At 32.9% G+C, this 72,089-nt stretch overlaps 3 protein-coding genes across 5 annotated transcripts; 2 read left to right on the plus strand and 1 right to left on the minus strand.

The window, feature by feature from the left end:
* Positions 1-1,055: 1,055 nt before the first annotated feature.
* On the plus strand, positions 1,056-34,137 carry LOC129949982 (sialin). The gene is made up of 8 exons (XM_056061736.1): positions 1,056-1,610; positions 30,737-30,848; positions 32,397-32,533; positions 32,610-32,846; positions 32,913-33,341; positions 33,404-33,560; positions 33,627-33,868; positions 33,937-34,137. Exons 2-8 carry the CDS (start codon positions 30,815-30,817, stop codon positions 34,093-34,095), a joined length of 1,395 nt encoding a protein of 464 aa, XP_055917711.1. The 5' UTR covers positions 1,056-1,610; positions 30,737-30,814; the 3' UTR covers positions 34,096-34,137.
* Positions 34,138-48,840: 14,703 nt separating this feature from the next.
* Positions 48,841-64,915, minus strand: LOC129951508 (arginyl-tRNA--protein transferase 1). Of its 3 annotated transcripts, none has more exons than XM_056063700.1 (10): positions 64,607-64,915; positions 55,269-55,395; positions 54,674-55,035; positions 54,382-54,605; positions 54,113-54,256; positions 53,526-53,707; positions 50,560-50,723; positions 50,334-50,485; positions 50,002-50,064; positions 48,841-49,435 (listed from the first exon to the last, which is right to left on the minus strand). In XM_056063700.1, exons 1-10 carry the CDS (start codon positions 64,689-64,691, stop codon positions 49,340-49,342), a joined length of 1,599 nt encoding a protein of 532 aa, XP_055919675.1. In that variant the 5' UTR covers positions 64,692-64,915; the 3' UTR covers positions 48,841-49,339. The 3 variants fall into 3 exon arrangements, with proteins under 3 accessions (XP_055919675.1, XP_055919674.1, XP_055919676.1); XM_056063699.1 differs by lacking the exon at positions 54,113-54,256 and adding an exon at positions 53,880-54,029 and having other exon boundaries at positions 64,607-64,914; XM_056063701.1 differs by lacking the exons at positions 50,002-50,064; positions 54,113-54,256 and adding an exon at positions 53,880-54,029 and having other exon boundaries at positions 64,607-64,914.
* Positions 64,916-67,901: 2,986 nt separating this feature from the next.
* On the plus strand, positions 67,902-70,513 carry LOC129949897 (putative sodium-dependent multivitamin transporter). The gene has a single exon (XM_056061617.1). It carries the CDS (start codon positions 68,460-68,462, stop codon positions 70,200-70,202), a length of 1,743 nt encoding a protein of 580 aa, XP_055917592.1. The 5' UTR covers positions 67,902-68,459; the 3' UTR covers positions 70,203-70,513.
* The last annotated feature ends 1,576 nt before the right edge of the window (positions 70,514-72,089 follow it).

Raw genomic sequence — 72,089 nt, forward strand, 5'->3', positions numbered from 1 at the left:
TAACTACTCGTGTTTTACAATTATTTCACTACACAGTTCTACAACTCTATATCTGCTTTATGGTATTACGAACTATAATTTCTTCAATTAAGCACAACTTTATACTCTATATTACTAATCAATAATTTGTCTTTCAATTTAATTGAAAGCAAATAGATAAATTATATTTTCCATAGTTTTAGGCGTTAATGTTAAAAAATATTTCATTCTATTCCCACAAACACTACGGATATTTTAAACTCCATTACCAAAGTAAAGTTTTGTGAATCAAAATCACAGGTCTGATATAATGATGTATAAAATCAAATCTTTCTTATCAGTTGGCACGAGGCCAATGCGATGCTTATCATTATTATCGTTTGTTATTTTCACAAAACACCATCATTATCATTTTGAATCTTTCAAATTAAAAGTTAATATCCGTGTTTCTAAAAACCACAGCTTTTTGAAAATAAAAAAAAACGTTTTGTTGTAATAACAACTAAACGAAAACAAAGGTACCTTACACATTATGGTTACTTACTCAGCCAGCTTCAGCGTCACGTCATATCACATCACAAAAACAGGTAAAGATGGTAAAGTAAAGTGGACAATAAATGTTGCATGCCATGGTTTTTGCTGTAACTGTAAGTAGGGTATTTTATTTTGTTGTTGTTGTTGTTTGCATAAGGAAGTGATGGCCATGCGCTAAATGAAACGATTTCGCTATAATATTACCGAGATTACCGTCGTTCGATTATGCGTTAATTGCTGAAAAACCCCCGAACAAGGTTCACACAATCAATATTAGTGGCAAACATACAAATTTCGCTAAACATTTTATTTTAAACTCATCTGTATGACTGGCAGATCGCATTCGAATTCGCATTCGTATCTGGAGCTGCGATCCGACGCGATCACTAGTGGGATATCCAATCCATATCATAAACTTGTAGCATATGGCAATTGCCAGACAAATCTACCTGCGCCGGCTGGGCCTATACTACTTTACCAACTTCAACTTATTTTACTTTAGTTAGTTCACCTGCGCTGCGCGGTAGTGTACCTGAGTTTTATTTTTCTTCTTCTACCTTTATCCCTCCCTTAGAGTCTATAGATCGGTTTGGTTTAAGTTAATTTGTGATATCAGTTGGTTGTAGTAAGTTGGATATCGCGTAGAGAAGAAGCCGCGGTAGATGCACGGTCGTGGATACTACAGATATTAAGATATTACACTGCGTCGATTGTTATCATTTTGAGTTTCTAGTTTAAATCTATAAATACGAATAAATGCCGGTTAATTGTTAAAAAAGAAATTTGACAAAAATATAAGTGTCATTTAAAGTTTTTTTTATAACTATTTTTAATTCTCCGTTCTGGAAAATCTAAATTCCTATAAAAATAAATAAAACTGCGTTAATATTGTGAGTTGTGTCATTTATTGTGATTACTTGAATAGTTTTATATGAGAAAAAGTGTCATAAAATTTATTATATAAAGTGCACGGAAAATTTGTAATTTAATTTATTTTTATTTTACTGACGATCGGCGGTTATAGTTACTTATTAATTCTGCAAAATGGTCACAACTAATTAAATTTTAAATACTGTTTAAAAACACAAAATTTAACGGTAAGTAATTTTATTTTATTTGATTTAAGATAATTCATTATAGTTTGAAAGGCGTTCTCTTGTTTTCTTTTATTCTTGGAATAAATATGTATTTCTGATTTTGAACTTGGAAGTGTACAAATAAATGAAGATCAGTTTATTTAGCTTAGATTTTGCACAAATAAGATAACAACATTTGATGACGTATATTAGTTATTGTTTTGGTTAAAAGTTATTGCAGTTAATAAAATACAATAAAAAATGTTGAAAATAGTAACAATATGAATTCGTTCGTGTATTATATTAATACAAAGGGAGCTTATTTAAAAACACACTAAAAAAAGTTTCTTAAATTTCAAAAACACTTTTGGAAGAGATATTTTACGATCAGGTTTATAAGTGATTTTAAGATTCCTAATATAATTTAATTCAAAATACTATAAATAACATTGTTAATAGAATAGGCACAATAAAAGGGCTTGTCATAAGCTATAATAATCAAGTCAAACGAACTGATACATTAGGCTATTCAAAAGCCATTATACGTTAAAAGGTTTCCAGTTTTTATGTCTTTTTTAAGACATGCATTTTTGTCTCTTGAGCAAGAAACAAAATATAAAGCTGTTTAGTTTCTACATATATTGCATTTGAGTTCATTTAAAGATTTTAAAACATTTTATATTCTCAGTTAACTTTTCTAAACAGTCTTCAGTAAGACCTTTTAATATATTGTATTTGTTTGTGGATTTTCAAATGATCACCGTAAAGATATAAAATGAAACTTTTTGTCAAAACGTTTATAAAACTTAAAAACAAAATTTAATGAAACTTTGTGAAACAACATTTAAATAAATAAATTGAGAACTAGGGCCTAGTGACTTACAACTCTTAACCATTCCTGAGTTCGAGTACTGTTGTCAGGGATTGCGGGGACCTACTTTTAAGCCGAATCCGAACGGCTAATTTTAGAAAGCACTTTTCATAACAAGAATTACTTTTTTGGATGATTTCTCAATTCCTCGCAAGAGGCAGTACCCGTCAAAAAACTTTAGATGGCAAAGGGAGGGGTCGAACCACAAGACTTCTGGCATGACACACCAACGCACTAACCATCATGCCACGGAACAACATTTATAGATACCTTAAAAAAGTCACATAACATGCTTCAAAAAAAGCATTTTAAAATTAACCTTATCGAAGACCTTAGAAAAATACAGTAGAAAATGAAAGAACGTAGTTTAAAAAAAAATTAATCTGGTATGATTTACATCACTAGTCGACAAAGTTATGTAGCGAGCAGTCTAATTATAAGGTTTTTGATGGTCTCAGTTTGAAACCGACTTCAAAATCAATTTATCACGTCAAGTTTATGAGATATAATCTTTAATAATTCGAAATCAAAACGTATTTTAAGCTTCAAGACTTTTCGTTTTTTTAATACAATTCGGATGATTTTTCAAATCAACAACTTCTAATTTCAATATTTCGTTTAAGTATTTTATTTATTTAAGCTTTTAAGACGATTTTTAGCATAAAAAGTCATTTCTAGTATTTAGTCATTTCTAGTATCAAGTTTTTCGAATATATTTAAACAATTTACTAACGTAAAAGATTTCAAGTAAAAAGTGTTTTAATTAAATTTTTAAAAACACCTATTTTTCGTTCATTTTGTCCTGTACACAACTCATTTTGATTTTAAATTTCCTGCAATTTAAAAATATCATGTAATAAGACAAATAATTTGTATTAAAACAAATCGATGGCCATCTCCGTTTCGTTAAAATAATATTAAATACTTTTAGATTTAAATCAAATGTAATCTTTACTCTTAAATCTTTAAAGTACTTACATACCTGAGAAGAAGTAATAAGACGTAATTTTTTTAATTGATTCTAATATTTCGATGCCTAAATTCTTCGGTTAATAAGGTTTTGAATTATTTTTGGGAATAATGGCATCCTTAAAGATCTCGAGCAGACTAAAATCCTATAAAGATATCCACAAACCGAATGTTCAACTCTAGACACAGATATACTAGATGTCACTTAATTTTGAAAAGTGAAAGTGAAAAGTGTAAAACACTGCTGTTGAAAGGACTGGACTTTTGTGTGTAGAACTGATGTTTTAACGTTAATTTAACAACTAATACTCCTGCAACCAAGGTTTCATCTTTTGTGAAAACTGTTGTTAGTTTTTAGCCTCAAGAAATATTTTTACGAGAGCTGTTTTTAAAATAGTTTATAACTTTGGATTTATACTAAAACGGTGACTCTTTAAGTAAAATAAAAAAAAATTATGTTTAAGAAAATGTTAAATTAAAAAATTAATGACAACCCGTTGATAAAAAAGAGCTTGGATTTTGCACCTCAACAAAAATTTGTTCATCTTTTAAGGCCCATTTGCTGAAACGAAACTTAAATATTTATGTTCAACATAAGGGATTATGTTCTACTTTTTCCTCTATGTAAACTGTCACATAAGAGATCATGTTAAGGGCCTTGCACATTGAGAGCGAACAAAAAGTCAATTTCAAATAAAAACACATTTTAATTATAAGAAACTATTTGAAACTTAGTTAGACAATTTTGTTAAAACAATTTGGCAGTAATGAATTACAGTTTGGTTGCTACGAACTTTCAAACTCTATTCGAGTTCCACATACCATCCACACTGCAAAGAATAAATTGTTAGCGCTCAACTTAACCTTAAAATTATACCACTGTGGTTTTATTTGTTGAAAAGGGTAATTATTAATTGACAATTCGTCGCTGTCTGCAAATAGAAATAATGCTCATGTGAAAAAAAATCAAAATATGCGAATACCGCAGTTCGTAGCTCATGTGCAAGATGCTTTATACTTAAGTTTCGTTTCAGTATATGACCCTAAGTCACCTAGGCTATCGCCAAGGACTATAATGCTTGCTTATCCTGTTCAAAAACTCCTGATATATTTTAAAGACATGGAGTCTACCATACGGAAGGTTTGAGTAAAAAAATAATTTTGCCCATATATCAGTTCCCCCTGATTTTATAATTAATTTTTTATTAACAAATGTTTTAAAAAATTGAATTTCTTATTAGATTGTTAGAGTTAGTGACAAAACATAAAATCAATTAAATAAGCAATTAAAAGTGTTGTATAAGGGACAGATGGCTACTTTATATCCGATTTATATTTGTTTTTTTCATCGAAGAAAATAAATGATAATTTAATAAGTGATTAGAGGTATAATGTATAAACAACAAGTACAACAATTACTATTAATAATAATTATTATTTATTCATTTATTATCTTATTCAATCTGAGTGAATAGTTTTTCTATATGCAAATATAATATTTAAACAAAAAAAAAAACAGAGGAAATAAAAATAATTTGAGATTAATTTTGTAATTGAAAATAATATTTAATTGCCTAGAGTTAAATTAGAGCAGTTTAAAAAAGTAAATAAATCAAAAAGAAAACTAATTGTCTAGTATCGAATTGTATACATCTATATTCTATTTACACGATAAATATTCAGTAATTTTGTCATTTGAATTAAATAGAATAAAGCTTTAAATTCGGTACAGTTTTTTGCGAAATTGATTACGAGATAAACCAAGTTTGACCTAGAGCACGAAACACAACATGGTTAGGAAAAAATAATAATTAGGTACCAATTACATCTTTTTACAGAATATTTAATCGTCAAACAAACAAATTATTATCTTTATGGACTATTTTCAGGTTGTATCATTTAAACATATATTTCACAATTTACAAAAAATACATTTTTTCAACAGGAAGTTTTCTTCAACGTTATGAAATGTTAAGCAATTTTTTTCTGCTGAGTACCAGTTGGCCGTAATTTGTAAAAATTGTTCGATATGAATAGAGTTCGATGTCAAAAGAGCACTGTTATCAGTGCTAACAATTATCTTAAGAGCATTGGTCCATCTTCCAACAGTCGTTCTTTTTGTATTTGAAAACACTTCATTTTAAAAGTTCATACCATTTATGAATAGAACAGTTTTAATTGTTAATGTTAATTTTTGTCCTCGCACACTTCATATTTAAACATTTAAAAGAAAAAATAACAAGGTTGCTATTGTGAAACACATGAAGATCAAATTGTCAACCAAGTGAGGCATTTAATCGAAGATTAGTTAATGACCTTTTAAAGAAGAAGATTTTTTTAAATTTGAAAAAGATTATTAATCTATATTTTACAACTTTATTACTAATAAAATAAACTTAAACTTTAATTGAACACTTTTTATTACCTATTAAGCTACTATTTATGACAAGGTACTCATAATTAAATTAGGCTTTGGCAGGAAATAATTCAAAGATTAAATTTTATTGCATTTAAATTAGTAATTATCATTTAGTCACAGGTAAACCATGTTATTATTTTTTCTAAGAAAAAAATGCACACATTTTATGACTTAAGTATAATTTTTTCCTAAGTACCGTGGTAAACTTTTATAACTATTATAAACTGACTTGTGTCCATAGTTAGGTAAAGAATTTGAGGGTTGCCGCCGCCGTAAAATACATATGTGTAGAAATACTCAAATTTAAAGTCTGTTTCCCGGGTTTTTTTAGAAGAAATAGAATTAATAGTTATATCGAAGATTTTTATTCTGTTTGCAAAAGAGAAAGATTTAGACATATTTTTTTAGTTATTTAGTTATCATAAATTATTTAGATTTTATGATATTTTATGTTGATAAGAACCAGGGACGTTTCTGGTTATGTAAACTTAAATGACGTGTCAATAATTAAAGTAGTTTTTGCAACTGCATCTCTCAAAAACATTCAATCAATAAAATATTATGATTCTAGAAAGTTACTGAAACTCGCAAATAAGCTATACGAGTATGTATGTACCTTTCTAGGTTTACAGATAGAATATTGACTTTCTAATCAATCTAAATATAAATATTAAGCCTGTTTGCTTAGCACATACAAATTAACATATAATTCAGTTAAAAACAAAATAAACAAATCTGTTTGTGTCAGTATATTTAAAAAAAATATTCGATAAATAAAATAAAATAAATATTGAAATAATTTAAAATAAATGGAGGTAAATACACTCTGCAGAACTTAAAAAATGTTTCAAAATACGAACAATAGCTATGAACAGAGGACAATGTCATTCATTCATTTGAACTTGAAATAACCCAATTATTTAATAGGTACAATAAAAATAAAACACGAGTTTTTATAAAATGTATGCTTACGTCTGAAGTCTGAAAAATAAAGTAGATAAGTGGATAAAATAGTACTATCTTTATCACATTGTTTTTACCTTCGATATTGCAACACAGTTCTGATCACTGTAATCAGTTCTCAGATCTTGGAGCTTTAAAATTGGTTTTGATAATTCAAATGAAATTAAAAAAAAAAATACTTTAATGTAGAACAAATTGTAATTACAAAACTTCAAAATTCTTACAATTTTATCTGAGTAAGGATATTTACTAATTTAGGCAATTTTAAATGAAAAAGAGGCTGGGATGCGACCAACACTGATAACTTCCCATTCCTTCTATCGGCTTGTCTTGCTTAAAAGGTTTGAAGGTTTTCGTGTTTTGTTAAAAAAATTCATTTGAATTATTCTAAAAAAAATTAAAAATGTTTGCATATGATGAAATAGTTTGATTTCAAATTCTATTTTGGTTAACGAAATAAGCCGTTAACTAATTTTTACCAATTTTAGTAGCATTCCTTAAAAGTTTTTATTTCTTATATAAACAAATACCAATTGGATGAAAGAAATTAATTTGAAGTCAATATCGTCTGTTGTTCACGAGATATCGAGAACCGAACATCAATTTTTACCAAATTTGCGTACATTTTTTTGTGAAAAAACAGACAGTTGGATTTTTATATTTCTATGGATAAGATAAGTTCAAAGGGATGCTTGAGTCGATAATTAATGTTTACCAAAGTTTATTTAGGTTTATAATTTTTTGTAAAAAAACGTCAATTCGACTTTTCTCAAAATGTTACAACAATATTTGAAAAGGAAAAATTGGTTTAAAGCCAATTTCATAAAATGTTTAGTATTTTATTTTTTATAAATAAAACATTGTCAATTCGATTTTACTCAACATCTTTCAGGACTAAAAAAAATTATTTTTCGTTGCACAAAATTGTTTTGGAGAGAAAACATTTTTTTTAGTAAAATTTTCAAGGTGACAATTTTGTTTTTTTTTTCTGTTTTTTTGATTTATAAAAAAAAACGCTAATTGGATTTTTTCCAAAAATATACTTGTTTGGTATTACTTTACAATATATTACATACAATTTGATTCAAGACTCTAGCGTTTTTGGTTCGTGAGATATTTAAGGTCAACCAAAATGTTCACCTTTTTTTAAACTATTATGGTAAAAAAAACACCCACTCGAAATCTCTTCTGGTTCTTGAGCTATGGACAACGAAAAAACGTCGAGAACGTACGGACGTACGAACGTACGTACATTCACGCGCATAGACATCTTTCTAAAAATCTTTTATTTCGACTCTAGGGACCTTGAAAAGTCGAGAAATGTCAAAATTTTCAATTCGACAAATCGGACCCATTACAGTAACTTCCTATGGGAAGTTAAAATTACAAGAAAATGTATGGACTTTTAGGTAATATTCATAATTTAAACCAAGCATTTGAACTTTTGAACTTTTGTTAACAAACGTTTTCAGATATAAATTCATTTTTCTGAACCTGATTCCTTTATATCGAAAATTGAAACGATGGGTTTACTTAGTTGCTATCCCAGATCATTGGGTTGCCTTTGTGATATTTTTTCACCTTAAATAATCTAAAAGGGATATAGGAATTTTGTTTGTGATCTTTCCTATTATAAATCTCAATTGTCGACAAAATTATGTTTTACGAAAACGTGGTTTTCAAGGCTTAGTTTAGGAAAATTTAAAATTTTTTAGTGCTATTTAACTATTTGCTCTAGTCTTATAAATACACGTTTTCAACATTAATTTTATATTTTTTGCTTTCAAAAATTTGTTTTAATAGAATTGTTTAGGCCACAGAGTCATTACAAGGACAAAACTTACTTAAAAAGAGATGTCTTCTTTTAATCGAAAGGGGCAGCTTGCTTTTTGCTTTGTTGAGTAAACAATTATGTATATATGTATATTCGAAAGAACTACGTACTTTTAATACGTATAAAAAGGAACATTTTTTAAACATCTGACCACTAAACTTCTTAAAACTACTAAAGGTACACTTGGGCGTATACACAATTTTTTCATAAATTGATACAAAATATAATTTTCACAACAGTTACATTAAAGATAAGGAAAGTTATTTTTAGACTTTAAAGAGATTTAATTTATTAAATCAAGTTCAAACACAATCCCTTCAGCAGTAATTGATGAGGATTTTCTACTATACATATATTAAAATATTTGTGAATAAATCTATCCCTATAACAAATAAGCTCTTCGTCAAACTGTCATAACAATTTAAAATTGAGCTATTATTATTCAGCACGTGCACCCATTATTTTTGTAAGTTTATTATTTAACACCTTTCATACAAATATTTAAGAACTCATTCAGGAATTCAAACATGTTAAGAAATAAATTATTGGTGAACATTCACTTAAATATGATCGTAAATTAAGTTTAGATTGTTTTGGAGCTAATCGACATCATTTTCATTAAAAAATATTTTTAAAGTTATAACAAGAGGTTTGTTTCGTAATTAAAAAAAATTAAAACAAACAAAATCTGATAATTTCTCGAATAGTTTATAATAATTGATTGTTTTATCATTAAAAAAAACCATAGTCTTGTCTAACATCTAATCGCGTATAATTTAATTGACTTTTGAAGAAGATGGAATTTTTGCAACCTGCTCTATAAGTTCAACGTTCAATTACCCCAATATTTATCTACTCTCTTTGCTCAATAGATCGTAACTTTTTCAATCTAGCTCTTTTTTTTAATTCTAAAAAAGATATCTGTTTGAAGACCTGAGTTAAGATCTTTTTAATTTCAAACACACTTAGTTTAGAATCTGTTTAAAACCCTTATTCAAGCTGGCTGCTCCAATTGTTAATGTAGAGATTAAAATTTTCCATGTTGTACAGCTAGAAGTTCTCGTAATCGGTCTAATTTGTCGAATTGAAAATTTTGATTTTTCTTGGATTTATCTCAAGAACCAGTATACATATTGACTTCAGATAGGTTGTGTTATACAGACAATAATCCAGAAAGATGCAGAAAGGACTCTCAAAAAATGTTGGTTAACCCAAAATACCGCGCAAACCAATAATTTTAGCGACTTGAACCAAACTTTTATATTATATTTATACTGAAAAAAGGTTATATTTTATATATCAAAAAAAAAATAATTGTCTTCCGAAATTGTACGAACAAAAACAAAACTATGATCTTATTTTTAAAATGATTGTATGCAACAAAGAATAACGTTTTTGACATGTGGTAAAATTATGAAAAAAATCGAATTCACATTTTTTTTTTACAAAAATTACTAAAAGTTGGTAAAAATATCTTTTTTAAAATTAAAAACATTGACTTTGAACTAACTTCATCTAATAGAAAATATTGTTTTGGAAATTATTTTTTTTTAAATACAACAGTCAGTTTTTTTCATACAACTTAAAATCACAAAAAATCAGTACTCAAAATTGGTAAACATTGATATTCGATTCTCGATAGCACATGAATGAATGAATATATTAACTTCAAACTGGTTTTATTCTATGCTAAATTTTATTGTTAAAGTACGTTTTTAGAAAAATCTTACTTAATTGGTTTTCAACTAAAAATCTCGTGAATAAAAATGGATTTAAAAATCAAACCATTCATCATTCGCAATATATTGTTGCTAATATTCTTTTAATGTTTTAGATAAATTCAAGAAACAACTTTTTTAATAAAGATTTTTTCAATAAGGGCCGGTGGATGTTATGTAGCGCTCGCTGTTGACGGTTACCGAATCACTAACGTCGTTTAAAAAAAAAAATACGGAAAAATAACGCCACCGCCGCGCCGCCGGCCCAAAATCCACACCAAACGGTAACTTTTTGAGTATCCATTATCAGCTGGTAAACCTAGCGTGGGTTGATGTTGTCTCATAAACCCCAATTTTGGTTGTTTTGCTTTTTCAGCCAAAATTGGGGCCCTTTTCCAAACGAATCAATGCCCAGTCAGCGAACAAACAACCCTGTCTATCGTCATGGACTTTGAGCTCCTGGGTCAGTTGGATCTTGTACGGGTGTAGTCCCGAAATCTGCGAAAGGCCGAGTTCTCGGCACGGCGATGTTCTCGGCCAATCTTGTGTTCCTTGAACGTACGGGTGTAAGGTGATTGTTTACTGAACAGGTCGTCTCAAATTTGACTACCAAACGTTGAAGAGTCGAACAGTGAAGGACTACCACGTCTACCGCAAAATAAGGGCAATGCGCGCAACGTTTGCGTTAACGAACACTCATTTTAATCAATCGTGCAAATGTCCATTATGATTTGGCATAAACAACTGAAAGATAAACAAAATATTTTACAGATGTCACCAAAACAAAATGGCCGGCATGGGGCTCCAAAATCTACCCGTGCAAATTTAAAAATCCTCACACACAATATTGTTATGAATATTTTGTTAAAGCTTTAAGTTAGACGACAGGCGGGGTGGGAAGTTATCAGTGTGGGTCACATTTCATCCTCTTTTTTCTTGTATTTGACTTTAATTAATATTTTAAGAAATACTTAAGGAGAGAAGTGTTAGCATGTAGTTGGCCCACCAACTTTCGAATCTGAAAATTCTAAAATCGCAGTTTGACTGAGAATCGTTTAGTTTATACATGTCCCAAAAATTTGCGACAAATAACATGAAGCTGGCCTAAACACTTTGGAATCTGAACATTCTAAAAATATAGTTTCACTGACAATCGCTTGTACAAGTTTATACTTCCAAGCGTTTAATTTGTAACCAGAAGAGCTCATGAAATTTGATAGTGTTAGTAAAACAAAATAAAAAAAAGAATTGGTTATCACAAAATCTTATTTTATAATTTGTTAATTTTTGAAATCTTGTAGGTAAATATTGTTAAACATTCACAGAGAACTAAAAGGCGATGAGCGAATCAAATACTCCAGAATAATTTGTGGCTTTTTGTCAATAACTTAAACAAATATTATTTGTTTTGGTTTATTTATTTTTTGTTCTGTGAATAACGTGATGATGAAAAATTCATATTTTAACACTAACGCTACTAACAACTTAAATAAACTATAATTTTTGTAACTTATCACCTTATTTGTGTTAATCTGTTTCTGAGTTCATCTGACCACAAATTCGTAAACTATTAAATTTAAAAAAAAAATACTTTCGCAAAACTGAAACCAAAAATGTAAAAAAACACCCAAAGCCTACCAATAATTTCATTCATTGTCATTTTGTAATTTATGCAATTATTTTTGTTTAACAATTGTTTGTATTATTTATTTATTATGATATAACAATACAAATAAACGTGTGGCTTTAATTTAATTTGTAGCTTTAAATAAAAACGAATTTTTTTTCTGACATACATAAGTCTTTATAAAGTAAATTGTGGATATTGTAATCTATAACACTTAATAATACAAACAACAAAAAAAAGAACAAGTTATACAAAATTATCATACAAATATGAAAGTATATAATATATATTGTAATTTTATTAAAGGCGTTGAAATTGTGTATGACTTTTTTTTACAACAGCTGTTCTGCAATTATACAAAATAATGTGTGTTAAATTTGTAAACATTATATTTATGCATATTTATGAAATATCTTTAGTAAAAAATGGTAAATTTATTAATATTAAAGATGACATTCAGTTATCTTTCTAGTTCGCAAAGGAGGGAAGAAGAGTTCTTAATTAATTTTTGTTAGGGCGCAGGGCCTATTATATTTTTTGACTGTTGAATTCATGGATACTTAATAAGTCAGTTTTCGAAATATTAATACAAAAACTACTGTTGATAAGATTATATTTGGGCTACTTATAGCCGATGGGTTGCCATATATACTTTTTGACAGAATTTACTGCAAGAAAATAGCCCAATCTGGCTGACATGGCTTGTACTAGATCGATAGATCAATTTAAATTATTTGTAGCCCAAAATCGAAGCTAAAAAAGAAGCGAAAATTCCTTGACTTCGATTTCTATTGCTCTCAATCACTATGTCTCTTCTCTTCTTGAAGTATTGTACCTTTTTCTGATTTTATAAGGATATACAATTTCAATTAAAAAAAAATAGTTAAAAGCAATGTTTAAAACAAAAGAAATAAATTGAAACTCAAAACATTAAACAATCACCCGCTTGTGATAATATTTCATGCTTTGTACGTGTGTATATTTCTAAAACAATAATTATTAACTTATATAGTTTTTAGAAATTAATAACAATTAAGGAAATTTATTGTCAAAAAACATATTTTCTCGTTTCACCTTAAGATAATATGTATGTGGTTGGTTTTATTTGTTTAGTGGTTTAGAAATAAATTCTTTTGTTATAATTTTCTGTTGACATTTTCGTGCTAAAAATGAGCGCAAATACTAAAATTCATACAGACAAACAAAAACAAGCAATTTCGCAATTTGTAGATACTATAAATATATGAAAATATGTTATGTATTGTTTTTTTTATTTTTTGACAAAACGTGTCAGTTTAAAGGTGCAAACCACTAGGTACCCATTCAATCTATAAATATTTTGAGTAAAATACTTTTTTAAATATGCCATATGGAAAAATATTTACTTAAATTTTAAAAAGCATGCACTTTCTTAAAATAAAAAAGTAATTCACTTCGTTGAACTTTAAATAAAAAAACGTCCGATTTAGCAAAACAAACAATTGTCCAAATTTATATTTTTTGTATTAAATTGTATGCAAATGTTTTATCAGCTTTCTATAAAATAAAAATGCAACTTTAAACTAGAGTCCGACACTTTTGGGGCTTAAGGTTTTATTTTTAAGTGTTTTAGTTTTGGCGTAGCTGTCATACCTTTAACTTATTTTTGCACAATGGAAATTGGAAAAACCGACTTGTTGAAGGATTTATTACAATATATTCAAACTGAGCAAATGACTTTAAACTTTCTAAAACTAACAAGTTATAATTTTTTAATAAGAATTAAACTTGAGTTTTTATTTTTTTACATTAAAAACAACATTATTTATGATGTCAAACATAAGTACATCAGTTTTAATTTAAGTTAATTAACTATCAAATACATACAATCAATATTAATATTAAAATATTTAAAAAGAAGCTGGAATGCGGCCCACAATGCTGACTTATCATACAAAATATTCACAAACGTATTTTGAGTGAGACTAATGATTTAAAGTCAATATTTTTCTTTTTCAACTAATACAAGAGTTGAAAACCATTTCTCATTAGTTTTAAGTTGTTTATGTAGGTTGTCGTGCTTTGTTAAAAAAAATATGAGTTTAATTTTTTAAATTTAATGTTTAAAAAATTGAATGTCGGATTTTTATACAAATTTCACTGAATGTCAAAAACAATATTTTCTATAGAATACAATCAGTTTGAATACAAACATTTTAATTTTTGAAAAGATATTTGAGTCGGAAATCAATTTTTACCAACTTTAAGTAATGTTTTTTTTTTTTGGGTTTTTATTCTTTGTAAAAAAAACTGTCCATTTAGGTTATATCAAAATTTAACCAGATGTCAAAAACGGTATTTTTCGTAGCATACAAATATTTAGGGATAAAATAATTTTTTGTTTGTAAAATATTTGAGGTCACAATTATTTTTATTAGTTTTTCTGTTTAATAAAAAAAACGTTAAGTGCATTTTTTTAATTTTATCAGTTTGGTATTACTTCACAATATATAATATTAAATATAATATAAAGTCCATGAGAGTAATTTTTGCATTTTCATTTAGATTTTCAATTTTGCGGTTTCAAACGTAAACGTAATAAGATAAGTTTGAACGTAGTTATTTTGTGTAAAACACTACATCATTTAAATAACCACTACGACGTGAATTGTTGCAAGCATCGATTATTCTTAGGTAATTTTCGACTACGAATATTAACGATTTTTCGCGAAGTATCACAAATAAAAGTCAAACGGTGTCAAATCACTTAGTTTTGGTGGCCAGTTGATATCACCATGACGAGAAATTACGTGGCCAGGAAATATCTCTTCCAATAAAGCTTTGTTCAAAAAATTGCCGTCCCCCGTCTGTTGTTCAAGCACCCATTTGACGTTTATACGGTGTTGTGAATGGTCAGCTGGTTTCAGATGTTGTATGGGCGGAACTGATCTTCAAACGTCGAGAAATGTCAGCATTTTTTAATAACAAAATTATTAGATTGATATATTTATTTAAGCAGAAAATATATTACATTGATGTCTTAACCTATATTGCACAATTTACAGAGTATATAAATACCTTGCTACTGACAATAAGAATGACAGTATTTTAAGCAAATGAAAATGTAGAACAAAAATAAAGTAAAGTAAAAGCTTCTAAAAACCTTGATTAAAAAAAACTTCCTATGGGAATTTAACAAAATAAAAATATAACTAAAATTCACATTTTTCACATCTATGGGTTAACTTTTGACAAACATCCTATTCAATTTCACACCATTTATCTGTTGTGTAAATTTATCATTTAAAAATACATATTTTTTTAAACTTTTATGACTTTACATAAATACAAATACTGTTTTTCATAACAATTTAAAAAAAACTGATTGATTTTATAAACAATAACAGTTTGTGAACACCATATATAATTTAAGTTTTTACCCATCATTATAAAATATAATGAATGAATACACCATACAAATTACTGTGACTTATAATTAAATAACAAAATTAAGTAATTTTAACATTTTATAGATATTGTAGTTAGAAGAAATTTAATTTCTAACAAGAAGTGAGTTTATAACGATGAGTGCATAACTAATTCTACAATATTTAAAGTTTCATCAAACAAAATTGAAAATTGTTTGTATAAGATTTAATTGTATTAACGATGTGATCATTTGAATGATCAGAGGATTTACTTGAAATTAAATAAGTTATTTAAACACCAAAAAAAAAAACATTCAAATTGTTGCACACAAAATAGCAATTATTTGCTTACCCCATTGTTTCGGAGAATTTATGATCATATGCTTTATCGTGCTAATACCGTTCAGTTAACAATTTTAATTATTTAATTATGTTAGATAAGAAATAAAGTTAACCAAATGAGTATTGTTAAAGTCACTTAATGACTAAAGTGCAGCTTCTCAATTAACAGATTTAATATGATCACTGTTTGTAAATAAAGAGCAAACCATTTGAGATATTTTAAAAACTTTAGTATCGACTTGAAGTAAAATACTGTTATAATGAGGGCCTTATAAGGCAACACTGTGGTCGCTTGAGAGAGGCTTTTCCATAGATTTGCTTTCTAAGCCCAGAAAACTGGTGTTGTTTTCTGCGTCCATAGCGGAGCCGTTTTGACCAAAACATTGAATCATAGGTGTTGTAGATCCTTTCTTGATGACAGCATGTACATTGTACACGCTGCGTTCTTCCGATTATGCCAATGTCAACAGCATATGCTAGTAATTTGACAGACTTTTAAAAGATAGTGCCTCTAGTGTTGACATGGGAACTCTATACTATTTTTTTAAGGACGATGTTAAAAAAATCGAAGGACAGCGCATCACCTTGTCTAAAGCCTTTTTTGCCTTTTTTGACATCGAAAGGTTCTGTTAAGTTGTTTTCAACCTTTATTAAGCTACGCGAATTCTTAATGGTCATCCTGCACAAGTGAACGAGTTTGACAGGGATGCCTAGATATGACTCTACAACTTGTCTCTGTAGATGCTTTCTTTATGAGGCCTTGAAATCGCTAAAGATATGGTGGGTGTCGATGTTGATGTTCTTGGGTTTTTTCCAAGATCTGCCGTAATGTAATTATCTGACCGACTGTGAACTTTTTTGGTCTAAAAGCACACTGATAAGGACCCATCAGGTTGTTGACGAAGGGCTTTAGACGTCACATATTACGGCAGAGAAGATTTTGAAAGCGATGTTAAGTAGACAAGACATTGGTGTACATTACCAAAATAAAAATGTTGACTTTACTAAATAAATTTACAATGGCAACCCGATGATTGATGAAAGGAAGAGCTCACAAATTTATATCAAATTTTTCAAATCCCTACAACAAAAACGGAATCCCCTTAAACATATCTCAAAGTTTATCATTTCTGTTATTTAATTGTTCATTTTCTTTCTAAATTACACACCCTGGTCCGAAATCATAGCAAAGTCATGCAGAAAAATACTTTTTGGAATGAATGAATTCGCAGAATATATCCTCAAGTAGATAGAAATTAGAAGCTTTTGTGTTAAATGCACTAACATTTCATAAAAAAAATACATAGGAGATTTGTTATAGAACACAAAAAAGGCCTTATGCACATTAAGCATGTTCGTCATATTAATCAAAGAAAAAGTTTTGGATTTCAGAAAACCGTGACGTTTTATAACACACATCATTATTTTCTCAATGCTAATTTGTGTGTACACTTAAGCCGCCTTTATTCAAAAATATCACCATCCCATTTAGCGTTAGTATTTTACTTAGTGTTAAAAGTTAGATCAATATTGAAGACTGATAATTCAAACCTAGTTGAAACGAATCCCCAGTCTCTGACTTACATATTTACAGAACATTTTAGCACAATCTCTCTTAGAACGCAAAGTGAGTGTGTTCTTCAGGCGTAATCACATAAGATACAAAATATAGACAAATTATGTAGATACAAATAGATATTATGTTTGGGTAATCTAATTAATGCGCAAACCATCTCTTTGGTCCAAAAATAACCAGTAACTATGGAAAGTAGATAGTCTCACATAAATAGAACCAAAAAACATTAACTATAAAAATAGAATCGATTTTATTCAGGCTACTATCATAGTTATTATGAAAGTTTATTGAAACGCACACTTGAACTCACATGTCTCAATTATGAACTCGTGATTATGTTAATCAAATTATGAGAAGGCGATGAGATTTTGAATTGAAGAGGATTCGTGCTCAAAATAACAATTAACCTCAGAAAAGGTGATGATGTAAATTTCAACATATTATAGTCCTCAATAAATGCATATATATGTATTTATTTACATAAAAGTTTTACATAAATTCAATTTAGTATTTCAAAAATTCATATTTATAAACATAATTAACCTGATATTCAAAACAAAACATAAATAAAGGTTTTTAAGTGTTTTTTTTTGTCTGCAATAACAATAAAATACTAAGACTTATGTATCACAAAATCAAATTATCTTGTGATGAGTTGTTACAAAAACAAATCCTGTATGGAATATTTCTTAGTTTTGAAATTATTGAAAACCAAGACCTCATTTTCTTATTAAAATTATAATATTTATATACATACATATATAAATTTAACTTCCTCTTTGTATTTCAAATGCAATTAAACGACACATCTGTCTTTAATATCATTCACTTGTGTACCAATTTCATTTAAATAATTTAAGTTCACTTCGTTAAATCTGTTTTTGTCATGTGGCTACCAATTTCCAGTTTTGATTTCACACTTCAGTAAATTTGTTTAATAACGAAAGAAAAACAGTTTTATTTATAAGAATGTTTACGTAACGAAATTTAAAAATAATATCACAAAATATAGTAATTAGCATGTGTATGGTATTGATGATAATATGGTGACTGTCACCAAAGTCTCCGATGATTATTTTTGTTTATTTCAAAGGATATTTTAAAGATATTTTAGCACGTACTCGTACCTCTTTAGCATCTTTTGGTGGCAGAACGCAGAAAACTTAAAAGAACAAATAAAATGGATTGATAAGTCCGAAGGGGAAAAGTATACGGAGACTAAAGTTCAATTAGGCATTTATATCGTATTGCTGTTTATTAATTCGTAATACTTTTTCATTCTTTTTGCAGTTAGTTATTTTCTACAAGTTCATACCTTGCAAAAGGTTTATATTAACAATAAAAAAAAAGCTGGCCAAAATAAAAGTAAGTTTAATTCCAAAATTGTTCATAGAATGAAGTAATTTTGAAGACAGAACCTTAGTTTTAAGGTTTTTAAAATGCCAATTTTCTAAAATCCTTCTTTTAAAATCCCGTCTATTCAAAATTCATCGAAAAAACTTAAGTAGAAAAGATAAGAAATGGACAATGTGTTTAAATCAGCTTTAACAAAATCATTAGAAATAGAAAACAATTACAGCTGAACTTAAATAATTATGAAAACAGTATTAAAGAATACTACTTTACTTTATATTTTTATTTTTCGATATGCTATATTTGTAAAATGCATTTAGAAAAATCTCTTATGTTTTAATTTGTTTTAATATTTTTTTAATTTAGATTTTGCAATCAAAGCTAGTAGTTTAATTTTAAAAATCGTGATTGTAAGAAACGGAATAACAAAAAGCGGGATTTTACGAATTTGTGATTATAAAAATCAGGATTATAAAAAATGGGCTTTTTAAATCGAGATTTTAAGAAACGGAAAGTTAAAAAACTTGCCATCTCGAGATTAACAAGTCAAATGTTAGTGTTTAACAATTTTATGTAGAATTTTGTATAGATTTTTATTTTTTACAATTATATTTTTCCAAATGTTAGAAATAATATTTTTTATAAGATAAAATTAAAACCAATGTCTTTAATTGTTACCGATATATTTGAGGCAAAAGTCAATTCTAATCAACTTTAAGTAGTAATTGTTTAGGTTTTAATTTTTGTAACATGAATCCTCAGTTTGATTTTTCTTTAAAAAAAATACCAGATTTATTACTTCAGTTAAGAAAAATAATCATTTTTTGTTAGCAACATGTTCGAGATTACAAATATTTTGTTTCAATTTTTTGATGTTTATAAAAACACCATTAGTTATGTTATTATTTATAAAACAAAATTCATTTAAAGTCGATAGTTTTTGAGATATGGCTGACAAAAAAATGTATCCCCAATGTATGGACGTTCGTACACAAGAAAACAGAGGCATCGATCTAAAAATCTTTTATTTAGATTCTATGGAACTTGAACCTTCAAGAAATGTCAATATTTTCAACAAATGGGTAGTTAACTACACATAAATGCCAAAAACTGTGTTAAAAATTATGAAAAGATAAAGATTATTTCTATCCCGTTTTCTATTGGTCGTTTACAGAAGCAAACAAAATGACAGCCAGCGAAATCATTATTTTGTTTCCTGATCGTACTCGATAGATTCGCACGAGCTGTCAAATTGAATTACTGAGTACCAATTTTCTAATTATTTAGGAATTTCCTAAGGGACTTCTAATTTGTAAACTTTTCTTTTCGTTTTGCTAACTAGTAAATTGCTAATTGTGTTTCATTTAAAAACGAGCATTGGAACATGTCTAAAAGCGACAAATAAACCAAGCAAATACGCTTAAAAGAACCTATTATTTGGAATTAAAAACTGTTGACTGGAGCATTCCAGTCCACATACGGATTTGTCGGATTGCTAAAAGCTAAAGTAGACCATCCGTGATTTTAAGTTTAGCTAATTCTTAAGAGATAGTAAGATGTACAAATCTTTAAAAAATATTTAAATCATCTTTTAAGATAAGTAAATTACTAAAAATAAATTCAACATTTTACTAAATCGTTTAAAATTTTGCGCCATTGACAAATAATCTGGTATACAAATATGCCAAACATTCCGTTCTTAATAAGTTTCAGCTTGTGAATTGGTTATTCAAAGAAAATATTTATTTGCAATAGTTCATCGGTCGCGAGCGTGATAGATTTTATCCATGCTGATTCCATAAAATGTCAAATTTACATGAACAGTCAGTTGCGTACTCAGTTCTGTCCAAAATTAGGCAATAATGAACCTTCTGAAGGTATATTATTTTTTCAACTACCTTGAATGGCGACCTTGCAATGATATTAAGTATATTAAAAAATCATTCTTCAAAATTTGTTGACTGCCACTTAGTATCAAATATTCTTCTGATCAACAGTTTTAAGTATCATTCATCGTGTATACTAGTAGTAAACACTACAAGATGTAAACAAAACTGACACCTAGGAAAGATAAGTTAAAATGACATAGAGACTGACACCTAGGATAGATAAGCGAAAATGACATAAAGGTTGTTTTTTTTAGACAATGTTGTGGCCAAAGATTTCGGGAAAGTGGGTAAGACTTCAGGCATCTTGGGCATATCTGCGTAGACAAACGAATTCATAGAACTGCAAACGAATAGTCCAGCTGTATTATATTGCATGATCTTGAAGACCAAACCACAGGCTCACGAAGCGACTTGATGCGCTTATCAAAAATTTATTTCAATAAATTGATTGTTTTGTTGAGTCACGCGAACTTTATTCATTATGAAATGTCAAACTAAACTGAGCATAAATAAAGCTACAGCTGTCAAAAAGACCAACTCCAAAACAAAGTATTGCCAGATTAAGGACCACACGTGTACAAAAACATCCGTTGGTATGGCCCTATCGCTAAATTATGGTAATTCCAGTTTTAAATTTTAATTACAAACTGATAAGTAAATACTAAACAAGTTTACCAAACTTCAATTTAAAAATTATTAAAACAGATATCAGACATCAAGATTTTGTTCACCTTATCGAAAACAATTATTTTATTGTTAATCCAATTACAATTTTGATGAGAGTCTTTATTTTGTTATTGTTTTGTTGAGTGATCACAATAAACATAAGTTTATTTGATTACTTTGATTTTAGATTACATAACTTTATTTGATTAACTCAGATCTATCTAAAATATTGTGATATTTTTCAGTTTGTATGTATACAAACATTTGTTTTGCGTGTTTCCTTATTTTTTCAAATAGAATAAGACAATAATGATGACGAGCTTACTAATACACATTTTGTGTACCAATCTATTTAAAAAATGTATTTATAAAACATAATATATGATGATGATTGTAATGTGATAGTAAGATATTAAAACATACAATCTTATTGTGTCAATTATAATTTGAGCTATTCAAAAATGTTCAGAAAATCGAGATGAATAAAATAAGGGGAATAGTGCGACATATGAGACACTTGTTCTTATATTGTTTATCTCTAACTGCTGTAAAATATAAAACTTTAAGTATAAAAAAAAGTGATTTAAAATGAAAAATTAATAGACAAATCAGGCTTAAACTTAAACTATAAGAAACAGTCAGACTTTTGGATGTTTTGTTATTTGTCCTGTTCACTATTCTCACTTTTCCCATACAGTAGCTTTTTTAAGACGTGTGGTTATCCCTTTTTTGGAGTTAGTCTTTTTGACAGCTGTCACTATATTAATGGTCGGTTCCATTTCATAATAAATTCGTTGATTGACTACTGAACAAAGTTTGATAATTGTGCTAATCTATGTATTGAATGAAACTTTGATTAGCGCATTATCTTGCTTTGTGGGAATGTAAGCGGCATCGAGTGATTGGAGCCTTGAAAAAGTATATTCGGCGTTTTGTATCTGACATACTGCGCCAAAAGCTGCAAACATTTGTCGAAAATTAAGCGTCGCAGTGGCCACTTGCCCGAAATCATTTTTAAAACATAAATTCTAACCAGTCTAGTACCTGTGCCATGATAGTAAGTGTGAAGAACTGTCTTGCCAGAGATCTTGGCTTCAATCCCTGCCTGTGCCACCTAAATTTTTTGTTCCCGGGTACTGATGCTTCTTGCGATGAATTGAACAATCCTTCAAGAGTAATTGTTGTGATGACAAATTGGTCCTTTCTTAAATTATCCATTCGGATTCGGCATAAAAACTGTAGGTCCCCTCCATTCCAGACATTACTCGCACACATGAATGTTTGAGAACTTTTAATCACTAGGACCTGGGTTATTTATTTATTTTAAAAAGGCATTCAATATAGGTATGAGCGAAACAGGAGACCCTTATAGATTGAGGTCTATATGCACTTCGAACTGTTGCGCCTCCTTAAATATGTAAATATTTGATATTCTCCAATGAACATTAACTTATTGAATTGAAAATGCTTTGATTCTTATGAAATCAAAAAAAAATTAAATAAAAACTTGACATTGCATACTTCAAAACTAGAAAATTTAATCCCTCAAATTAAAATCAAAACTAGTGTATCTAACAACTTTTACTAATTGCTTATTTTAAGTGATAGTTTATTTAGTTGTTTCTACAACAACAACAAACTAAAATATTTTATCACGTTAATGGTCACTTGCATGCACATGAGCTTCTCTAAGGTGAACATGTGCACTATAATGTAGACTTGACACCCGCGATCACATTGATTTTGATTGCCTATATAGCTTTAGCAACTGATTGCGAGATCGCGGGGAATAACATGAAAGACAAAATTATACGATAAAAATACCAGTATATAAAATAGATAACTTAGTCCAGGAGCTGGAGTCGGTAATTTACTAAAAAAAAAATGTCTCCATCTATCGAAGACGGAAATCAATCATGGCAGTTTGAAATTCAACGCTTTACAGCTTAATAGCTTCACTTGCATGCGATGGTGACGTTTTTTTAAAACTTAATTTCGTATTATAATGAGAAAATTGTCAACTCAAATTGGTTGTGTGGAGTTTCTATCTGAATCTAAAGACTAAATAAGCAAATATATAAAAAGTATATTATACAAGCACGCATCTTCACGCTTGAAAACGTCTTATTTCGATAAATAAGCTCGATAATGCAGCGCAACGCAACGTAGAGACGAAAAGATATCTCTATAACACCGAATAAAGTCAACTACCTGGACCAGTTTGAATTACTTTGAGGAAACTTAATGAGCTTGACGATCGATTTACCATTGCAACGTTGCTTGACGGGCAAGCATGACGGTAATAGGGTGGGATTTCAAAGTCATGGTCAGTTATGTGACATTATAACAGCTTGTAAACAAAGCTTTAGTCATAATGATAAGTTAAGTAGACATACTTGTATGTACATATAAACGAGCTTGATAAGAAAAGACTGAAAGAAGATATGTCGTAAATGCAAGCAACAAATTGTTCTAGGAAAATTACTGACGTACTATAGAATAGTTACTACTAACCTTGCGGGCTGAAAAAGCATAGGTTGCTCTTTCGGAAAACTACATTATGGTGATGTTTATTTTGACTTGTTTTAGACCGTTATACACTGTTCAACAAGATTATGTACTTGGCAATAAAATTATACTTTTTATTAGGTTTTTGATAGCCTTAGTTTGAATCCTACTTCAAAGTTAATTTTTGACGGCAGGGTTTTTGAGATACTACTCTTTAAATTCGAAAAAAAAACCATTTGATAGGAATTCTAAGTCTATATAGTTTTTTCAATCAATTTTAACATTAAGTTTATGAAATATATTGAAAAAGGTATACAAATTGTATTAAAAACGAGTATTTCTGAGTTTGAGCACTTATATCCAAAATCGAAGTTCAGATTCGGAATCAACACCAACAAATAACTTTGAAACGAATTATTCAAAATCATAAAGGGATAACATTTAAGGTTTTTAGATAGAGTCAAATGGAGACTCATAGGTTATCTTATAGTTATAACCTATAACTAATGCGAATTTACGAAAACTAATTTAGATACTTAGAAGATTTAAAAGTCTGTATATAAGTTGGAGCAACACTCCGTAGAGAAGCAAACATTCCTGTGTGCGAGTCATGCCTGAGATGGAGAGGACCTACAGTTTGTATGTCCAATCCGAACGGCTAAATTGAGAAAACACTGATTATGAAAAGAATAACTTTTCGAGGATTTGTCAATTCCTCGAAAGGATAGAATGTAAAACCAAGACCTCTTCCATTACATTCCTACTAATCACGCCACGTTTAAATTGTAGAAGATAAAGATTTGTACTTTGTTCGATCATGATACAGTATTTTGGTTTTTATGTAGTGTTTTTTTTTTATTATTTTTAGAGTGGTATATTGCAAGAAAAGTGACCTAATAGCAAATTTTTTCTAAATACGTACGGAATATGGAATGCATTGTTTTGAATGGCTATTCTACGTCGGTAGTTTCACACACTTTTGATTCGGGAAGATGAGAACTCTCACAAACCCACCATATCAAGTAAATTAAACCTGGATTCGGTGAGTTAAGGGAAAGAAAGAAAAACGCGACTTTAAATTTATTCCACTTTAGACTTTCAACCTAGATTTGCAAACAAGTACATTGAGCTCATAATCTTCAATAAATGAAAAAATGAAAGATTTTTGAGGTTTTGTTAATAAGATGCGCTGGGAGCTAAAAATAAAGTTTAATAAACCTGAAATTATTCGACCAGGAAACTTCTCATGCCAAAGCTATAATTGGTCGTGTTGTGTGGTCTATGGAACCCATACTTTTTATGTGGTCTATGGAACCCATACCCGTGGCATGATGGTTAGTGCGTTGGACTGTCATGCAAGGGGTCTTGGGTTCAATCCCTGCCTGTGCCACCTTAATTTAAAAAAAAATAATTTTCGCGGGTACTGCCTCTTGCGAGGAATTGACAAATCCTTCAAGAGTAAATCTTGTCATGAAAAAGTGCTTTCTCAAATTAGCCGTTCGGATTCGGCCTTAAATTGTAGGTCCCTTCCATTCCTGACAACAGTACTCGCACACAGGAATGGTTGAGAGTTGTAAGTCACTAGGCCCTGGTTCACAACGGACTGTTGCGCCACCCCATTTGATTTTGATGGAACCCATACTTGATGTGTTGTCTACGGAACCCATACTTGTATCGTTCAAGTCATGATCTTCAATTTTTAGCTGGCCAATTATAATCGTGTATTTAATGTCAATGAATTGACTGTCTTTCCGCTTTGACATCTTCAAAGCAGTTTGGACCAATGACACGTTTTGACTGAAAAGATCACGAATTAGACACATTGTTTGAAAGAAAATGCACCTCTTAGAATATGATCAGTAGGCTTGTCGCTATAGACATGAACCTAAACATAGCCCTCCGATAAAATAGTCTAGAGGGGTTTAATCGCAGGATCTAGGAGACCAATTGACCGGCTCCACTCGTTATTTTAATTTTATTTTAATAACTATAAATTATTAGAGCTCTTCACTTCAAATTTTTCGATGAAAAGTAAATTTGCGGACAACTTATCACGATCCCATTCACCAAGAATTCGGCGTTGTGAAGGGACGTTCGGCTTCAAGTTTTGCAACAGCTGTATTTTGAAAAGGCATTTTGTACACAGAGGCGCACTTGCTGCCAATCTACAATTCAAGATAATCACTAATACAGCTGCAATATTTTCTCAGTTCGCTCTTTACGCGTATTGGTAGTTTAATGTCCAACTGTTTACATTTTTGGCAAAATGTATTCACAACAGGCCGGAGAGCAACCTTAGTAAGTCGATTTAGTTGACCATAAAATGGAAGAAGCAACCGACGAACATTCTTAACAGAGTTCGGCTTAAAATGAATCATGTGGCAAATTGAAGACGTATGACAGTGACACTAGTCACAAAAGTGTTACCAAAAAAAACTACCCATTTTTATGTCACTTCAGAAGATAGCTCAGTTTGACAGGCGCCTAATTCCCGCGATGCCAATGGCTGCGTTCAATCTCATGTTTGATAGGATATCTTGGATAGGTAGATTTTAAGATACCTTGTTGAACGAGTTGAATAGCTGTATTGAGATTGCTGTCAAAAAATAAAAACAACTTTCAGCTGTTCACAAAAAGTAGAGAAACATTTAAGCTTATCCATATTTTTTAATTTTATTTCTCATTCCTTCTCATCAAAAATTGACCCGTGTTCTTCAAGAACTTTTGCAATTTCTTGAAAAATTGTTCTTCGCCGAGTTTTTGGTCTAGGAGCTGGTCCTTTCTCTTTTTGCTCTCCTCCAAGAAGAGCAGAATGGATTAAAGTTCCCAACCTTAACAAAGTGGAATAGAGTGGTTTTTCTTTGGAGTTTTGTATCATCTGAAAAAATAACTTACCTTTCCTTTCAGCGACTTTATTTGCTTGTAGCTTCACAAACTGTCCGCCACTGTCTGCTTTTAGACATTATATACATATGTACAAACAAAAAAGTAAGATTTATATTTATTTGCACATATTTACCTGTATTTTGTTCTACCTCTGGAACAGGATGAGGTTCTTTAACTTCTGAATGCTGGACACTAGACTGGAGGTAAGACCTAGCAAATTGGTCATCTACAAAACGATAACAAAATAAGTCAATTTTGAAATTAAAAAAAAAAAATAGATCATAACTACACTCTAAAATTCGGAGGCTAATAGCTTATTTATCGTCTATTATGTACAGAACATCCTCAAATACAACAACAACTAACAGTTTGTGTATTTTTGTTTACCAACAAATACAAAAGGCTGAAATCAGTTTTGAAGTTTCTTGAAATGAAATCCACGTGTTGAATCAGCTGTTCTGTCAGATACCTACATACCCCGAAATTATTGGATACCTTTGAATTCCTTTTTTAACATCTCAGCTGTTTCTGATCAGCTGTTATTTTACACGAAAAACACTAACAAAAATGTATCCGGATACCCTATCTGTCTGAGATTGAACGCATCCAATTTTAAATCACGAAATAAATGTCCCTTATTTAATATACGTACATATTTACTCGTACATGTTTTTAAAACCCTACCAACATTATATACTCATACCGGAAGTCATTTACACAAATCAAATGATTAGACTCACGTCTAACCTAAATTCATTTCTCCTTTTTTGCATAACATTTATCATTTATTTCTTTGACTCTCTACTTTTTTTTTTTTAAATGTGTACTTTTTTGTTGTAAAAGAAAGAGTTTAAATAAAATTGAAGCTCGAAGCTCAATCGACTTTATTTATAAGGTATTCTTCTCTTGCAATTGGCAGTAAAGTTTTTCTTTTATTTTTCATTTTCGTTTTAAAGAAAAAGATGCACTTACTCGTAAAGAGCGTGAATTTGCATGATTGCACGTTTATTGTATCTTTGATTCGATGTATTCCTAGACAATAATTTTTTTTGTATTTAATTCACGTTTACTATTTAATTGAAAGAACACACGCATTTCTGATGATGTTGAAGTTGATGGTTACTTCGTTTTTAGTATTTTTTCTTTGAGGGTCTTTCATAGATGGAAAGCAAACATAATAAAGATTATCTATTTCAAAAATAATTGGCAAAGTGTTTCTTAATCTGTTTCCAAGTACACACTACGTCAATATATTTATTATACATATATTCGAGTATAAAATTACTATTTTTAATCAATTTCAAATCTTTACGGATAAATAATCTAATTTATTAATATAGGTAAGGTATGTACATTGTACATAATGTAGTGTTATTTTCATTATTGTCATTTATCAATTTCAATTAATTTTAATACTTATGTTTAAAAAAATATATTTCTTAAATTTTCAACTTTTATTTAGCTTATCTGATTTTTGAATAACTTATATTGATTTAAATGATAACATAAATATAATTATCCAATTACCTAGTTATTATAAAAAAAAAACATACATTTTATTATCAAGATGAGTAAGTTTCAAGTCAAATAACGGGTGTTTTTTTTAGACATCTGGTTTTCAGATTGGCAATACTTTTTTTGGAGTTGTTCTTTTTGTCAGCTTTAACTTGATTTATGCACCCTTTCATCTGTCATTTTAAATAAGATTGATTTCTCAATAACGTTTGCAAACTGTGCAACAAATGTTTGTGGATTTTTGTGCAGTCCGAGACGATTGACGCCTTAAAAAAGAATACTCGGTGCGTTATTGTAGAAATACGGCACCAATTCCTTATAAAAGCCAACCATCACGTCTGCCATTTTCACAAAATCATTTTTTTTAAATAATGGTAAAACCTTTTCTCTAAACTAGCTAAATTTTGGTCCATAACATACAGCTGCGGTCAAAATAATAGCAGTAAGAAGGGAATACTGAAAAAATTTAACCTAATAAATACCTAATGATTTTTAATCGTTATAAATATTTATATTTATTAAACCACATTAATTTTAATCCAGGTTATAACAAGAAAAGTTTGGATTTTATCAAATAAATAAAAAAAAATTTACCTTCAAGGTAAAGAATTGCTCCGGTCAAAAAAATAGCAATATTCACAAAAATTAAGGAAATTAACAAAATGTTGATAAAAATTTCAAGAAAATTTATTAATATTTGGTTGTTGACCCCTTATTGCTTATAACGGCCTCACATCGTGGCTTCATAGAATCAACCAAAGCCTGACATCTCTCCAATGGGATACCTTTCCATGCAGTCTCAACTGTTATCCAAAGCTGATTGATTATTGTTTGTCGGTTTTAATGCTGCAACCATTTTTTTAACATCTGCCCAAAGGTTGTCTATTGGGTTGAGGTCAGGTGATTGGGGAGGCCAATCTAAAACAGAAATATTATTGACCCGAAACCACTCCTTAGCTTTTTTGCTGGTGTGCTTCGGGTCATTGTCTTGTTGAAAGACCCATCTGATTGACATTCATTTCCTCCTCTGCGTAAGGCAGCATGGTTCCCTGAAGAATGTCAACGTAAACATGCTGATCCATCACACCATTTATTCGGTATATGGGTCCTACACCGTGGTATGAGAAGGAACCCTATACCATAATGCTAGAGCCAACATGTTTAACGGTTTTACGCGTATACCTAGGCACGTATTCAGCATTTGGTGGGCGTCGCACATATTCACGAGAACCAGTGGTGCCATACAAAACGATTTTGCTTTCATCCGTCCATAAGATATTTCGCCAATCCTGAAGGGGCCTATGAACATGGACCTTGGCAAACTGAATTCTTTTGGCAATGTGTTTTTTTGTCAAAAGTGGAACTTTTCTGGGGCTTCTGGCGTTGAGATTATTTCTTCTTAAAATTCTTCTAAATGTTTCTACAATTGCATTCAAATTTAATTCTTTTTTATCTCAGTAGCAGGCAAGTGGGGTAAGGCTTTCGAGCATCTTACAATTCTCCTTACCGATTTCGGAGATACAACTTTTTTCCTGCCGCGGGTTTCAGGTTTTTCTTTATAATTTATTGCATTCGAAATCATTTTTGTCGAGGTTTGAAGAGAGTTTTGGATTTCCGTATAAGTTTTTGCTTCAGAAAGAAGTTGGCGAATGATTCGGCTTTTCTCCGGAGTGCAGTGTTTACTACGGCCCATACTGTAAGTGTATCTGAGTATAAATATGATAATACAATGAGGCATTGAAAGCTTACCTTGAAACTTGAGATAATTATAATTTAAATGTGCACAGGATCAAAAAACAATATAGAAATATCATAAGCTTGCTAAAACTGCTACTATTTTGACCGCTAAGATATACACTTTAAGAGCATTCGAGTAACACTTGGGAAAAAAACCGTTATGTCCCGGAATTTTTTTTCCGGGAATGGAAGACAAAATGTTCTAGTACCAAAAAAGTAGTTAAAGAATGTAATTAATTGTTCATATATTGCATTGTAATAGAATATATTAATAGGGTGGTTACACTGCTATTATTTTGACTGGCACTTAAGTGTTTTATTTAATTTAAAAAACCACACCTCTTAAAAAATCACCCTTTGTGATACCTACTAACACTCATCACTGTTAAGCAGAGGCCTACGTTTGGGCAAGTACGTGTGAAAAGCGAAAGAAGTTGAAAGTACTGGCATAGGGCAACCACATGCCGCATTATTGGCGTTCGTATCGCGAAGTGAAGAGAATCACGGGAGCGAGAGGAAAATATTATGTTCATTCCCATAAATATCTAGATGACGCCCTATTCGACTTCCACCATGAGAGTACAATGGTTTTCCTTTACAAAGTCATCATATACAAATGTTTACAGGTATTTGATATTTTTTGGAGATTTGTTTCTCTCGTTAAGAGTGAGTCCCATCTCAGCTAATTCTTCAGAAAAACTAGAACTCATTCCAAGAAAATTATTATTTTTATATTATATTATTACTGACAATTTATATTATTTATTACTGATAAACTTATGATTTTGTTACCCTATGAATTCAAAACTTTAATTTTTTTAATTCAGTAATGTTGTTTTAAAATAATTTCTATTTTTTTTATTTCAGATCTGTGTGTAGTATATGATCTCAGCTAAAAACTTATCAGGATAAGATACGATACACAAATTTTAAGTTGCTTTCAAGATGACTTTTGTGCTGCTACCTTGCCTAAAGGGGTGTAAGTATTTTTTATTATTTACTTAAATTTAAACCAATCAACAAATTTTATCATTCAAGTACTATTTTTAAAAAGTATAAAATATGCTTTAGAATACAAACAATTGAAAGAGGCTGGGATGCCACCCACACTGATAACTTCCCATCCCGTCTGTCGATTTGTCTTGCTTAAAAGTTTGTCTATATGTACTCGTATCAATTCTTACCAAATTTGCGTACTATTTTTTGTAGATTTTATTTTTTTTGAAAAAACGGACTGTTGCATTTTTATATAAAAATTACTGAATATTGAAAACAATATTTTCTGTGAAATAAAATAAGTTTGAAGACAATATTTTTAATTTTTGAAAAGCTATTTGTGCCGAAAGTAAATTTTTACCAAGTTTTAGTATTGTTTTTTTTAGAGTTTTATTTTTTGTAAAAAAAACTGTCAATTCGATTTTTTTAAAAATTTTACCAAATGTTGAAATTTAATTCAAGAGACTTGAATTAAATTTTATATCATATATTGTAAGGTGATATCAAAGAAGTATATTTTTTGAAAAAAAATCCAAAAAAAAAATTTTTATAAATCAAAAATACTGAAAAAAAAATGTGTCACCTCCAAAATTGTACGACTAAAATATGATTTCATTTCCAAACCAATTTTGTGCAACGAAGAATAATGTTTTTGACATCCGATAAAATTTTGAGAAAAATCGAATTAATAGTTTTTTTTTATAAAAACTAAAAATCTAAAAAAAAACATTACTCAAAGTTGGTAAAATTTGAATATCGATTCAAATATCTTTTCAAAAACTTGACATTTAGGCTTCAAATTTATTTTATTTTTTAAGAAATATTGTTTTCAACATTCTGAACAATTTTGAGAAAAATCGGCTTGAAAGTTTTTTTACCAAAAAATAAAAACCTAAAAATAATTTATAAAAGTTGGTAAAAATTGATTTTCGACTCAAATATATTTTCAAAACTTTGAGATATTGGCTTTAATTTTCTTTAATCTTTCAAAAAATATTGTTGTCAACATTCAGTAAAATTTTGAAAAAAATCGAATTGACAGTTTTTTTTACAAAAAATTAAAAACCAAAAAAATTAACAAAAGTTGGTAAAAAATGATTTTTGACTCAAATATCTTTTCAAAAATTTGAGATAATAGCTCCTAACTAATTTTTACTTATAAGAAATATTGTTTTCAACATTAGGACAAATTTTGAGAAAAATCGAACTTACAGTTTTTTTACAAGAAATAAAACTCTAAAAAAAAAAAAACAATACTAAAACTTGTTAAAAATTTACTTTCGAATCAAATAGCTTTTCAAAAATTAAAAATATTGCCTTCAAACTTATTTTATTTCACAGAAAATATTGATTTCGATATTGAGTAATTTTTATACAAAAATCCAACGGCCCGTTTTTTTATTATACATATAGACAAACATTTAACCAAGGCAAATCGACAGACGGGATGGGAAGTTACCAGTGTGGGATGCAACCCACCTCTTTCTATAATTTCTTTTATTTAAATAATGTTTAAAATTTTTTTTTTTAGTCTCAATCCCCAAGAGATTCAACATCGCGGTGATGTTGTTCATGATGTGCCTTATGTCTTATATGGCCCGGGTAAATTTTTCATTAAATATTATTGCCATGACCAAACCGAAGAACAGCTCTGAAATAGTTCCTGATGTAAGCAACACATACATATACACTATGCAATATTTGTTTATACATACATGTATTTATTTTTTTATATTTTATCCAGCAAGGACCACGTTATGAATGGGATCAAGATGATCAAGCCTTACTTTTGGGTGCATACTTTTATGGTTATCTCATAACTTCTCTACCAGGTGGAATGCTTGCTGAAAGGTTTGGTGGAAGGGCTGTTGCTGGTTATTCTTGTATTTTAACGGCAATTTTCACTGCCTTGACACCTTTTGCAGCCTCCTGGGGTGTATGGGCAGTCTTTTTGGTGCGTTTCATTATTGGATTTCTTGGGGTGTGTATAGTTTTTGAAATTGTAGTTAAAAAATAAATCGATCTATAACAAAATTAAACCTTATAGGGTGTAGTGTATCCTTGTTGTCACTGCCTCATATCAAAATGGGCGCCACCAGTGGAAAAAGGAAAATTCGTGGCAGCTTTAATGGGTGGAACTTTCGGTACCGTGATTACATGGCCTATTAGTGGCCTTATCGTCGAATCAATGGGATGGCCTTGGGCATTTTACATGGTTGCCATATTCATCGGTCTTGTAACCCTCGTATGGTTCATTATTGTTGATGATAGTCCCGCGCTGCACACAACAATATCAATTGAAGAGCGTGATCTTATATTAAATTCCTTAGGAGGTTCTGTGTCCACGAAAAAGAAGTTACCACCATTCAAATATGTGGCATTGTCGTTGCCTTTCTGGTCATTGTTGTTGCTTCACTACGGTAACATGTGGGGACTGTTCTTCCTTATCACAGCAGCACCGAAATTCATGAGTGAGGTGAGTTTAATGAGAAAAATCAAATAAAAACACAAACTACCAGCTTTTTGTTTTCCAAACAGGTCCTAGGATTCAACCTTTCATCAGCAGGATTTTTGTCCAGTCTTCCCCATTTGGCAAGACTAATATGTGCCTTCGGATTTGGAGCAATTGCTGATATAATAAGACGCAAGGAATTGATATCAGTTACGAAAATTAGGAAAATTTTCTGCATTCCATGTAAGTTTAAAATTATTAATCCATCATTTGTGAGCATTGACTTTAAATATTATTCCATGTCCACAGCACATATCATCCCAGGAGTCTTTCTTATCATTTTGGCTTATTTCGGTCGAGACCCTTACGTGTGTGTAGCCATAATTACATTTTCTCTTGGTTTTAATGGAGCTGCAACCGTCACAAATTTAGCCAACTCACAGGATTTGGCTCCCAATTATGCAGGAACACTTTACGGAACTATAAATTTTGTTGGAACAACCCCTGGTATATTTTCACCAATGATCGTTGCATATTTCACCAGAGATGAGGTACTTTTGAAATGATTATTTCCTTATAAATGTTTCATCTTATATTAATCTTTCTATTTTTAATATAGAATACAATTGATCAGTGGCAAAATATTTTCCTGATTGGTGCTGGGGCATATATAGTTCCTGCGATCATATTTTCGATCTTGGGATCGGGCAAGATTCAAAAGTGGAACGACATTGATAACGACTCGAACGAAAAAGATGTAGCCAATACAAAATTATAAAAGCAAAACACAATAAATTCATACTTGATATTTTGATAAAGATGATAGTATTTAGTTTAGTTTTAGTTTGTACACAAAGATTATTGATTGAAGTAATACGTTTTGAGAATTACAAATACTTAATGTTTTTTTGACACTGACCTCTAATACGTTTTACGGTACACCAGGATTATAAATATGCAAGATTGGGTTGTCCAATTTGTTACTGTATCATTTAATTTTTGTAATTAAAAAGTTTAAAAATGCGAATAAATACTAATTTTTAAATATTGGAGAAGAATTACATAAATACAAAAAAATTTACTCTTCTGATTTTAAACGCATAATTAATAAAAATTGGAAAATTGTAAGATCCTAATCTTCTATTTACATCTTAGAATTGTATAATATTAAATGACCGTTCTTAAAACTATAAATGTCGAAACAACATGTGAAAAATAACTAATGATGATAGACCATAATTTAATATATGAATATGTATGTCAACTAATTATGTATATAAGTAAATTTATTTAAAAAAAATATTAAATATTTATGAAAAAAAAACTATTTTTTTATATTTAAGTAATTTATTTACTGGTCGACGAATCTGATAAATTTTTGAATACAGAAAAGGTGATCACCATTTTATTATTCAATAAAATTGAATTTCCTTAAATTGGTTATGTTTTAGGTTAGGTTAGGTTGGAGTGGCTGTCCAGGTGTCATTGACGCACGTAGACCTTAAGGGTCCATTGTGATACCACCAATGAGGTTACTCATGGGAGAGTATTGAATTTAAACAAACCATTTTGTACTTTTAATAAACTTAGAGAGACGTTTTGTGTCAATCGTTGCCAGTTCACTGGTGTTATCGAAGAAGGGATTACCGAGAAAGTAATTCCTTCTAATGGAGAGTGCTGGACATGTACACAGAAGGTGTTGGACTGTTTCCTCTTCCTCATCGTCCATGCAGCTTCTACAGAAGTCATTTGTGTAGACCCCTAGCCTCAGAGCATGTCTTCCTATGAGGTAGTGTCCCGTTATTACTCCAATTGTAGAGCTTATACTTTGTCTGCTCAGTGATATCAAGCTTTTTGACCGTTTTAAGTCAATACTTGGCCATATTTGCTTGGTTGCTAGGCAGGTGGTATTTTGTGACCATCTAGCATTTGTTGTTTCTAGAGCATATTGCTTGAGAAGATATTTGCATGTAGCAAGTGGTGTTCCTATGTTATGTTTTTGTCTAACATAAAGCAGAAGTGTTCCGTTTTTGGCGAGCTCATCGGCTTTGCAATTTCCCGGAATGTCTCTGTGGCCCGGCACCCAAATGAGGTGAATGTTGAACTGTTCCGTCATCTCATTCAGGGATGATTGACAATCGTGGACTGTTCGAGAGTTTGTGGAGACAGACGCGAGAGATTTAAGAGTGGCTTGGCTGTCTGAGAAGATTTGTATATCCTTACAAGATATAACGTTTTCTTTAATCGCTATTACTTCTGCCTGGAATACACTAAATTGATTGGGAAGTCTATAGGATAGACTGAGATTCAGTTGTTCTGAAAAGATACCACTTCCAACTCCGTGATCGGTCTTTGAACCGTCAGTATAGAAGTGTACCGCATCGTCTTCCAGGGGTCCCTCTTCTTCCCAGGAGGATCTTGAAGGGATGGACACATGGAATCTTTTACCAAATACCATTTTTGGGGTGGTATAGTCTAAGCGATCTGGGATAGATCTGAAATTGTCTAGAATAGTAGTATGTCCAGTATTGTTACTGGTCCATTGAGAGGTGGCTCTAAGCCTTACACATGAGTTGGCAGCCACCTTTTTAGAGAAGATGTCAAGTGGTGTTAGGTTTAAAAGCACTTCCAGTGCTGCGGTTGGTGTTGTGCGAAGTGCTCCTGTGATGCACATACCTGCTGACTGGTGGACTTTAATGAGCTTATTTAGATTTACCATCTTGTCCAGTGCGGTCCACCATACGGTGGCTCCATATATGAGTATGAGAAGCCCCATTTTGATCCTATGGCCTTTTTACAAGTAAAAAGCGCTACAGTAGCCTTTTTGACTCTTTCATCAATATTTGCCTTCCAATTCAGTTTTTTGTCTAAAATGAGGCCCAAATATTTAGCTTGATCGGAAAAGCTTAATGGTATTCCTCTAATTTTGGGTGGGCTAATCTGAGGAATTTTATATCTTCTCAAAAAGAGTATTAATTCTGTTTTGTGTGGGTTGACGTCCAATCCACATTGATTAGCCCATTTAGTTTGCCTGTTTAGGGCATTTTGTATGAGTTCCGAGTGAACTTGGGGGTGCTTCCCAGATACGGATATCGCAACGTCGTCTGCATAGGCAATCACCTTAAAACCCTCTGCTTCCAATGCTGTAAGTAGGTCGTTTACTACCATGTTCCATAAAAGTGGTGAAAGGACTCCACCTTTGGGAGTGCCTCGATTCACCGATCTGGTTGTAGTAAAACTTCTCATGTTAGAAATTATTGTCCTGCTTTTGAGCATGAGACTTATAAGATCTATGAGTGACTTCTTTAATTTCAGCTTATCCATTGCTGTTGTGATCGCCTAGTAACTGACGTTCTTGAAAGCTCCTTCAATATCTAGGAACGCTACCAGGTTATATTCTTTGTATTCGAGGGAATGTTCAATAGTACGTACCAGCGAGTGAAGTGCTGATTCTACTGATTTTCCCTTAGAGTAAGCATGTTGAGCTGTTGAAATGAGACATAGTTTTAAATTATGTCTGATATAAATTTCAATCAATCTTTCCAAGGTTTTAAGAAGGAAGGATGATAGGCTGATTCGTCGTAGATCTTTAGGGTTAACGTGTGAGGGTTTCCCTGCTTTGGGAATGAAGACTACTTTTGCCATTCTCCAGGCTTTGGGAATATATCTCAACCTTACACAGCTTGTCAGAATGATTTTCAATGGTGGAATAATCATGTCTGAGCATTTTTGTAGTTCGACCGGAATGATTCCATCTGGTCCTAGAGATTTATATGGATCAAAGCTGTCTATGGCCCATTGCAGTTTTTCCCGCGTTATTAGATCAACTAAATCGCTTGTATAAGCTAAAGACTCTGATGTTAAGTCATTGATTATGTTAGAGCTACCTGGAAAGTGGGTGTCTAATAACAGATTAAGAGATTCTTCATCTGTGATAGTCCACGTGCCTGCTTCTGTCTTTAAAGCACTGGGTGTTGTTGGACTTTTTGATAGAATTTTCCTGAGTCTTGAGGCTTCTGAAGTATTTTCTATTTTACCACAAAAATTTCTCCAAGAAGACCTCTTACTCTTTCATAATTCTTTTTTATATTGCTTTAGAGCTTGTTTGTATAAGTCCCAGTCAGAAGGAGATCTAGTGTACTTAGATCTGTTGAAGAGTTTGCGACAGCTCTTTCTGAATGGTTTTAGTTCTTTACGCCACCAATAAGGTTTCTTTTTACCCTTTAAAACGGTTACAGCGAATGAAGATCTCATTGATTTTTGACCGAAGCCTTAGGTAAGATTATTTACAGAAAGGTCTAGTTCATCTTTACTGGAGGAGGTTATGTTTTAAGAAGGAAAAAAAGTTTCAGAATCATTCAAGTGCCTATTTGAAAAACAAAGAAATGAAAATGCTTGAGTTGAATATGGGCATTTAAACATAATTTGATTGATAACACCGATAGTCAACCAAGATTTGTTTGTGGCAATAAAATTGAACTTTTTCAATCGGTTTTGATAGCCTTTATTCAAATCCTACTACACAAGCATGGTCCTACACAAAGACTCTGTTCACAAATAGTACTTATATTTTAAAATTAAAAATGTGCCTATAAAACATGTTTGATTTTAAAAATTTGAAATGCTATTTAGTTTATCAAAAAACCTTGATTTATGTTTTTGCCGAAAATCGTTTTTTTTTTATTATTTTTTTATATCAATATAATTTATTTATAATTTATATACCATATAGTTTCTATACGTCGCACGTTAACACATACAAGGCTTTTTGAGACTATGGGCACATTCATAATTCTAGAGGCTACGTAGTCAAAATTTAACTAGCTTTGTGAATGCAATATACATATTATGTATGTATGGTGTGTCTATGATTTGAGTGATTATTTCATTTTGAATTCTTGTGTCCTTACCGATCAGCTGATTGTGAAACGTCAAAACCAGTGTGCATTAACTGGCTGCGTTCAATCTCAGACAGATAGGGCATAGGGATGCCTTTTTGTTAGTCTTTTACGTTTAAAGTTGATCAAAAACAGCTGAGATGTCAAAAAAGGAATCTAAAGGAATCTAAAGGTATATAGGTATGTGACAGAACAGCTGATTCCACACATGGTTGAATTTCAAGAAACTTGAAAATTGATTTCGTGTTTTTGTAATTGTTGGTAAACAAAAAGATACAAATGTAATTTGACGTTTTATTTGAGGATGTTCGGTACATAACAGACGATGAAGAAGCTATTTGCCTCTGAATTTAAGAAGGTTATCTTTTATTTATTAAATTGTTACGTTCTCAACGTTTCAACGTATCAATTCATCATCGTCCGACGAATCAGTTGAATTATCCATTTAATGTTTTATCTTTAAACAATTTTTACTTCGAAGCGTAAATGGTTCTCTATTTTTTTTTGTGAACAGCTGAAAGTTGTTTTTATTGTTTGACAGCTATCCAACTCGTTCAATAAGGTATCCACCTATCCAAGATACTCTATCCAACACGAGATTGAACGCAGCCACTTTTGTAGCCAAAATTTTTACACTACTTTGGAGGGGAAATTTCATCAACCTTTGTAATTGCATTTAGCCAATCAGAATCCCTTGACTACGTAGCCACTAGCTTAGTGAATGCCCCCTATATAAATGTATGAAGTACCTTTTTCGACAAAATTGGTGATGGTTTTCCAAATCCATAATCCCTTTCTTTCATATTCAGTTGAGATATTTAAAGTATTTCATGTTCAAATGTTCGAAAAAAAGTTGTTAGATTTCACATAACTTAATCTTAGGAAACGGTAAACCATTTGCGCTAAAAAAATTTTAACAAAAAAGGCAAAATGGATTGAAAGTCACTTTAGTTCTTGTAAAGAATTGATCGTCTAAACTACATATTCTATCATATCAAGTTTTTGAAATACATTATAAAAATGAAAAATAATGTTAAAAAAGGATACTTTAAAAACTTGGGCAGATATTTAAAATCAATGTCCGGATTAGAATTCAGCACTTAAAATTAACTACAAAACATATTTTTTCAAAACTAAAAACTCTTAAATTCAAGGTTTGCTCAAAACTTCATGTAATTACTCATAGCTAATGAGGATTTACAGAAACTAAGTAAGATTTTCAAACAATTTAAAATGCATCTAAAAGAGAGCGATTTGTACTTTGCAAATCATCACAAAATTTATTGTTAGATACTTTGAGTTCTTATATATGCATGTAGCTTCAAAAACCCCGTTTTTGATTATTTTTGCATTTTCAAAGGGACGTATTTTTAAAACCTAATGTGATAAAAAAATTTAAAGGTAAGATTTAGGACATCTTAGTAGTTATTTTTTTTTAAACACGAAGAATTTTCAGCCTGTTGGATTTTTTTAAAACTCTGTCCTAGTTTTAAATATGAAACACTAGGTTGTAATGAATTTCAATCGAGAGATCTTTGTAACTATTTTTTTTTGTTTATTTTATTGTTTTATCAAAATCTTAAAGCTAAACAAAAATTCTTTTTTTTTTTTTGGTGCCACCCTGACTGTCCCCAACCTAATTCTTAAATCTATGTAAGCCGTCCAAGACCAAACGCCCCACACAACTTTAAACGACATTCTCAATTTGAAGCCACCAAAACTGGTTCTCCTGCCTCACCCTATCTCTTCGGTCCCTATCGGAAACAGTCCTACTGAACCGGAGGCACTCGGCTCCGTCCAGTGCGAAAACGTCTCTACTGTAAAGGAGTCGCCTATCTATAGTTTTACGGCTGACGTGGTAGAATAACGGAACCGCCTCCATATCCTGTATCAGCCCTCGATTGTCTAAATAGAGAAAAGCTTCGGGCGGAATGTTGCCACTTAAACGTGGCAACAAGCCGTTAGTCGACGACATCACTCTCGCAATGTGACCCCTACCAAGCTTCAGCAAGAACTTATCTATTCTGTTTATGTTGGCTCTGTTGTATAGAATCTGGTTGGAATAGTAATGTTTGTACTCCAACTCTGGTGTTCTGTGTAGTCCAAGGCAACGTCGCAGACATTGTCTCTCAAACACCCGAAACTTTTCCATTTGAGATGGGGCAACGTTGAACTATACCGGGCACCCATAGGCAATCATCGCTCGGATAAGGGCCATGTAGCAAATCACCTTTACTCTGCTGTCAAGACGGCTGCTAAAAAACAACCGTTTTTTCAGGGCAAAGGCCCCTCTAGTTTTGGCCAGAGCAGCACTCATATGTCTGTCGAAATACAAGTACCTACTAATCCAACCAGATGCCAAGGTACTTTACTTACGCTAGTGGCTGTCGATTTGGTCCAACGATCACTAGATTTTTGCAGTTCTTTCTCGTATCCCTTAAGGCTCCATACAGCCTAGTCCTAATCAGAATAGTTCGCATTTCTGAAAGTTGATTTTCATCTTCCAGTCATCGCAATATTGCTGAATCTTGTCGAAGTCACCCTGCAAAAGTGTCTTGATAACATCAATTTTTGGGCCGTTCTGTACGCAATTAGGTCGTCGGCGTACGCTATTGCCGGAGTCAGGCTTGCTATCAGATCACTGGTGTAAATGCTGAATAAGATCGGTGAGTTAACCGCTCCCTATTGAAGACCATTTTTTATATCAAAGATTTTGGTAGATGTTACATTGCCAATTTTGACAATAAACCGTCTGCCATTAAGCATGTCATAAAGCATATACAACAGTGGTTTACTTATGCCGTGTCTGTTTAACTTTGGATACAGACCCTCTAACCATACGGTGTCGAAGGCCTTCTCCAAGTCAACCAGCCAAGCACCCATACATTGCCTTTTAGATTTGTTCCACTGGATATCAGAAACAAGCTTAGACGCAGCATGAATAGTGTCATGTCCCGCCTTAAAGCCGAACTGATTATCCGGAATTGTTGTGTTGTTTTCAGCTCTATTTATAACCTTCTCGAATACCTTACTGATACTTGGCAGAAGACATATCCACCGGAGATTTGCCGAATTGGAGTTATCCTTTCCCTTTTTCGGATGGGGATGTAACACAGCTGTTTTCCAACATATAATATGCTTTACTCAGCTTCCTGCGGTAATTATCGTAGTACAATGTTGGATATACCATCGACCCCTGCTGACTTCTTTTTAACTTCCCATAGGAAGTTATTGTAATGGGTCCGATTTGTCAAATTGAAAATTTTGACATTTCTCGACGTTTCAAGGTCCCTAGAGTCGAAATAAAAGATTTTTAGAAAGATGTCTGTGCGTGCGTGTGTACGTACGTTTGTACGTCCGTACGTTCACGACGTTTTTTTCGTCCTAAATATCTTACGAACCAAAAACGCTAGAGACTTGAATTAAATTTCATATAATATATTGTAACGTGATACCAAACAGGTATATTTTTTGAAAAAAAAAATCAATATAACGGTTTTTTGTAAATCAATAAAACTGAAAAAAAAAATCACCTCTAAAATTTTACGACTGAAATATAATTTCATCTCTAAAACAATTTTGTGCAACGAAGAATAATGTTTTTGACATCTGATAAAATTTTGAGAAAAATCTAATTGACAGTTTTTTTTATAAAAAATAAAAATCTAAAAAAAACATTACTTAAAGTTCGTAAAAATTGAATATCGATTCAAATATCTTTTCAAAAACTTCAATCTTATTTTATCTTATAAGAAATATTGTTTTCAACATTTTGAAAAATGTTGAGGAAAATCGAATTGACAGTTTTTTTACAAAAAATAAAAAAACTAAAAAAAAATGTATAAAAGTTGGTAAAAATTGATTTTCGACTCAAATATCTCTTCAAAAATTTTAAATATTCGCTTCAAACTAATTTTATCTTATAAGAAATATTGTTTTCAACATTTGGTAAAATTTTTAAAAAATTCGAATTGACAGTTTTTTTTACAAAATATAAAACTCTAAAAAAAAAAACAATACTAAAACTTGGTAAAAATTTACTTACGACTCCAATAGCTTTTCAAAAATTAAAAATATAGTCTCCAAACTTTTTTTATTTCACAGCAAATATTGTTTTCGATATTCAGTAATTTTTATATAAAAATCCAACAGTCCGTTTTTTCATAAAAAATAAAATCTACAAAAAATAGTACGCAAATTTGGTAAAAATTGATACGAGTACCTACATATAGACAAACTTTTAAGCAATGCAGACGGGATGGGAAGTTATCAGCGTGGGTCGCATCCCAGGTTCTTTTTCTTTAATGAATCGAAGATAAGCTGGAGTTTTTTCTTCGTGACTAATAGGGTATTAGTTTTGCTCGGCGATCGGCATTTGTCAAGTTTTCGTCATTGAACCTGGTAAAACCGAGGTTCTCGGATCGCCACTGCGTTATGTCGCTACGCAGGTAGAAGTGGTGCTGCAGGGCTCTATTCTCCAGCTCGTGATTCGGGCGAATGCTAGGACTCACCTTGTACACTTGCTGGAAAGCAGCCCCCACGGCCTCTGCTTTCTCCTGGGGATCTTCGACAACAAAGAAGTCATCGTCCAAGACGGCGTCTCCTGGATCTATTCCTGGTGTCAGAAGTACGTCTCTATTCTCTGTCGTCCTCTGAAGCTTTCCAGTATAAAGCGTAAGCCTTGTCAGAAGTCTACTTTTGTGTCTGTGCAGTGCACCTGTAGTCGCGTTACGGTACAATTAAGTAACTTGTATTTTGGTATAGCTCTTTCCATGGTTCGTTGGATTGTCTCTTTCATTTGTTGCAAATACCTGTCAATCTCGGTATTTGTCAAATTCCTGTCGATTGGTTGGCGCGGCCAGTTAGTCTTACTATAATTGTAAGAGTGCACCGGCATGTACTCCTCTAACTCTACAAGCTCGTTTGGAAGCCGTATTAAGGCGGCGAGTCCGCAGTGGTCACTGTCGTACTCGATCGTCCGTAAACAGTTTCTTGGTCTTTGACCAACAGTGTCAGTTATTGTCAGTCTTGAGTCCATTGGCAAAAGATCCAGATAGGCACCGCTCCTTGGGAATGATGGTCTAACAACAGGTCGAGGATATACTCGTCATTATACTAGACAATCCAGTTAAATAACTGGTTACCACGAGGATTTTGTATTTGATTTCCCCAATTTGTATGTTTGGCATTTAAATCACCGGCCATGAGATAGAAGTTCTTTTCCAAGATCGCATACAAAGGCTTTTCCTGGTGGAGATGAGTGCGTCAATTTATGTTTCTGGTTCAACTTAGTTTCGCTGGCGAAAAACACATCAGGACTTTGGTCTTTCAGTAATTGGAATAAGTTAACTCTACTTTCGACTCTAATCAGTGAATTTACATTCAAGGCAAGTATCCTTAAGGGCCTCTCCGGTAGCGCGCCCTTAACCTAAAAATTGCGTAAAGCTTGTCAAAATGGTATAGATGTGATCTACCCTCCCTGATCTGGTTTTGAAGACCTGATAACTGACCTTGAATGGCCAGCAGCAGGCTTCTAATCTCAACCTGCGCATCCGAGCTCTAGGCACTAGGTCCGGTTGGGCTGCCTTTGGTGCAGGCTGTACCGTAGCTCCCCTTCCTAACGCCATTTGGACGTAGGAAATTTGGGGGTTGACGGGCATTTTTGTAGGAGCACGCGTAGTTGGGCGATCTACTAACATATTTTGTTACACTTTTTTTTGCTTAAGTTGGTGAAACGCCGGAAAACCCCGAAAGTTAGCAGGGTGCCCTTATAGAAAGTCATATCAATGATTTTTTCCTTTCCGAGCTTACACTCCTCTGCAATGTGGTTCTCACCACATTCAACGCAGCGTGGCTGCATTTCGCAGTTTGCCCTAGCGTGGCCGAACCTTTGGCAGCGCACACATTGAAGCATGTCGCCGCGCCTCTTTAATGTATCCTTTCTATGTAACTAATTAGAAGGTCGTAAGTACATACTTTGAAATCTCAAAGTAATAAAACAAGTACATTGAGTTACATGATAATTTATACCGAGTCGTGCCATAAATTCTGTTAAAAAAACATCAAGTCTTGTTTCTCAAAACATGCATTTGATATAAAATGGTTAACTTATTTTTCTAAATATTTACATTAGTAAGCAATGAATAAATGTCAACCTGGTTTCTGTTTCGCTTCTGTTACCATGAAGTGGTGCGCTAAAGAAAATAGTAAGGAATGAGGTCCTCGCAGAATTTTGTTACTTTAAAAACCACTGGAAACAGCAATAATGTTTGGGAATCGCATTCTCCGCCAGTTTACGTCTTTAAGAATAGATATCTGACCAAAAAGTAGTCATTCGTGCACTGCCCACAATGGTATGCTTATGAAAGCCATACAAAAATGAATACCACTAAAACCCCTTTCGAAAGAGAAAAATATTGGATGTATTCACCAGATCCATTTCAATGCTGCTTAGAGAGTAACTAAACACATAAAGGAACGTTAACGCTCTATAGATCATTTGTTAATACGAGTACCTCAAATCAAAAAAGTTGTTATGGAAAAAGTCACAGGGCCTTTATGGCTGAAACACATACACGCTTCAGCTTCGGCTTCGTCTGCGTTACGTTAGGCTTGCTTCGAGGTTGCTTTGAATGACATTTCTATTATTTCATCCCTCCAAAGAGCAAATATATTGTTTGTTGACATTTTTTTACTGCTGATGAGCTGTCAGACAAAGCAAATGTTCAGAAAATTGAACTAGAGCTTCCGTTTGGAGTCACATTACGTTACATTACATTCTTTTTCTTACGATTGTCAAACAAAACGTGAGGTCGAAGCTACATTGTGATAGCATGCATTGAATTCCTATGGCTGAACTCGTAAACGTCAGGCGAAGCCGAAGCTGAAGCGTGTATGTGATTCAGCCATTACTTACATTGATACGCGAAAATTGATTTTGAAATAATTCTTTTTTTTTTGTCGAATGGGAACAAATGTAAAAATTGTACCATAGAGATGTGGTAGAAGGTTTGATAAAGGGTTAAACAAATACCCTAGAGAGATAGATTTATTCTTCTACAGGCGACAAACTAAGCCAAGAGTGCCTGCGGGTCAGTAACGTATTTCTTAGAGAAGCTTAAGATTATCTTTCGGGGACTCAATATTTAAATTCTTAAGATTATTTTTCACACCATTTTTTGAATTCGTAAGACAGAGTTATATCAATAGAAACCTGAAACAGTGGGGTAGGTCGATAATCACAACGTTTAAGTGCGGGCATTAAATCTGAGGCCGGTCATTTTGAGTGAAACTAGTAATGTATTAAATAAACTATTATTCTGACCAAATAAATAAAACGACAATAAATACAGAAGATTATAAAGTTATTGCCTAATAGTGCTTTAAGGTTGTAACAGACCTTTAGGCACAACTAGGTAAATCAAAAGGTAATTTAAGAAACGTTCATATCCTACTAAAATTTGATAAATATACGAGGCTAATCATGATTTGAAGCAATACTTATACGGACAAATACTTTCCAACACACAGTCTACTAGTTAAGCCGATGCATCACATGTTCTTGTTGGTAGGTAGAAATGGCGATCTCAAGGCAACCTAGCCTAAGATCCAATTAGCGCTGTAGTTTTGATACCAAAAACTCGTTTGACCTTTGATTGAAAGGGATAGATTGATAGAGAAGCTTCATAGCGATTATGTTAGAGCCATTTTGTCGCATTGAGAAAAAAGATTAGGTCTCTAATCTTTATCTCAGATAGCTCATCTAGTTCTTGAAAGAATGCTTTTCCAAAGCATTTTATTCTGGTGTTTGTCCAAAGCAGGACATTTGTAGAGGAAAGGGATTATGGTTTCACTTTATCTTTGGTCATTACATCTACGGTAAAAGGTGTTGTAAGAGATACCCAACTTCTCTGCATGAACTCCTATAGGCCAATATACGGTACAAACCGCAACAATTCTGGCTATGTCTTGTCTTGGTCTGCATAGAAGATCGTTTGTGCGGGTTTTATTATAGATGGGCCATATCTTTCTAGATATAATGCAGTTAGGTAAATTGATCCACCTTCGGTTTGATTCAGTTTGGTAGATAGAAAAGATTTTACCCTTGATAGCACCAAGAGGAATGTTAACTATTTCCGCAAGTGAGCTATGAAGGGCCGATCCTTGCCTGGCGAGCTCGTCAGCCCGTTCATTTCCCACGATACCACTATGGCCCGGAACCCAGATTCGCAAGCTCATCGCGACATTGCTAGACCAATTTAGATGAGGATATGACCGAGTTAATGGCTTTAAAAGCTGTCTGACTGTCTGTAAAGATAGCCGCATTTCGGTTTTGGTTTTGTTTAAGTAACTTCCATGCCTCCCTTATTGCCAGCAGTTAAGCCTTAAAAACCCCAGCAAAGTCAGGAAGCCTAAAGGATTTGGCTATATTTAGGGACTCAGAAAAGATCCCAGAACCAACTCCGCACTCCATCTTTGAGCCGTCAGTAAAGATGGTTGTGTCGAAACCTATCGATACGATGTCATCCTCCCAATCTTCTCTCGATGGGAAAATAACCTTAAAACCCTTACTAAGGCTCAAAGTAGGAGTGCAGTAGTCAGTGTCTACCGAGATAATATCTGAGGGAACCAATTTCGTTGTGTTGCTGTGACCATAAGGTTTTTGACAACCAGATGTTTGATTCCTTCAGCCTAATAGCGCTGCATGAAACTATGTATTTAATAAAAAGGTCGATTGGTAGAAGATTCAAAATAACGTTTAAGGCATCCGTTGGGCAAGTACGCATGGCCACTGTGGTGCCCACGCAAGCTGTTCTCTGAACCTTCTTTAGCTTAATAATATTATGGGCTTTGCTAAGAGCAGGCCACCACACAATCGAACCATATGTTAAGATTGGGCGTACTACGGCTGTGTACGTCCATAAAATCATCTTCGACTGAAGTCCCCACTTTTTGCCGAAAGTTTTGCTGCAGGCGTAGAAGGCAACACAGGCCTTCTTAACCCGTACTTCAATATATAGTTTCCAGTTTAGTTTAGGGTCGAGTATAACACCCATATATTTTGCACTGGAAGACAATGATGGGATTTGACCGATGAATGGAGGTAGCGTGAAGGGAGGTACTTTAGTTTTGGTGGTAAAGAGCAACAGTTTAGTTTTACTTTGGTTAACTCCTAGTCCACAACTCGTGGTTGTTGCTAACTTCCTTCAAAGCTGACTCCGTGATTTCACTAATCACAGAGGTGTACTTTCCTGACACCAATAGCACCAAATCATTCGCATAGGCTACCGCCTTCACTTCACATCTCTCTAATTTAACGAGAATTGTATCCATGACCAGAAGCCATAGAAGAGGCGAAAGGACACCACCCTGGGGTGTTCCCCTACCTACGTGTTTTGTTGCGATTGTATTGCCTAGAGAGGCTCGAATCTTCCTACCACTGAGCATGGAAATAATCCATTCTCGAATGAAGTCTTCTACACCGAAGAGTAAATTCTTTATAATGGATTGTTTGTTCTACAGTACGCACTACCTCATGGAGGGCAGTCTCCGTAGATTTGCCCTTAAGATAAGTATAACTAGGATTTCTCTAATATGGTAATCAAGACTGCGCTCCAAGGTTTTAAGCACAAAAGATGTTAAGCTTATTGGTCTGAAATCCTTCGGGGATTCGTGACCTCGCCTACCCACTTTCGGGATAAAAACTACTTTGACCTGTCTCCACGACATGGGCATATGTTTGAGAAGGAGACAATCTTTAAAAATTTGTTACAGCCATGGAGCTGCCACACCATGCAACTTTTGAAGCATAACCGGCAGTATGCCATCCATGCCGGTGGATTTATATGGAGAAAAAGTATTGATGGCCCACAAAATATTTTCTCTGGTTATAACGGAATTGACTTGCTCCACATGAGCAACGTTTAACTCTGTGGTTTCAAGCGATTCGGGGTTATCACTCTCGCAACCCGGAAAGTGCGTCTTCATCAGTAGCTCAAGAGATTCGGCTGGAGAGGCTGTCCAGGTTCCATCAGGCTTTTTTAGAAATGAAGGATTACAATGTTCCTTCTATAAAACTTTGCTAGGCCTTGCGGAGTCCTTTATGTCTTCGATTGATTGACAGTATTCTCTCCAGCCTTGTCTTTTGGCTGATGACAGGGCTTGCTTGTAAATTTTAAGAGAGTCTTTATACGGTTGGTAAAACTTATGTTGTGGCAGATATTGAAAATTGTCCTCTTCATTTTCCTGTTCTTGTGATAGATCTTAAGATTTCTGTTGATTAAACAAGTAAAACACACCTTAACTGGAACCTAATAAAAATTCATTATGCAAAATCTGTTCTCTTAACTTTCACAAAAATTGGTAAATATTTATAATTTTGTTTCTGTACAAAATGTATCCTTCACTTTACATCCATTTTAACCTTGATCAGAAAGTGATGATCTATACAATGAACCTTAAATGCATATATGCGACATAAATATGATTAATATCCCCTATACACGATAAAACAGTCGAGCCGTAGACCATTAGTAAGGTAAAAGATACAAGGTAGGATTGTATTAAATTTTGAGAACGACTTACAAACCTTTTTAATTTTAATTTAAATAAAAACAACATACAGATTGATGTAAGGATATAATTATTATTACCAAAAATCAGATCAGAGAAAACAAATAGTTTTTATTGAGGGAAAATTTTAAATAAATTTGTTTCATTTTAATTTAACTCAGAGATATAATGTGTAAGCGGGGTGTTACAATTATGTATTTTATTTTTAAATTTAAATTAACATGCATAAAAACTAATTGCATTACGTTTAAAAGAACGAACATTTTCTCACTTTATTAATATTAGGTCCATTATAAATATTATGTTCTGTTTATTAATTTAATTATAAATTTAAATTTAAGTTAAAAGTATTATCTCAGACAGTAAAATTTTATTCAATTTTTATCTTTTATCTTTTTTGTTTATCATTACCGTGTAGCTTTGTTCAACAAGTTACATTTTACATGAAAATATTTTTAATTTATTATAATATTGAAAAAACATTAATAACATTAATTGATTGAAAACTGAACACTGTCTCTCTTAAAAGATGTAAGATGCATATAATTATTTTTAAACCTTAACATACAGCATGCGATGGGCACAAGTTTTACCAACTAATTTTCCGTATTCTAGAATCGATTCACGGTCATCAACTTCACCAGTGATCTGAAATTGATCAAACCGAAAAAAATAGCAACATGTTAAATAAGTAAATTGCAGGTGTATGAGTCACTTTAGACTTAAGGTTAATATTAGAAGAAGAAAATAAAATTAAAATGTGTACTGGGAAGGGGATACAACAAGTTTGGAATAAAAACATAAAATGAAGCTTTGCGCATTTTTTTTAAAGCATTTATGAAGGGAATGACGTTGATTGCGGTTGAAACTCAAGTTGGATGTATATTTAGTTTACAATCGAAGTTGCTGGACAACTAAAAAGTTTGATAATAACATTTTTGGTCGGTTAACCAAAAAACCAAAAGTTTTGTATCACGATAGTTTAATTCAAGTGATTTTTTGTTTAATAAATTTAATACCAAATAAACTTAAGCAACTTCACTTCACTATTCTGACATTTAAATGGAGTTAGTGGTTCTGGTTTTGATGCTTGCTTAGTTGGAGAGATAAAATTGCCTAAGCAGTCTAAAAGTTTAATTAATCAAACTTGAGTTTCAGCAACCTTTAAAAAATAATATAAATAAACGAAAAAAAAAAAAACAAAATGTATTTACCTCTTTATACAATCTACTCCTGATCATGTCCAACATAGTGTCTATCGTCTCAATATTAAAAGACTGTAAAAATGTGTTTTTTCATGGCGAACAGAAAAAAAATTGTTGTTTTTTTTTTGAAAACAATATACAAACATAATAAATAAATGTCGGAAATAATGATGGAGTTAGGAGAGAAGCCAGTTTAATAAATGAAAAACAAAAACAGGAATTAGACAAAATTTAAGGCAAATTTGAAGTTAGCAAAATAAAAGGATTTCTTTTGTAGAGTTTAGGAAGGAAAAGATAAAAACAAAAACAAAATACAAATTTTAAAAAAAAAACTAATTTACCTGAATGTACTCGCGGTAAGTGACGCAGGTATTGTTTTCAATCAATAACATAACAAGATCTAGATGGGTCTCTAAGAAATCATCCACGTCGTTTGCTTCAGGGTCATTGTTTAATCGTAGGTATTTTTGTAAGTCAAGTTGCTGTCGCATTTCTTTAAACAAGAAAACAAAAGTTAATGGATTACTTAATTATTTTGTTATTTTATTTAATATTTTTAATACATACCATTTGTCAAAAGATTCCATGTGTAAGTTTCAGGACAGAGCAAGTAAGATGGAACGAGTTTTCCTTTATATCTCATTTTTGGGCAAGAATGTATATAATATCCCATGTAATAATATTTGAGTGTTGGTACTGTTTCGACCAACTGCTGAACAAATTCGATTTCTCTGAAAAACAACAAAATATGTTAAATTAGAAGAGCTTATGTTATTGATTTGCTTGGAGATTAGAGACCAAATCAATCAAAATTAATTATTTAAAAATTTAAAAAAAAGATGCCATTACGAAGTTTGATATAGTCATAATTTTAATATTTGTACAACATTCATCTAAAGTTCTGTTTCTCATTAGGGTATTGTTTAAATGCAAAGTTCCATTTTGTCTTTTGGTCGCAGATTTTTAAAGCAAAAAAACCCTAAAATGTGCATGTGTTTAAAGTATGTGGATGACACTTTTGCTTCCTAAACTCCTCTATCGTTGTGATTTTTTTGGAACATCGTAACTCTCTACATCCAAAAATAAGATTCAGAAGGTGACGAGACAAACAGATGGTTCGGAAAGATAAGCACACTAATCGATACCTGAATTATGATAGTTTCCACCACCACCCGGAAAATTTAAGATTACTATTTTAGCAAGCGCACAGAATATGCGACAGTGGTCACCTAAAGGTTGAGCTGTATATGGTTGATAAATGTGTTTTGTTCTTTAATCAACAGCTGCGTAACAATGCAAATTTTACTTTTAAAAACGATATCATCCGAATGATAACCGTTTTTTTTCAAACAATCGGCCCTTTAATTTGCGATTACGCTAGAGTAATGCTTCGAACTTTATAGCGAATATATTGAAAAAGGTCCTGAATTTCCTTTGTCTTTTTATTATTAAGATATCCCAAAACGGTGTGATGTTGACGACCGCAGCGGTTTGGAACGTCACCGTACTTGCTGATTGCCCTTAGCCTTTAAATCAAGACTCTAGTTGTGTGGGAAATAAAAATATTATGTTGAAATTGTGTTCGGTTGTTGTACTGAATACAGCTGCGATTACGATAACAGAAGCTCATCAATCATACGGCAATGCACTTGAGCATTGACTTTCTTACATTGGTTAAAAATAAGTGGCATACCAAAATGTCATTTTTGAACAATTTAAAAGTATTTTATCCAACATAGACTACGAAAGCCAACAATCCCGTCTTTTCGACTTAGACGAATTAAAGATTGCCATATGTATGCTGAATTCTAACAAAGTCGCCGTAGTATATGGCTTGAATGCAGAGCTCTTAAAAGCAGCTGGAGATAATTTGATTAGGAGCATGCATCAACTTTACTGTAAGATATGGTGAAAGAAAGAATGCCCGATCAATGGAACCTGAGTATTGTTTGTCCGATAGTGAAAGTAGGAGACCCTCTAAACTGCACCACCTCTTTTTTATAATAAGAACACACTCAAGGGGATATATGGTGGTTTTGAATTCCTGAATATTGCAATGGCTGGGAAAAACCGAGTGTGGTAAGGCATTTCACATTCGCGTAGTACGGCTAAAGAAAGAATCTCTTTACTTGACAGTACGACCGAAGTTGGGCTCGAGGGTATACTGATGACCATTCCTAGAAGCTCGAGTTTTACGATTGAACTGTTAAAGGGAAGGAATGCATCTGGTTATTTCTCTTGAGCATAAGCCTTTAAAATAACGGTAGAAAAGCGTGAGACAAGAAACTTTACGACGATGTTCAAGAGACGTAAATAATCCCATGATAGTATTATCACTAATTAATTTAAATGCTCTACGTTTAATGCTGTCTAAGAGGCTTAAGTAAGTTGCAGGAGCAGCAGACAAGAAATTAGAGTTATACTTAAGCTTTGGACGTATATAAGTTTTTTAGATAACAGTCAGATCAGAAGGGGAGAAAAACTTCTTACATCGCCTTAGAAAACCCAAACATCTTGTGGCATTTTTGGTGACATCGCGCATGTGATCGTTCCACAAAAGGTGGTTGGTGATACACATACCGAGAATATTGAGATGTTCAATCTCCTCGATACAAGTGCCATCCATAGATTATGGCAAGAGGGGTGTATCTAGCTTTAATGATACAAGACAGCATTGGTTTTTCGAAGCATTAAATTCCACGCTGTTTTTTAATGTTCATTGTGCAATGCTGTCGGTCGGAATTTAATGAGCTTATCATATTTTGTCGTTGCAGTTCCACATCCGAAGAAGATGGATGTGAGTCTGAAAGGAATATGAAAAGCTAAAACTACTATCTTCAGCGAAACAATATATTGTATTAGAAGTTGCAGACAGGAGATAATTAATAAAAATGAGAAAGAGTGTTGGAGATAGAACAGAGCCCTTGGGCACACCAGCATTTATTTTGTGGTTGTCAGACTTGAACCCCTCCAATTCCTGTAGAGGTGTCAGTCTTATTAACATCGCTTGCAAAATTTTCTCTGTCGTAATATGTGAACGTCTAAAGCCCATCGTCAACAACCTGGTCCTTATCAGTGTGGTTTTAGATCAGGAAAACTAGAAGAATGTCTAGTTTCTCCTACTAACCTAGTCCGTTTGTGCAGGATGAGAATGGAGAATTCGCGCTGCTCTATAAAGGTTGGAAACAACTTAACAGAACCTTTCGATGTCAAAAAAGGCCTAAGACAAGGTGATGCGCTGTGATGCGGTTTCTTTAACATCGTGCTTGAAAGTCTGTCTAATTACTAACCTATGCTGAAAACATTGACATAATCGGAAGAACTCAGCGTAATGTCAATCGGGCTTTTGCGAGCATTGAGTTAAAGGCGGCGAAAACGGGTTTAACGGTTAATAAAGTACGTGCTTGCATCAAGAAAGAACCTAAAACACCGACGACGACTGGGTCAAAACATCACCATCGACAGACTTAACTTCTAGGTAGTTAAGGACTTTGAAAAAAAAAATGTGTAGGAGTAAGATATAAATTAATTACCTCAGAGATCCATAGGTTCCCAACGACAGAAAACTGTAATCGGGATCATAGAAGAAGTACACAGAACTCACGCACAATGGCAAGATATCAATGACTCCCACAGCTATTAACTTGTCATCTAACCAGTATTGCTGATGAAATGACCCATATCCACATGATGGTCCACCGGGCGATTTTGTATGCTACAAAAAATGTTTATCAGAATACCAAAAGAAAGAAAAGAAAATAAACAAATTAATTATCAAAGCAATTATTGCAAACAAAACTTTTCCTTTTCTGACAATTAACAAGCACAGCAGATCGCATTATTTGAAATCTGGCAAGTCGGTACTTTTGTCTGGTGTTATTTTATACCTGCAACGGTGACCTCTGTAAAAATCCTAAATACTCCATCAAACCCTCCGGCGGGTCATTGTGTATAGTTCGTTGATAACGTTCATATAATCCATATGAATCCTTCAACGTAGCAGGAAATTGTTTACTTGATACGTTTACCAATTTCAACTAGCAAATATACGATCAGCAGCGCAAGAGTGTCGAGAAGAAAACCAAGAAAACCAAAAAATACAAATAAAATTAATGACTACCTTAATTGGGGATTTATAGCAGAATCTTTGCAGATTGGTCTTTTTTAGTCGTGCCGGGTCATCTTTATGGATTATTAATTGATATTTGCGATAAATATTGAATGCCTCGTTCGTGACCCCTTTATTGGACGTTACTAGGATGACCTAAAAGTAGATCAACAAGAAACCAATCAAATAAAGAGGCCACTGGTCATAAGGGCCAAAAGCTAGCTAGCTAAGAGATCACTCAATATTTGCTTCCGTTTTTTTTCAGTTATGTTTTGTTATACCTTTAGTTTGTGGCAATCATTTGGTGAAGCAGAATTCACGAAATCCTTAAGGGTTTTTTCTCGATTTTGGTTCTGGTTCTTATTTGATTTTAATTGTTGTTGCTCTGTTATTGGATCTACTACAGCTTCTGCTGTTTCTGCTGCTTTTGCCTTCATTTTGGCCTCCTTACGTTCTTTACGCATTTGTTTTGCTTTTTTGCAAGGTGGTTTTGATTCGTCAAAAGCTTAAAGATACAACAACAAAAAATATGTAAGTAGTCCAATTTTTGCATTTAAATTTTGTGTATTTTACATTTTTTTGATCCATCTAATGAACTCGAGTTTGCCGAAGCTCCAACTATCAATACTTCAGAGGATTTTTTCTGTTCGGGAATTGAAAATGTTTGTTGTGGATTCGCCTTAACCACAGCTTCCATATTAACTTCCCTAATTGCTACGTTGGGAGCTTGAGGCTCTTCACGAATAGAGCCTCTGCCGATGTCGTCGGGGTCATTATTTTGGACTTGTTCAGAGCTTGTCTGGCTGGTTGTAGCTGATGAGCTGGTATTTGTAGATTCTTCAGTTTTATTCTTCTTGCCATCCCGAAGGAAGTTTGTCATGCGTTTTAGAATTTTTTTGTGAGACTTTGATAGTTTAAACTCATTTGTATCACACCTGCAACATAAAAACTGTATAAGAACGTAATCTTTCAAAAGTTCATAGGTATTCTAAGGTTTACGTCAAGAAAATGTATTTTTATATTTGTTTTTGTGGCCTACATTGTCATAATAAAAATTTTGTATTAAAGAACATTTACTAGCGTAATTGTTAATTGATTGACTTTGCAATAAAAAATATATAATCATATCATTCGGAATATTTAAAGAAAGTGTACTTATATTGCTTACCGTATAGCATAGCATGGGCAGCACGTGTTTTTATTATTAGGCTTATAACAATAATGTCCAGATCGTCTCCAGCCCCGATCGATTAAATCTTGATAGTCTTGAGGCGCTAAGTTGTAGGCATGCATTCCTAAAAAAAAAACAATTACTATCAATTATTAAAAATCTATATATATTTTTTGTTTACTTCAGATACAAATAAAAATAGGTTTATTATTATAATTCGTTCAATACTAACGTTAACAATTCTTATTAATACAATATATGTACACTTAAAATCTAAAACTTAAACTAGGCTGTTGAAAAATATTGATTTGTAATTTATACTTTTTATATTATCATTAGGTGAATTAATACAAGATCAACATAGTTTGATCTGCTAAAATTAGTATTCAAAGGTTTCTGGAGTCTTTTACTTGAACGACTAAAACTAAAGCTTAAACTACCAAGAACTGATTGTGATGAAATTTGTGAATAAGGCAGTAATGTTTGAATATTATGAAACCACGGAAGGGATCGTAGACATAAATGCAAAGATCTTTTCTGAATGGCTTCGAGTCTTGTGACGTGTACGGCGTAGTAAGGTGACCATACTGTACAAGCATATTCCAAGACTACGACTGGTCTCACAAATGAAAAAAAGTAATTTTAAAACATACATATTGTAATATGTTCATTAAATGTTAGCTTAGAATCTAAGACAACACCCAAGTCAAAAAATACTTAAAGGACAAGAATCAAACATGTAACTAAAAACGATTAGAACTTTTTTGCTTGTAAAACTTATGGTTTTACATTTGTCAATATTGTTTTAAAGGCGATTATTATTGCACCATTCAATGAATAATATTAAGTCTTCTTGGAAATGAAGACAGTCAAATGGAGTTAATTTTTTTTAGTTTTTTATCAAAACCATGCTGGTTATTACAGATAATTGAACTACAGTGAAAAGAAAGGACGCTACACACGATTGACTCAAACAGTTTAGGTATCACAAATAATTTAGCAATAGGTCGGTAGTTCATTATTTCGTTTTTAGGACCTTTTTTGTGTACTGGTATTATGAAGGAGCTCTTCCAGACAAAAGGAAACAGCGAGTTACTTAAAGACGTGTCAAAAGGAACACTTAACAGATGTGATAAATACGCAGCACATTTCTTAAAAATGGATGATGGTACACCGTCGGCACCAGGACTAAAAGATCAAAGACTATTAAAGACAGTATCTTTACCTATAACGAAATTGATAGAATTTAAGTGGGGGAAATTTGAAACAGTGGCAGATGTTTTAGGAAAACTAATAGAATTATGATCTACAAAAGATTCTTTGAAGGAGTTTGCAAACATGTTCGCCCATTACTATTTGATGTCGAATCAGTCATTAAGTTAGGGTACCGACGTGCTTTCTTCTTACGATTAATGAATTTCCAAAAACAGTCAGGATTATTCTTAAGTGTTTAACGTGGAAATCAAACCATGGTAGAACACTCAAGTTATTTCGAGTCTTTTTAAATGGAATAGTTTTTTCGAAACAGTCAAAAAAAGTTAAATAAAAAATGTTACACATATCGACAATTTTTAAGTTACAAAACAAGTGATCCCAACTGATCGTACATAATAAGTTAAAAAGGTTTAAAGCACGACCCAAGTCTTTAAAGGTGTGAATCCTAACCATAAGATGTTTTTGTTTTCCGGCGCTCCGAAGGTTCAATATTTAGTGTGAACTCACATTTAATTGGCATATGGGTGGTTTGGTTATACAAAAGTTGGGTAGGTCAATGTCATCAACCAATATAGTTAAAGTGTTATTATATTTTATTAAGATTAAAATAAATAAATAAATATGGTGGCGCAACAGTCTGTTGGGAACCAGGGCTTAGTGACTTACAACTCTCAACCATTCCTGTGTGCGAGTACTGTTGTCAGAAATGGAAGGGACCTACAATTTTAGGCCGAATCCGAAGGGCTAATTTGAGAAAGCACTTACTCTTGAAGGATTTGTCAATTCCTCGCCAGAGGCAGTACCCGCGAAAATTAATTTTATTTCTTAAATTAAGGTGGCACAGGCAAGGTTTGAACCCAAGACCCCTTACATGACAGTCCAACGCACTAACAATCATGCCACGGGTACTACATTTTATTTTATTATTTTATTGAGATTACAATTTATTTAATGGAAGGACCTTTATTTAGTCACTCAATTTTAATTCTTCATTTTGAATACAAGTTATTAAAAAAAAACAATTAGTTCTTAAAATGTCAGTCCTTTGGCATGTCACAACCCCGAAAAACAAAACTATTAAGTGACTGTCTATTAAACGGTTATCAAGACACTTTTGCAGGGTGACTTTAACAAGATTCAGCAATATTGCGATGACTGGAAATTGATAATCTACCTTCAGAAATTCGAAACTATTCTGTTCAGGACTCCGCTGTATGGAGCCTTAAGGGATACGAGAAAGAACTGGAAAAATCTAGTGATCGTTGGACCAAATCGACAGCTACTGGCGAATAAAAGTGTAGCAAAGTACCTTGGCATCTGGTTGGATTAGTACTTGTATTTCGACAGACATATGAGTGCTGCTCTGGCCAAAACAAGGGGAGCCTTTGCCCTGACAAAACGGTTGTTTTTTAGCAGCCGTCTTGACAGCAGAGTAAAGGTGATTTGCTACATGGCCCTTATCCGGCCGATGATTGCCTATGGGTGCCCTGTATGGTTCAAAGTTGCCCCTTCTCAAATGGAAACGTTTCGGGTGTTTGAGAGACCTCGTTGCCTTGGACTACACAGGACACCAGAGTCGGAGTACAAACATTACTATTCTAACCAGGTTCTATACAACAGAGCCAATATAAACTGAATAAATAATTTCTTGCTGAAGCTTGGTAAGGGTCGACTAACAGCTTAATTTTTGAGTACTACGAAAGTACACGTTTAAGTGGCAACATTCCGCCCGAAACTTTCTTCTATTTAGACAATCGCTGTAAAACTGTAGATAGGCGACTCCTTTACAGTCGAGCCGTCCTCGCACTGGACGGAGCCGAGCGCCTTCGGTTCAGTAGGACTGTTTCCGATATGGAAAGAAGAGATAGGGTAAGGCAGGAGAACCAGTTTTGGTGGCTTCGAATTGAGAATGTCATTTAAAGTTGTCTAAGGCGTTTGGGTCTTGGCCGGCTTACATAGGTTTAAGGATTAGGTTAAGGACAGTCAAAAAAACAATAAAACAAAACTTACTTTTAAGTAGTTTTAAGTAATTTTAAGTAATATAATTAGTTTAGGTTGATTTTAAATAGTTAAGTATTATAATGGGTTTCTGTTTTTTTATTTCGTTTTAAGTTTTATATAAAATATTAATAAAACATTTTTAAATTTGCGTGGTTTTTTAAGAATTTTAGTTTAGTTTTAAGATAGTTTTAAGATTTTGATAAAATAAAAAGAAAAAACAAACTAAAACTTTCATAATGCAGTGTTCTTCACTTTATTTAAAAAAAAAAAAAACAAGAAATTTTGTGTTCCGTTTCATTCGTCAGTCCTTTGTGTGTTATTTAAATTTGAAATTTGTGCAAAATATCGCCGACTAGACGTCAAATCTCACTTTGGATTTTATATATTGATAATAAAATAAACTGACATTTGTCAGTTAGTGAAATTAAATTTTTGATAAAAAACGTCAATATTACGCTTTTTTATTTCTACCGCGAAGTGATTTATCCGTAGTTATCCACAATAATTGAACTTACTCATATTTTTCAATAAGTTGATTGGTTTCCTCCAATGTCCACTGCTTTGCCATGTTTACTCTCGACAGCTACTCGCAAAATACGAACTGTGTTGGTACTCCGCGAGCTTATCTCGGATAGGGGTTAACATATGTGTCTACTTGCGAGTGACTTTCAAAAAGATCGAATGTCGAGAGTAATAATTAGTAAACTCTCCGCAAGCTACTCTCCAGACTATGTCCACTAAAGTAAAGCTTTTAGAGTCTTAGATATAGCTTCTTGGTAGAATGAAGAACTGTCGAGTCTCAGGAAAATGACGAGGACAATTTTCAATATTTGCCACAAACATAAGTTTTACCAACCATAAAAAGACTCTCTTAAAATTTACAAGCAAGCCCTGTTATCAGCCAAAAGACAAGACTGGAGAGAATACTGTCAATCAATCGACATAAAGGACGCCGCAAGGCTCAGGAAAGTTGTTTTTATCCCAAAAGTGGGTAGGCGAGGTCACGAATCCGCGAAGGATTTCAGACCAATAAGCTTAACATCTTTTGTGCTTAAAACCTTGGAGAAATCCTAGTTGGACGACCTCTCCAAAGCTCTCAGCATGCTTATCTTAAGAGCAAATCTACGGATACTGCCCTCCATGAGGTAGTGCGAACTGTAGAACAAACAATCCATTATAAAGAATTTACTCTTGCCACCCTCCTAGACATAGAAGGTGTTTATAGCAACGTCCTTACTGAATCCATAGAAGAATCGCTCGTTAAGTTCGGTGTAGAAGACTTCATTCGAGAATGGATTATTTAAATGCTCAGTGGTAGGAATATTCGAGCCACTATAGGCACTACAATCGCAACAAAACACGTGAGTAGGGGAACACCCCAGGGTGGTGTCCTTTCGCCTTTTCTATTGCTTCTGGTCATGGATACAATTCTCGTTAAATAAGAGAGATGTGGAGTGAAGGCGGTAGCCTATGCGGATGATTTGGTGCTATTGGTGTCAGGAAAGTACACCTCTGTGATTAGTGAAATCACGGAGTCAGCTTTGAAGAAAGTTAGCAACTGGGCCACGGGGTGTGGACTAGTAGTTAACCAAAGTAAAACTGAACTGTTGCTCTTTACCACCAAAACTAAAGTACCGCTCTTCACGCTACCTCGACTCAACGGTCAAACCCTATCATTGTCTTCCAGTGCAAAATATTTGGGAGTTATTCTCGACCCTAAACTAACTAAGGCCTTCTACGCCTGCAGCAAAACTTTCGGCAAAAAGTGGGGACTTTAGTCGAAGATGATTTTATGGACGTACAAAGCCTATAATATTGATAAGCTAAAGAAGGTTCAGAGAACAACTTGCGTGGGCACCACAGGGGCCATGCGTACTTGCCCAACTGACGCCTTATTTTGGATCTTCTACCAAACGACCTTTTTATTAAATACATAGTTTCCTGTAGCGCTATCAGGCTGAAGGAATCAAACAGCTGATTGTCAAAACCTTATGGTCACAGCAACACAACGAAATTGATTCCCTCAGATATTATCTCGGTAGAAACTGACTGCTGCACTCCTACTTTGAGCCTTAGTAAGGGTTTTAAGGTTATTTTCCCATCGAGAGAAGATTGGGAGGATGACATCGTGTCGATAGGTTTCGACACAACCATCGTTACTGACCGCTCAAAGATGGAGTGCGGAGTTGGTTCTGGGATCTTTTCTGAGTCCCTAAATGTAGTCGAATCCTTTAGGCTTCCTGACTTTGCTAGCGTTTTTCCAGGCTGAACTGCTGGCAATAAGGGAGGCATGTAAGATACTTAAACAAAACCCAAACCAAAACCGAAATGCGGCTATCTTTACAGACAGTCCGCAGTGGTATCGTGGGAAATGAACGGGCTGACGAGCTAGCCAGGCAAGGATCTGCCCTTCATAGCTCACTTGCGGAAATGGTTAACATTCCTCTTGGTGCTATTAAGGGTAAAATCGTTTGTTTCTACCAAACTGAATCAAACCGAAAGTGGAGCAATTTACCCAACTGCATTATATCTAGGAAGATATGGCCCACCTATAATAAAACCCGTACAAACGATCTTCTATGCAGGCCAAGGCAAGACATAGCCAGGATTATTGCGGTTTGTACCCGACATTGGCCTATAGGAGTTCATGCAGAGAAGTTGGGTATCTCTTACAACACCTTTTGCCGTAGTTGTAGTGACTAAAGAGAAAGTGAAACGATAATCCATTTCCTCTGCAAATGTCCTGCTTTGGCAAACACTAGAATGAAATACTTTGGAAAAGCATTCTTTCACGAACGTAATGAGCTATCTGAGACAAAGATTAGAGACCTAATCTTTTTTCTCAATGCGACAAAATGGCTCTAACATAATCGCTATGAAGCTTCTCTATAAATCTATCCCTTTCAATCAAAGGTCAAACGAGTGGTATCAAAACGGCGCACTACAGCGCTAATTGGATCTCAGGCTAGGTTGCCTTGAGATCACCATTTCTACCTACCTACCATGACCACTTGCTAGATCGCTCTCGAGAGCAGCCTGAGAGCGACTCGCAGCACGTTTACGCTCAAATGCACACCCACCTTAACATATTTATTAACATTATTCTTATTTTGACGGTGCACTTCCAATGATTGCAAAAGTTAACGTTTTATGAAAACGTATAGGAGCTGATGAAGAGGGAAGTAGCTAAAGGTGTGGTCACTTATTAAAAGAGTAATTCACGTGTGGAACCGACAACAAATGCAGAAAACAGTCAAATCATGCATTGACAGTATGCCGCTCAAAATTGAGGCTCTTATTAAAGCAAAATTAGGTCAAACAAAATATTGAAAAAAATTACAAAAATAACAACCAAAAAACTGAAAATATTAAATATATTTAATTTGCAAAAAAAAATTCTTTGAATCTGTTGCCTTATTTCTAGGATGTTATTCATATTCTGCATACGAAATAATTTAAATTCATAACAATATTCGAAAACCTGATTAAAATAGCTGGAAATTAAGATTTTGGATAAAATCTAAAGTGCGTCTAATAATATGGCCAGGGACTGTATACTAAAGTAACATTCAAAACTAAACACAATTTAAAAATAAAAAAAATTATTAATTTATTAAATAAAAAACAAAAAATAAATATTTGGTCAGAAGCATAAGGAAAGCAATTTGTTTTTAATATTTTTTCCATTATTCTATCAAACAAAATACTGATAACAGCTAATTGTTGTACAATTACAAATCAAGTGTTAAGCTTAGTTGAATTTAAAAATCTTGGACTAATTCCACTTATTAATTGTTGCATAAGATAAAAGCCTTCGTTTTTATTATTTTTTCCATCACCTTACTTACTTAAGGTGGCACTACAGTCCTGTGTGAACTAGGGCCTCACCCAACAAACTTCTCCATCTAGCTCGGTCCTTAGCTAGATGTCTCCAGTTTCGCGCTCCAAGTTGGGTCCACGGTCTTCCTCTACTGCGCTGCTCGAGGGTGTGGATTTGAAGACTTTCCGGGCCGGAGCATTGGTTTCCATGCGCTCTACGTGACCCAGCCATTTTAGTCGTTGGACTTTTACCCCTCTGGTTAAGTCTACGTCGCTGTACAGCTCGTCGTTCCATCTTCTTCTCCACTCTCCTTCGATGCATATGGGACCGTAGATCACAGGAAGAACTTTTCTCTCGAAGCGACCCAAGGTACTTTCATCCGCTTTTGTCATAGTCCATACTTCTGCAGCGTATAGCAGGACGGGGATGATAAGGGTCTTATATAGCAACACTTTGCTCCCTCGAGAGAGGACTTTACCACTTAATTGCTTTCTTAGTCCAAAGAAACAGCGGTTAGCAAGAGTTATTCTGCGTTTGATCTCAGCGCTGGTGTTGTTTTCTGCCTTGGTAGACGAAGTCCTTGACTACCTCAAAGTTACGTCTGTCGATGATAACGTTTTGACCAAGACGTCGGTGTTGTATGTCCTTTCTTGACGACAGCATGTTCTTTGTTTTGCCCTCATTAACCGTTAAATCCATTTTTTCCGCCTTTGCCTCAATACTCACAAAAGCCCCATTGACAACATGCTGAGTTCTTCCGATTATGTCAATGTCATCAGCATATGCTAGTAATGGGACAGACTTTTGAAAGATAGTGCCTCTAGTGTTAACGTGTGAGCTCTGCACTATTCTTTCAAGCACGATGTTAAAAAAATCACATGACAGCGCATCACCTTGTCTAAAACCTTTTTTGACATCGAAAGGTTCTGTTAAGTTGTTTCCAACCTTTATGGAGCACCGTGAACTCTCCATGGTCATCCTGCACAAACGGACGAGTTTGGCAGGGATGCCAAAACTAGACATATCTCTATATAGCACGGCCCTGTAGAAGCTGTCATATGCGGCCTTGAAATCGATAAAAAGATGGTGGGTGTCGATTTGGTGTTCTTGGGTTTTTTTCAGGATCTGCTGTAATGTTCCATCACCAGATAGATACAAAACAGTAGAGGGCCAAGTATAGACCCTTGAGGGACTTCAGATTTTGTGGGTAAGAAATTAGACAAGATAACACCAGCAAGAACTGGTTTTCTGTTTTTGTCAAGTAAGACAAAATGAGCTTTGACACAAATATATAAATGAAAACTGCTCGTAAAGTTTTTGACAATTTAAGTATAAAATGATTAATAGTGTCGCAAGCAATCAGTGAAAATCAAGAAAAGCCAAGAAACTTACATCATCTTTATCAAATACTTGTCTTGTGTCCTCAGTTAAACTTATAAGTGCTGTTATACAACGATGAGTGTCTTCTCTATTGATAATAATAAAACACCGATAAGTTTTTTTATAAGGTAGTTTTACGCTTAAGTTAAGTATTACAGTTTATTATTGCATAAAAATTGCAACAAATTTTTGAGATACCAATAAATAAATATTCATATCTATTGCAACACTTCCTTCAAGTTGTGGTCGGATTAATTGTTTATTTTTGTAGACAATACTAATTGATTAACTTGATAGTTATCATTGAAATCAACAAAAATACAGTACAAACGAGTACAAGTTGTACAATATAAACACCCCAGTTGAAAAAATAAACAAATTTTCCTTGCAGATAGCAGCACGTGCAAAAAGATTAAAGTTTCATCTTTAAATCATGTACCTACGTCATCAGCATAACTATTCGAATTTGAACTTGATGTAATGTAATTCTAATCACTCTCTATTTCTATGGGAGACAATACCACCTACCTATTGGCTATCAGTAAAGGTTTCTAGTTTTTGTTTCAATTGATTACTTCGAACATAACTAATGGGGGTCGATATGTTGCCTTGACTTTCGCACTAAATACCTCCAAAAATTAATTACCTGCTACGAAAATAAATCACCAATATTGTGTCTATCTAATCTAAACGACGAAAGGAACAAAAACAAAATAAGCAAAATTGTATACGTCGCACCTACATAAGAATGTAAATACAGTAAAATCGAAATCGGACAACTACCCCAAATTTGGTACGAGCCTTAAATTTTGTTGGTTTTTCTTTCACTATCGCTTAATTTTGAACTTTTAATTTTATTAGATAAGAAACCAAACACAAACAAATTTATTTTAAATTGTTTAATTTCAATAAATCTTACCATGAGAATTACTGCATTCGACATTCTTGCAATAGCCGCACCTGCTTGTCTGTTTACCATAATAATTTATTATTGTTGGTTCCATTAGACACACAAATTAAAAATCCTAATTGAATTAATTACGTTTGCGATCAAATTTTTTTAACAGATGTTTTATTTTTGTTAGTTATGCTTAAATATGATTTATTTATTCTTTGAATAAAATTAGTTTTGGAAACGAAAGTAAATTACTAATCCTTGACTTGAAGAGCAAAGAAAATTTTGTATTTCCAAATTTTCACTTTTTCCTTTGTGATTGAGCGCACAGCTGGCGTTGACAACTGGAAGCTCTTCAGTAATCAGTTCCAGATTGTATAGAATGGAAATTTTTATGTCAGAAGTATTTTTTATCGAAAAATCGATTACAATGATAGAGATGTGAGCAAAAATGAAAAATCGAAAAGTAAGGTGGCTATCCACTAAGCAACTTAAAGAAGCTACCTTGAGTAAACTTAGGTGGTACTTTCAGGGGCAAAATGTGCGAACATATTATAAGCTACGATAAACAGCTCTGGCCTATTTTTAATTTTAGTAGTATTCTTAACATAACTTTAGCCAAGATGTAAAAGTGTTTTTTTGTAGGTTTTACTCTCTTGGCCCGTAATACACAGCGCATTAATGAAGTGCGAAAGAGAAAGGAATAAATACAAAAATAAATAGAAATAAATCCGTCTCGTGTTTAGTAAAGCTAATACCTGAATATATAACACGAAAATGAATTCAAGTGGACGATAGGCAAACCTACGATTGCCTCTGATGGAAAAAAGTTTGTGTCCAAATTTGAAAATAAACATGACCACTTGGAGGTAAAAATGACCAAAATAATTAAAGTCCAAAAAATCTGTAAACACAGATTAATGAATTCATTACATTTTGTTTAACATATTTTCCATATTATGCAGATGACATTTATTTCTTATTTACATACAAATATACTTACAAAACCCCTAACAAGCTTAATTAAATTAGATTAACCGAAATAAATATGACGAAATATAAAAACAAACTTCAAAAAGATGTAGCCGATTAATGCGCATTAAATACATGCACTGTGTAATACCGGACATAGCCTCTGCAACAGCGATTCTTTTGGGTGCAGTTAATTTTCATTCTGTGCAGGAGTTGCTGCAACTTAAAATTATTAATGGACCCATAATGGACCTACTAATATATATGGACTGCTGGTAGCCAACTTCGTTTTCATGATATCTACTAGACCTTTCTTAAATTCATAGATTTTTGTGTTTTGTTTATTTTGTTAAACTTCATAAAATAAATAATGTCTTTAATTTTTTCGAAAAAAGCTTGATTACAAATTTTAAACAAGAGATGGCGTTTTAAAATTAATTATTACTTTTTCACTTTTAAGAAGAGCCTAAATCAATGACATATTTAATATGGACTGCTAATCGACACTTATTTTCATACGGACCCCCTTTAGAGTGAGTTCACCTTCTTTAATATGTATTTTGTTTATTTTGTCAAACTTGATATTAAAAAATGTCCTACATTTCTTCGACAAAAAAGTTTTTGAAGCAATGAAACGACAAGTGGCGTTTGAAAATTAATTATCCTTTTTTTCCGCCAAACCTACAAGATTGAAAGCATAGCTAGAGCCACCTCTTTAGGAGCTTTTGTATAAGAATAAGTATCGGCTGGAAGTCCACATTTAATATGTCAATGCAAAAATCAAGTTCAAAAGTTGATCCATAATGCCGCTGAACAGAAAGTCTTGTAGTGTTAAGGAACTGATGACACCAACGTGAAGTTGGGTACTAGGAGTCTATATCTAGAAGGCCAATGGCCTGAACTGTCAAACAAAAAAATGTGTTTCTTTCTTACCTCTGAACGTGCAGAGCTTCAAATTTGAGTTTCTTTTTTCGTTCTGACTGAACTTGTTCTAAGCTTCTTCAGAACGCGCTCTACTAGGGACAACTTTAAAAAAAAGAATGTCCCTTGTCATTTTTTCAATTTTGTATACATTTTGGCTCAACTTTCAATTACCGCAGCACGAATTTCGACTCGCGTTTTTTTATTGTGCAAATAAGTAATAATTTTAGCAATTTTAGAGCAAGGAAACATTTATTTCTGTTTTAAATTCATTTTCAAAGTTCACTTTTTTACATACAAACTCCTTGTTTTTGTTCAGTGTTGCCATACTTGCTTTCTTTGTTGGGGATTTCTTTGATTTAGTGCTCAAATGAGAAAGTACTTTGCATACACCCAAACCCCCACCCGACCCAAATCCTACAGTGATTCAAAGCAGAGGGTTTGCATACTCCCCCTAGCTGTTAGAACGCCATTCTATCAACTCAAAAAAACTTGTTTTAGGCTGAAAAATGAAGAACAAAAAAAGTAGGGTTAAGTTCGAAAAAGAAAATATTTTTTTCTATGGTGTTTCCTAGCCTTAATATTTAAAACATGTTCTATTGAGACCCCTACCTAATAGTACGTTTCCACCAAAAAATAATCCGAGATTTAAGGCAAATGATTTAAAATAAATCATGAGGTGTTTCCACCAAAGAAAAGGAGATTAATTTGACGTTGTCATAACAACCAATCGTAATTAGTTTTATTTTATTCTTGTACCTATGTATTTATTATTTTTGTATACTTACATTTTATTTCGTTTTTGATTTCTTTCGTTTTTGTTTTTGAGTTGTTTTTTGTTTATTGTCGGTTCAACAATTATTCTCCGAAACAAAAGTTTGTTTGATTTGACAAACTAATGTTTCCAAGTAGATTTCAATGAGTTTTATTTGCAATCTTCATTTGAGGAGATTAAAATTTCTATTGTAAATCTGTAAGATTTCAAGGAGATTTGTGACAAATCTAGCTAAATCTCGGTTTAGTGCCCGGTGGAAACGTAGTATAACTGAAAAAAAAAACAAATCAGAAGGAAATTCGTGCTGCGGTAATGGAAAGTCGCCCCTAAATTTTAAACAATTTTCAATAATTTTCACAAGTTAAATCAGAATTAAAGTTAACTGCAGATTATAGAAACTCAAAGAGAAGAGCCATTTATGTACTCTCTTTACCTTGCTTTTCCCTTATAGAATGTACACCAATTCTAAGTTGTGGGCAACTAATTTACTTACTGAGCACCAAAAAACTGCTTATATGAAAGTTGTCTGTTTTTTTATTAGCTAGCGCCCTTACCAAGAACTATTAAAGTAAACTGCGGCGGCCCTGTTATCAGAAATTCTAATTATTGACAGCAGTCCCAACAACAGCTGACGGCTCGTACAAAGTTCCTCATTTCTCGTTGAAAACGAAAAGCCATTCCTTATTCTATAATTCGTATCGTATTCTAGAGAAATAAAGTTTCTTATTTTTTAACCAGTTTCATTTATCGTTTTCATTTTAGTATTTAGTTGTTCTTTAGTGTTTGGTCATTCTAGATCTAGAGTCGGGATTTGGAGTTCAAGAACCAAAAGAATTTGAATTTTGTCGCGTTATCTGTTATTACTTAAACCCTTATACAACTTTCCCCGGGTTAAAATAAAAAGATCTATGAACTTGGAACACCACTGTCTAAAACACGAACTAACATTGAATTCAGCAATAAAAATAAATCCTTCTTTTCAAAGTGGCTGTGAATCAACGATAATTTAAGTGAAAATAATTCAATGTCATAAGCTAAAAAGTGATTGATTTTGCTAATTGATTGCCATGTTAATGTTATACCTAAATCAAAACTGCCGATGTGAAGAAAATTAGCGAGAAGACAAGCAAGTTCATAATTGCAAGTTCATTCTTCTGACTGACACAATAGATAGCAATAGCAAGTCTTCATTTCATAAACTTAAACACCATGTCACTTTTCACGGCCTGGGATTATTTGGTACTTCTTTTGGTGTTGGCTTTCTCGGCTGCGATTGGTGTTTATTATCGCCTGACCGGCGGCAGGCAAAAGACAACAAAAGAATACCTTCTCGCTGATGGTAATATGCCGGCATGGCCTGTGTCATTCAGCTTGATGGCGAGTTTTATGTCGGCAATAACCCTTTTGGGGGTTTCAATGGAAAGCTACCAGTATGGTATGATGTTTGTTTGGATAAATGTGTCATATGTTGCGAGTACACCCATCGCCGCCTATTGGTTTCTACCGGTTTTCTATAATATGCGGAATACGAGTGTTTATGAATATCTCGAGAGGAGATTTGGCTTCACGACGAGACTTGTTGCTTCCATAGCGTTTTCCGTCCAAATGATCTTGTATATGGGAATTGTCCTTTACGCTCCTGCTCTGGCCCTGGAGGCTGTAACTGGGATAAGTAAGACAACTGCAATCCTTACTCTTGGATTCGTGTGCACTTTCTATTCCACACTTGGGGGTATGAAGGCGGTGCTTGTAACTGATGTATTTCAATCATTTCTTATGTTTGCTGCAATTTATTGCGTCATATTTTGTTCTGCATTTAAAGGAGATGGATTTAAAGCAATATGGGATACGGCTGCTGCAAATGGACGTCTTAACTTCGATGTATTCGCACCTGATCCCACAATTCGGCACAGTTTCTGGTCACTAACCATCGGTGGTTCGGTTACTTATCTCAGCCTGTATGCCATTAATCAAGGTCAAGTTCAACGTCTGATGTCCGTTAAGAGTTTGAAGGGTGCCCAGCGGGCTCTATGGCTTAATCTTCCGATTTTATGTTCTATAAGTTTTTCAACTCTATTTAGTGGCCTGGCTATATATTATTACTACAAAGGCTGTGATCCAGTGCTACAAGGAAGAGCGAAAGTAAGGGACCAACTTATGCCATTGTTTGTTGTTGACACAATGTCAAAATATCCTGGACTATCGGGACTCTTTGTTTCGGGGATCTTCTCTGCAAGTCTATCATCGATAAGCTCGACTGTAAGCTCTTTAGTAGCTGTTACGTTAGAGGATTATATGAAGCCTTTTTGTAAAAAAATCTTAAAGAAACCCATGACTGAAAATAGCACCACACTTCCCTCGAAAATTATGGTATTCATTTTTGGAATAATATGTATTTGTTTGGCGTTCTGTGCGGGAGCACTTGGCGGAGTACTTCAAGCTTCTTTGACTATATTCGGAGTTGTTGGAGGACCGCTTTTGGGTCTTTTTACATTGGGTATGTTCACAACAAAAGCTAACCAGCGTGGAGCGTTATTGGGACTTTTGGTGGGTTTTACTTTCTCCTTTTGGATTGGATTCGGTCAACCAAAGCCACCGACACCAGCTCTTCCTCTAACAGCCAATGAGTGTGTCTCTTTTAATGCAACGACCTCAAGTACTTTTGTGCCCCTCGGTCCCGATAACACCGAATATTTCTACTTGTTTCGAATTTCATATCTTTTTGTTGCTGTTCTCGGTTTTTTAATAACCATTTTAATTGGATATCTTTCAAGCATTATTATGGAGACATTATACTTGGCTGATAATTCCTCAATATATTTGGATGCAGCCAAAACACAACTGGACTACGATCTATTTGCACCGCCAATATCAAATTACTTAAAACGAAAATCCTTAGCACAAGTGAAATCAGGTGAAAATGATTACTGTTTAAAAAATACCGAATTTTGATTAGATTTAAGACTTATTTACTTAGCGAAAAAACAAGTTAAGATTTTTAGTTGCTAATTTTTAAAATAGACAACATTTTACGATGTGATGGTAAGTTTTATGGTGCTGGGCACTTAAGACAATAGAAACAAACAATGTTCACCTCTTTTATTTTATATAAGATTAAGTTTATGATCATTTCCATGGCTTTATATTTTAACTTAATTTAATTATCTCATTTTGTTATAATAATAAGACTATAAGTCCCATAAGAAAACAAATTATTTTTCGAATATATTTTAATAAAAGACAAAAACTTAAAAATACATAAATGTACGTAGGTAGGACGTATTCATAGTTGTTTGCTTAACTGTTGTTGTACTACAGACCTGCAACTTAAGATCTTATCATATTTGTATATGATAGAATCAATAAATAATCATCAAAACCAAAAAATCAAAACTTAACTTAGCAACAAAGTTATCAAATGCCTATGAATATGGCCAATTTAATTTTAATTGTGTTCAATTAACAATAATTTCTTTCGTTATGATTGATTTAACCCAATTGAAATGAGACTGAAATATTTTTTGGGGATCTAATTAATTTGGCTCAATGAACTCGAGCTTAACAAAAAATGGACAATATGTGACAAATACTAAACAAATAAGAAAACTGTATGTTAAATAAATATGTTATCAAATATGTAAGCTTGTAAATTGTTCTTGAATTAACTAACATAATTCTTAAATAGCAAAACATTGACTTCAAGGCAAATAATCTACCTAATCATTGCATTAGATTTATTGAATTAATTTTAATTGCTTAGGTACCCAAAACCAATATTATTATGTTCCATCTTCAGCACTTTCATTATTGAGATCATAGACCTTTATCATGTCATGCATGCAAAAAATATCAATTGGAAAATATTATTATTATGACTGTTCATAAATAGATGTTATATAGAATGAACAAGATAGATAAACTTTGGAGGTGGTGAGGAATTAATTACTTACTTACTTTTACGGCTCTCGATCCCAATCCATGGAGGGTTCAACTTAAAACAATGCGTTCTTTCATCGATATTAATCCCTCCTGTCATCAAGACCAAACGCTCGGCCATAGTAATCAAATTTTCCCTGAAGCTCAGGTTTGGTCGGTCTTTCTCTTCTTCTCGAAACTTGGAACTGGAATTCACTCGAATGCCCGAGCCAGTGTAGTCGGCGTGTTTTGGCTATTTAGACAGCACCCACATCTTGAAAGAATTCTTAAAATTAAAGTTTTGTAGAAAGTGCAATTTGTTTTTTGAGAAAGGAAGTTTTCACCTATTTTTTTGGCTAAACCGAAGTAACAGCTGTTCGCTAGGGTAATTCCTCGTTGGATTTTCAATAAGTTGTCGTTCTTGGTATTGATATTTCTTTCCAGTTAGGTGAACTCCTTGTTTACCTCGAAATTACAGCTACCAACAATGACGTTTTGCCCTAAGCTATGATGATGGGCAGATGAATCATTGTTTGTTGATAGCATATACTTTATGATGTCCTTATTCTCTTCAAGACCAACACCTGTTGATCTGTAGTAATGAATGCTTATAGTCGTCTGCATAGCCAAGCAGTTGTAATAACCTGATTTGATAGTGAAAGCGAATCTCCCTGTCTGAACCCTGCACATGTCTGGAGTAGCTTGGATGAGCTGTTATCCATATGCCCTTTGCACCGTGTATTTTGTAACGTCATTCAAAGCCAGATCGGTTTTTTGAGACTTATACTATTATATACGGATCTGTAATCGATAAAAATATGATGGATCTCAACTTAAAATTTGTTAGTCTTTTCCAGATTTGCCTTAATTTGAATATTTGGTCTATCATTGATCTGTCTGGTATGAAGCCACACTTATACGTGT

This window comes from Eupeodes corollae, chromosome 3, assembly GCF_945859685.1.
Source record: "Eupeodes corollae chromosome 3, idEupCoro1.1, whole genome shotgun sequence".
NCBI classification, from domain to species: Eukaryota; Metazoa; Arthropoda; class Insecta; order Diptera; family Syrphidae; genus Eupeodes; species Eupeodes corollae.

Bases quoted from the DNA above. Each gene is read 5' to 3' on its own strand.
- LOC129949982 (XM_056061736.1), top strand. From the start codon at position 30,815: ATGACTTTTGTGCTGCTACCTTGCCTAAAGGGGT. The intron at 33,561-33,626 runs GTAAGTTTAAAA...CCATGTCCACAG, and splicing joins GAAAATTTTCTGCATTCCAT to CACATATCATCCCAGGAGTC. The intron at 33,869-33,936 runs GTACTTTTGAAA...TTTTTAATATAG, and splicing joins CATATTTCACCAGAGATGAG to AATACAATTGATCAGTGGCA.
- LOC129951508 (XM_056063699.1), bottom strand. From the start codon at position 64,691: ATGGAACCAACAATAATAAATTATTATGGTAAACAGACAAGCAGGTGC. The intron at 55,396-64,606 runs GTAAGATTTATT...TTTTTTTTTTAG, and splicing joins CGAATGCAGTAATTCTCATG to GAATGCATGCCTACAACTTA. The intron at 53,708-53,879 runs GTATAAAATAAC...CATTTTTTGTAG, and splicing joins TACAGAGGTCACCGTTGCAG to CATACAAAATCGCCCGGTGG.
- LOC129949897 (XM_056061617.1), top strand. From the start codon at position 68,460: ATGTCACTTTTCACGGCCTGGGATTATTTGGTACTTCTTTTGGTGTTG.